General features: G+C 36.8%; 5 protein-coding genes across 6 annotated transcripts; 2 read left to right on the top strand and 3 right to left on the bottom strand.

Annotated features, from left to right (window-relative positions):
* The first annotated feature begins 1,321 nt into the window (after nt 1-1,321).
* Nucleotides 1,322-6,431, top strand: rnd3b (Rho family GTPase 3b). The gene is made up of 5 exons (XM_042763599.1): nt 1,322-1,763; nt 1,911-1,998; nt 4,272-4,381; nt 5,277-5,405; nt 5,669-6,431. Exons 1-5 carry the CDS (start codon nt 1,656-1,658, stop codon nt 5,912-5,914), a joined length of 681 nt encoding a protein of 226 aa, XP_042619533.1. The 5' UTR covers nt 1,322-1,655; the 3' UTR covers nt 5,915-6,431.
* Nucleotides 6,432-6,940: 509 nt separating this feature from the next.
* si:dkey-91i10.3 (cytochrome P450) lies at nt 6,941-14,602 on the bottom strand. The gene is made up of 9 exons (XM_042763598.1): nt 14,050-14,602; nt 13,573-13,763; nt 12,684-12,883; nt 12,030-12,227; nt 11,143-11,306; nt 10,770-10,936; nt 10,073-10,154; nt 9,747-9,950; nt 6,941-7,795 (listed from the first exon to the last, which is right to left on the bottom strand). The coding sequence occupies exons 1-9, from the start codon at nt 14,269-14,271 to the stop codon at nt 7,649-7,651; spliced, it is 1,575 nt and encodes a 524-aa protein (XP_042619532.1). The 5' UTR covers nt 14,272-14,602; the 3' UTR covers nt 6,941-7,648.
* A 4,302-nt stretch (nt 14,603-18,904) lies between these two features.
* eaf2 (ELL associated factor 2) lies at nt 18,905-22,481 on the bottom strand. Its single transcript, XM_042763597.1, has 6 exons — nt 22,248-22,481; nt 21,690-21,784; nt 21,459-21,595; nt 21,183-21,346; nt 19,934-20,164; nt 18,905-19,846 (listed from the first exon to the last, which is right to left on the bottom strand). The coding sequence occupies exons 1-6, from the start codon at nt 22,348-22,350 to the stop codon at nt 19,797-19,799; spliced, it is 780 nt and encodes a 259-aa protein (XP_042619531.1). The 5' UTR covers nt 22,351-22,481; the 3' UTR covers nt 18,905-19,796.
* An 11,360-nt stretch (nt 22,482-33,841) lies between these two features.
* On the top strand, nt 33,842-61,058 carry LOC109069696. The gene is made up of 8 exons (XM_042763595.1): nt 33,842-34,204; nt 44,447-44,596; nt 47,615-49,125; nt 53,264-53,447; nt 54,878-55,076; nt 56,824-57,401; nt 57,806-57,951; nt 58,727-61,058. Exons 3-8 carry the CDS (start codon nt 47,645-47,647, stop codon nt 59,529-59,531), a joined length of 3,393 nt encoding a protein of 1,130 aa, XP_042619529.1. The 5' UTR covers nt 33,842-34,204; nt 44,447-44,596; nt 47,615-47,644; the 3' UTR covers nt 59,532-61,058.
* Nucleotides 61,059-61,075: 17 nt separating this feature from the next.
* LOC109069698 (translin-like) lies at nt 61,076-65,203 on the bottom strand. 2 transcript variants are annotated; one of them, XM_019086323.2, is made up of 6 exons: nt 64,978-65,203; nt 64,552-64,645; nt 64,379-64,475; nt 64,171-64,286; nt 64,014-64,093; nt 61,076-62,173 (listed from the first exon to the last, which is right to left on the bottom strand). In XM_019086323.2, the coding sequence occupies exons 1-6, from the start codon at nt 65,041-65,043 to the stop codon at nt 61,943-61,945; spliced, it is 684 nt and encodes a 227-aa protein (XP_018941868.1). In that variant the 5' UTR covers nt 65,044-65,203; the 3' UTR covers nt 61,076-61,942. The 2 variants fall into 2 exon arrangements, with proteins under 2 accessions (XP_018941868.1, XP_042619528.1); XM_042763594.1 differs by having other exon boundaries at nt 64,198-64,286.
* Between the last annotated feature and the right edge of the window lie 6,886 nt (nt 65,204-72,089).

The raw sequence follows: 72,089 nt of genomic DNA, 5'->3' as shown, positions 1-72,089 counted from the left end.
TCATGTTTTACACCAGAGTGAAAAGACAAAACAAATGTTTCATGCGATAAGACACAGGCGTGTGGAGCCAACAATATTGCGAAACTGTTGAGAAAAGAGGACAAACCAACCGCAAGACATTCTTCTCACATTTCATCAAAAGCTTACCCTCCCTATAAGTTTGAAAAGTCCCTCCATGGCTATTTTCTCTTAAAATGTCTTGTATATTGACCTCACAGTGATTGCTATTTGGGACAAACAACTCTTTAGGAAGCACAGATTCATCATACAATAAGGTCAGAACATATCATAAGATCATAGGACATTCAACCCATTTTCAATTTTATTTCATTGTTGTAAATGCCATCACAGCTAGACTGAGGCTTTTGTGATTGTTGATATTTGACATAAAATCCAAAAAAAAAAAAAAAAAAAATTGTAGGCTATTTGACTGCAATTTACCATATCTGCTCTCTTGAAGGTAGCATAATTACACACCGGTCTCTTAATTACACTTCCAAGGATATCTGAATGTTTTCTTGTCACAATACTTTTTCTCAGGGCCTATTGATGAATATCATGATAGACTACCATTAATTCAGGCTAAACTTGTCACATTTTGCTAAATAATCTAGAACAATATTAAAATGTGTACTCACAAAAATCAGCCCACGAGTCATTTTCATATCAGAATTCAAAATGAGTGTGTCCAAAATGGGCCAAAACCATCATGAACAAAGGCCTATTTTACCAGACATCATCCTATAATTTGGTTAGTAGGCTATTTAAAATCCAGACTGTTACTGAAATGTCAGTGTTGAGTCATCATGAATTATTATTGCATTTCAATTTAGAAAGTTATTTGCAGAAATTAGGAAAAGATGAAGCCTTAACTGTGATAAATAAATTCATTCATTTATTAATAAATCCACAAAAATATTAAGCAGCACAACTGTTTTCAACACTCATAATAAGGTGAAATTTTTCTTGAGCAAGAAAATCAACATATTAGATTATTTCTGAAAGATCATGTGAAACTGAAGGCTGGAGTAAAGGCTGCTGAAAATTTAGCTTTGCCAACACAGGAATAAATTGGTTTTAAAATATATTCAAATGCAAAACACACTACACAATATTACTGTCTTCTTTTTTGATCAAATAAAAGTTGCCTTGGCGAGGCTTCTTCCTATTAAAAACTCTTAAGAACCACACGGATAGTGTAATTAGCAGTTTTTAATTAGAAAGTTTCATGTTTATAGCCAATGTCTAAAACTACCTCTGTGTTGTTTTATGCTATTGACAGCTCTGCAGAAAATCCAGTTGGTCTCTGTCGCGCGCCGGAATGCGAGCCGAAGCGAGGGGCGGTCTCGCGCTGCGCTCATCACACAAGTATGTGGCTGTTTCACAGACTCCAGAGCGACACGACTGAAGCGGCTTATTTCTCAGCGCAGCGCACAGAGGATGCGCCTCGTGCCTTTTCATAGAGCCGAGGTTCAGCTTTACTCATAACTCACCTTTATCACAACCCGAAGACACCGAGGACCACGTAAAGCACTTTGAACAGAGTGCTGGAATATTTCTCTCATACAGGCTGCTGTAACATGGACAGACTGCAGACTCGAGGTCAACCGGCTGATGTTCAGCGACAGTGAATGGAGATGAGGTTCAGTTAGTCCATGATGGATCACCATCACGATTTGAAATGTAAAATAGTTGTGGTCGGGGACACTCAATGTGGGAAGACGTCTCTGTTAAATGTTTTTGCCAAAGACTCCTTTCCAGAGGTTTGTACAGAAAAGTCACCGCTATGGACATTAATTCGATTTTTAATGGCATTTATGTGATGGGGGCAAAACTTAGCCTACGTTATGGTTTAGCCCCGAGTTAGTTTTGTTTCATTAAATATCAAACTTTTGCTCTTTCTCTCACAGAACTATGTTCCTACAGTGTTTGAGAACTACACAGCCAGTTTTGAGGTGGACACATTGAGAGTTGAGCTCAGTCTTTGGGATACTTCAGGTAAGAGGAGGATAAACCATAGATGTAGCTAATTTGATGTCTCTGGGGACATTAAATTAGAGATTTTTATCCAAGCCTCCATTGTATAACTCCTCACACATTTATTTATTTATTTATATATATATATATATATATACTATATATATATATATATATATATATATATATTCCTATATATATATATATATATATATATATATATATATATATATATACAGGGCCATATTAAGACAGTGTGGTGCCCCTGGGCACTAACATTAGCAGTAACGGCAGTAAGCAGTAAGAGATAGTGGTCATGTAATCTTTATTTATTTATAATTTATTATTAAGTTAGTGTTAGTGTTCATAAACGAGTTATGTATGGTCTTTCAAGAATTTCAAGTCAATAATAAAACAATTTACGAAAAATATTTTTTAAAGCTTGTATCATGTGGTGCCCCCCTAGTGGTTGTGAATGGTTGGTGCCCCTGGGCACTGGCCCAAGTGCCCTTATGGATAATCCGGCTCTGTATATATATATATATATATATATATATATATATATATATATATATATATATATATATATATATATATATATATATATATATATGTAGCTATTGGTGGTTATTGAAGCTGTTATGGGGTTTTTTTTTTTTTTGAGGTTTTGGGCTTCGTGGGCTATCATGTGATGGAGTTTTCTGAATATAGGCCTAATATAATATATAATATAAGCTCTTATGTTGCACTATTAGGATATTAATTTCTCTGTTCTGTAAGTGCATGGTTGTCTGAAGTTTTTTGTGGAACTTAAAAAGGTTCTTCAACTGAATCAAGCTGTAAAACTGTTTGATTCTGAATGTAAACTACAGTAAACAGTAAACTAGACCAATCCAGTTGATACAGACTCACCACGGATTGCCCGTGATGTTCTCACAGCAGACTCACTCTTGTCTCCCACACTTCTAGAATGACTCAGATGAATGCTGTTAATGTTAGGTAATACCAATCCCAAAATAAACTACAGATATGTAGGTAGTACGTGATCGTAGCAAGATTTCTTTCAACACAGTTGTTTAAATATGGTCACATCTCTTTATATATTATGAAATCTGAACTTACAGTTATCATCTTTTCATTCCTCATCTATGTTTTTGTGAGCAACCCGTGAAGCTGCTCGCCATCCTTTTATCAGACTGGTCAGACATTTCAAAATGAGACCTTTAAATATTTCAGTAATGATGGCTAATGATCTGAGGTTTGAACTCATTTCAAGCCCTACAAACTTTCTAGAGCAGATTCAACACTCACCTCCCAGAATAGCACTGTAACCCAATTTACTGGACTTGAATCATAAGTACATGTGCTGTCTTCCTATAGCGGGACAGTGATTTGCACATGCAGGGACCCCAACAGAAAATCAACCAGTATCAGACGAACATCTTTAGAATGTCCTTAGATTTTATTCACAGTAACACTTTCAATAAATAGATAAGGAAAATTATTTACTTTTGACTTTTAGTTATAAGACTTTGTACTATCAAATGACTGTAGTTTGTAATTTATGGGGATGTTGTTCTATGCAAACTGCATGCTGTAAATGAATAAATATAGAAGAAAAGAAAAGAAAAAACTCCTCATTGATGTTTTTCCAGGACAGATGTGCATGGATTCTGACACACTGCATTGTGCAGCCATGTCTGCCAGAAGCTATTTATTTGTTTTTATTTTATTTATTATTTATTTATTTAAAAAACCCTCAAAATATTTTTAAAATATTATGTAATTTCAATTTTTCTGTAATTCTGTAATTAATTTTTAAATGTAATGTATTGGATAATAAATTTAAACATAAAAAAAATGCTGCCTTGGCAACTAACTGAAATGAATAAGTTGAAGTAACATTACTAAAATTATTAAACTGGAATAAAAACAAATTGAAGCTAAACAGAAATATATAACATATAACATAAACAAAAGTACATAACATTTTTAAAATCAAATTAAAATTGAAATGAAAAAATATATATACATATATTCTATATATATATATAACAGTTTGCTAGATTGTGAATATATAAATAAGAGTTAAATTATATAGATAAAATTATAATATAATAATATAAATAAGAGTTAATCGCAGTGGTTCAGCAAAGTATGGAATAAATCTAATAGCAACATCCTTTAAAACAATTCAGCTGCATAAATGTATCACACTAGCAAGCTCAACATGTTCATTGTTCAACTTATTAATAATTTATTTATTAGGACAGTGTTTTTGTCTCTATTTGCAGGGTCTCCATACTATGACAACGTGCGCCCCCTCTCTTACCCAGATGCTGATGCAGTTCTCATCTGTTTTGATATCGGTCGACCAGAGACGCTGGAGAATGTGCTGAGGAAGGTAAGCTAAAGACATTTGTTCATCGATGCTGGATGTTTATAAACTGTTGTAGCTCTCAGTTGTGCTTGGGATATTCTTACAATCCCCATCTTTGTGGTAATGAGAACAAAAGTTCAGACATCTTAGAGAAGAATCCAATGAATGAGAGGGGGGTGTGTGGGAGGACTTTGATCCGTTGATTATCACATGAGGGGGAGAACAACAACCAATAAGAGCTTGTTTACATTGGGTTTCAGAATCATAGAGCCTTTGTGCCACAGAATGCTTTGTGACCTCTGATGTCATTGGGAGACAAGAGGTTTTAGAAGAGAAAGAATTAGCCGTTTCGGGCCGCCTCAGTCTCCATTGGTGCTCCCACTGACTATAGTGATGTCTATGCTGATGTCATCAGGAGTGATTCTAGGAGAACTGTTCCAGTCACTACGCTGTATGCCAGAGTTCTGCACTGGCTGGAGGGAAAATTTATACTTTAAGTTAGTATCTGATTATGTCATGGAGTCATGAAGAACAATCAGTTTTACTGATATTAACATTTATTTTAATAACAGTGCAATATATATGCAACTATAGTACATGTATTATTAATATTCTGATTTAGCTTTTATTGTTAGATATATATTTTTTTGTTTTTCTATTTCAGTTTTATTTTAATTCTTCAGCTTGAACTTATTTTAAGTTACTTACCAATGAAATATTTCTAATTTAAAATAATAAAAAAATGTTTTTCATCTAATATTTATACTTTTTGTATTTCATTTTGCTTTATTACCCAAAAAAATCAATTTTTAATAGTTTTAGTTAACAATAAGAATACAGCTATGTATCAGAATTTTCTTTAAATACATATGATTCTATGATTGTCATCAATCTAACACTATGTTTTTAAATCCTTTAGTGGAAGGGAGAAATCGAAGAATTCTGTCCCAATACTAAAGTACTTTTGGTTGGATGCAAGTCAGACCTGCGTACAGACCTGGCCACATTTGTGCAGCTGTCCAATGACATTCCTTCATCGTATGACCAGGTGGGTTTTAAAAGAAAATGTCATACCTTTAATGAAAAAATAACAGATGCAACATACAATTTCAAAAATAATGCAATTAGATCTTTAGCATAGTATTTGATGTAGCATAGTAATTAGTATTAGCTAAAGTATCTTTAATCAATGACCCCTTGGTGGTGTTGGATGTGCTCATTATTATATATTGTACTCATTATTGTTATTTTTGGAAATGATGTATTTAGCTGTCCATAGCTGGCTGAGTCATTTCGGACTATTTGTTTTAGGGTTCAAACATGGCTAAGCTGATCTCAGCTCCTTACATCGAGTGTTCAGCACAGCAGTCTGAGAACAGCGTGAGGGACATTTTTCACATAGCCACACTGGCCTGCATCAGTAAAAGCAGAAAGAATGTGAAGCGCATCAAGTCCAACAGAGCCACCAAGAGAACTTCACACGTGTCTAACAGGCCTGAGCTGGACTCAATGTCACATCTACACAAGACTAAGGCAAAAACCTGCACAGTCATGTAATTTCAGAAGCCATTTCATTTGCATGCATTCCTTCTCCTATCAGGATTCTTTCTAAAATTCCATTGAGGCATTGATGGGACATGAACTGAAGGGAGATTTTTTTGCACTTCACTATATTCACAATATGTACGACTAAGTGACATGTATTAATGATGATGCCGTCTATTCTCCCCATTTTAAAGCACCTCAAGAACATTTTTAGCCATCATAAAACACCTAAAGCAGGGAAAATGTTCCTGTGTACTACCAAATGAGCACTTATAACTTTGTAGAAGGTGTCCAAAGAAGAATTTCCTTTGCATTTTGTTGTGTTATAATATTTCATTGCAGTGTACCCCAGTTTATGGATGGGACTAACTTGGATTAACACAGGGTTAGTGTTGCTAACGTTAGTCCTGTACTATTAGACCTGACTGCACCAAAAAGTGTAAAATAATGTCACAGATATACATTGTAGGTATTTTTTCTATATGAGATATTAATATGTGGGAATAAATGAAGCATACCTGCCGACAAACCTGTTAACTCGTGTCATTACATGCAAACACATCCCAAACACCACACAGCCTAAAAACGTTTCTTTTAAGTCACAGTTGTAAAACAAATCACAAACTATGATTTATTTATTTAAATGTAAGCTACCAGAAGTCCTTCATTGATACTGGCAAAAGGAGTATTTCTTACAGCTTTCTAGTGCATTTAGTTTGATCCGACACTACCATCTGCTGGATATAATTGGAAACTCTGGTAAATTGGGAAATATGAAAATACTGTAAAAATACTGCTTTATTTTTATTAAAAGTTTAAGGGGTCAAATGGCAAATCATCTAAACTTTTAGAGAGAAGGAGAATGCACCTACATGATGGGCTTGCAAAATCTGTTTCATGCTAAATTGATTTAAAAGGTTGGGACAGAAAAAAAAAATGAAACATTCATGCAAAAAAATAAAAGTTCATGCAAATTCACTGAAATGTTCCATATGAACTTTCTTATAGATTGTTTTATGCCATGCATTTAATCAGCTCTTAGACATGTGCAACTGCCCAGGCCTTTATCTTGTTGAGATAAAAGTTGAACAGAAAAACAAAAATTTGGAAACACTGAAATATTTCTATTTATTGCATTTCCAATTATTACACACATGGGGGAATCAGTGGAGTTTGCATTCATATTGAAACGGAACTAATGAGAGAAGGATTTCATGCAAACAGTGGACAAAGTGTTGCAACATGTGGTCAATTATTATCAGTATTATTCTTATCATATTCTTACCAGCGAGGACAATGTAACCTGAAATTAGATATGTTAAACTGTAATGTTCTTTTCCTCTAAAAAAAAAAAAAAAAAAAAAAAAAAAAAACACAAATAGTTACAAAAAAAAAAGAAAAAAAAAAGGTGCATTCACAAAAGAAAATAAGCTGACATTATTTGTAAAACATCAAAAAACCCTCACATAAGACAAATTAAATCAAATGCAATTAAAGCAAAACTATTTATACAATGTAATGTCAAAAATAATTTACAGTATATAATATGTATTTATAACAGTAAAATGAGTCTATTGTTGTAAATAAAAAGGCAACAGTCAAGCAATGTAATTTAGTAAGCACTTTGTGTCTACAGGGCTACGCATTGTAGTAATAATTTTCAATTATATAAGTCATATCAAATAGGTAAACAACATCATCTAGAAGCAAGAATTGCCAGAATTGCTTTGAGAAGTGCACAGTTAGTTATACAGAAGCATTTGCTTTGACTGGTTCCTCTTGCCTGTCAATAAACTGCAGGTCAATGGATGTGGCAGGGACCAGCAGAGTTCGTGTGATCGGCTTCACAGTCCTTCCTGAAGGGTCTGGACACACTTCATAGTGTTTAATTAACTGCAGAAGGAAAAAAAAATGATGACATATTGGCCTAAACAGGCACAGTTTATTTAAGTTTAATGATCATCACAGCCAACATGCTCAAAACAATCTTAGTTACTCATTGACCAGCAGAACTATCTCTGTAATAGCAGACCAAAGGTGATGGACTGCAGATTAGTCAAAGATCCAAAACTAACAGAACAAAATGAACAGCTAAACTGGGTCAGGACAATCTTTGGAGACATGGATGGTGTTGGTTCAGAGACATGGTTCAAATTTCACAGAATGACCTAAATGTGCATTTCTTTGTTTTATAATATTTAATCTCATCAAAATTCCAATGTGGCCTCAGACTTCTGAGCCTCACTCTACAGTCATAGGTAGAGTCATAAGTTTATAGTATATAGTGTCATAAGTTTACAGTTTTATGCAAAAGTCTGGGCACCCCTCTGAGGCTGGGTAATAATTTGCTCTTTCTCAAGAAAAGATCGTAGTGATATTCCATTCAGTTTGTTAGAGAAAGCAGCATAAAGTGATGTTTTTAAGACATAAATTCTTAGTGTAGCAGTATTGAGTTGTATGGAATAAAGAGGAATGTTAAAAAAAAGGGCTGTGCGAGAGTTTGGGCACCCTTCCAATTGTGTTGACTTAATACCTGTAGTCTCTTATTGCTGATTAATTACAACATGAGATTTAACACTGCAAACTCACGTGCAAAAAATCACGGAAAATTATGCTTAAGGTAGCTAATTGCTAGCTTTGCTTTTCTCCACTTAAAAGTAACAACTTGGGAAACTAAACCATGACCTAAAAACTAGGATAATTCATCGATTTGAATTAGAATGATATAAAAAAAAATCACAAAGGTTTAAAGTCTCTGCCTCTACAGTCAGAAATTTAGTTAGAAAAGAAAGGCCACAGGAATGATCCTTGTGAAAGAAAGATGAGTTAGGCCAAGAAAAATATCTGAAAGGCAACAGCGAAGAATGGTTAGCATGGTCAAAGACAAACCACAGACCACCTCCAAAGAGCTCCAAGAACATCTTGCTGCTGATAATGTCATTGCGCATTGTTCCATAGTCCAGAGCATTTTGCACAAGTGACAGCTCAATGGAAGGGTGATGTGGAAAAAGGCTTTTCTGAGTACTGCCAGTGTCAGCAAGCAGAGTCATTTGCATGGCGTAAAAAGAACAAAGTGTTCCAGGAGAACAACTTGCTCCTTACTGTAAAATTTTGGTGGAGGGTCCATCATGCTGTGAGGCTGTGTGGCAGGCAAAGATATAGGAAACCTTGTCAGAGTTGAGGGTTGCATGGATTCCACCCAGTATCAGCAGATTCTCATGAATAATGTTTAAGAATCAGCCAAGAGGTTGAAGTTATGCCGGGGTTATTTATTTCAGCAGGACAACAACTCAAAGCATTATTCCAAATCTATCAAGGAGTTCATGCACAAACACATAATGCAATGTTCTAGAATGGCCATCCAAGTCCCCAGACTTGAACATACTGAAAATCTATGGAATGATTTGAAGCTGGCTGTTCATGCTCAGCAGCCATCAAACCTGATTGAACTAGTGACATTTTGCAAGGAAGAATGGTTCAAAATACTTGCAGCCAGAATTCAGGGTCTTATCAGTGGCTATAAGAAGTGTCTACAGCCTGTTGTTTCAGCAAAAGGTGGTTCTACTAAATATTGATGCTATTATTTCTTCGGGGTGCCCAAATTTTTGCACCCATGTGTTTTTGTGATGATTCACATAGCATTGTTGTTGTTGATTCAAATTTGTTTTTTTTTTCAGAACTGAAATGTTACTGTCTGCATAAGGTATAAAATATATCCAAATTAAGTTGCTGCTTTAAAAGCCCAGCAGATTTTAAATTAAAATTCTGATAATTATCACGGGTGCCCAAACTTTTGCACAAAACTGTAAATCATCTGTGAGGTACACAGACCCTTGACCCTTACCCGGGACAAGAGGAGGTACATCTCCAGTTCAGCCACTCTGCGGCCCAGGCAGGCGCGGATGCCGAAGCCAAATGGCACAGACCCGAAGGGATGCTGGTTTAACGGCTTCTGCTCCCGAATCCATCGCTGAGGGAGGAAGGCAGAAGGATTGGGAAACACCTTCTCATTGTTGGATACTGCAAAGTGGCAGAGGTGGAAAAGAGTCTGGAAAACACAGAATACACAGCACTTATTAGTTAGAACATCTATTTACAGGTACAAAATTAAATGAACATCAGATTCCATCTGTATTTGTTAATGAAATGTCAGTTTGTAGCTCAGCTTACATTTTTAGGGAAGAGGTGGCCACCCACCACTATTTCTCTTTCAGCAACGACACGAGCATTCCCAGGAACCACTGGATATAAACTGCAAATATCAGAGAACATGTTTGGAGGATTAATTTAGCAATCTAACACAACATTGTTTTCACTATTTTCACACTGCACTTTTAATGAAATAGTTCACCCAAAAATGAATATTTACTGAAAATGTACTCACCCTCAGGCCATCCAAAATGTACTGTAGATGAGATTGTTTCTTAATCAGGACATACCAGGAGAAATTTAGTATTGCATTACTTGCTCACCAGTGGATCCTCTGCAGTGAATGGGTGCCGTCAGAACGAGAGTCCAAACAGCTGATAAAAATATCACAATAATCCATAAATCTTGTGAAGTGAAAAGTTGCAGTGTTTGTATTAGACAAAATATGAGTCCTTTATCCACGACATTGCTTTCTCTGTGGTTTCTCTGTGGGTTACTTGTGGATTATTGTGATGTTTTTATCAGCTGTTTGGACTCTCATTCTGATGGCACCCATTCACTGCAGAGGATCCAAAACCTGTTTCGATGAATCTACATATTCAACGGCTTAAGGGTGAGTCAATATTTACATGTGGGGCAACTTTTCATTTTAGTGTGAACTATTCCTTTAAATATGTTTTTAACACAGTATAACTGAGAGATACAGAAGATACTATACCGAAGAGTCTCTCTAATGATGGCCTTTAGCAATGGCATCCTGGTGATGTCTTCACTGCAGGGCACTTTTTCACCAGGGCAGACACTGATAACCTCCTCATACAGCTTCTGCTGGATCTCTGGCTCTCGTGCCAAGTGATACAGTGCCCAGGAAATAGTGTTTGATGTCTAAAAGGAGCATGCATCAAACATGCAGAATCTCAAATATGTTACAAATACCAGTGATGCTTGTTTATCGTTTATTTCTTTCCTTTAGTTTTAAATCAAATGCTGCAAATGGCAAGATTGTTTATAAATTGACACTACCATAGACACACTAAAAATATTTGCAGTGCATTCCATCCGTAAAGACTCAAAAGAGTGAAGATACTTACAGTGTCGACTCCAGCCAGCAGAAGCTCTGTAATGCTTCCCAAAACCTCGGTGAAGGACATCTGTTCACTGATCAGGAGGTGTGTGAGATACTCGCCCTCCACTGGCTGCCCATATTTCACCATTTCCTGGATCTCTGTCATCTTCTTCTGCACCAGTTCCTCCGCTTTGCAAAAAAAATTGCATATTTGAAGATGATTGCATTCTCTTATCTGATGAGTATAGTTTGAACAGAGGCACTCTAGACTTCTGATCAAATGTTTGGGGCATTGTTTAATGTTTGTGAAAAAAAGTCTCTTATTCTGTCATAGACTGCATTTATTTGATCAAAAATGTAGCAAAAAACAATAACATTGTGAAATATTAATACAATTTAAAATTTAATAACTATTTTTAAATAAAATGTTTAACTATTTTCTATTTAAATATATTTTACATGTAATTTATTCCTGTGTTGACAAAGCTGAATTTTCTGCAGTCTTCAGTGTCACATGATCCTGGTTTGGTGCTCAAGAAACATTTCTTATTATTATCGTCAATGTTGAAAACAGCTGTGCTGCTTATTCTTTTTGTGGAATGTATCCACAAGTGATTTTTTCAGGTTTCTTTGATGAATAGAAAGCATTTATTTGAAATAGAAATCTTTTATAACATTATAATTGCCTTTACTGTCACTTTTGATCAATTTAATGTATCTTCGCTGAATAAAAATATTAATTAAATTTGTAAAAAATCGTGCTAAACTTTTTTACAGTAGTGTATATAAACAAGACAACAATAAAAACATTTTTATTCATAACAATATTTTTTATATTTTTTATAAATCAACAATACATTTTGTAATCTTTTTTTTTTCTTTTAAACTTGACAATAATAAAAATATACTTACCAACTTTGAACAAATGGTCCCAAACAGCAACAAAATGCTTCCAAAAAGGCATGTAGGGCCAGAGAGATTTGGGGAACAGGATCACGATGGGAGAAAGACGGAACATTTCTCCAACAGAGAAGATAAACTTCTTTGTTTCTTCAGGAACCACTTCATTCAGACACCCCATACGAGTTTCAAACAACACTGAGCTTATTCCTTATGAAGGAAAGACAAAAACCTTTATTAGTGTGATGGACACCACACTTGTTATCAAATATAAATCAAACTATGTGCGTATATATGAGTGTGTGTGTGTGTGTGTGTGTGTGTGTGTGTGAGATAAAAAAACAACTAAAATCAAAATTACACCGGAACAAAACAATCCAATAATATTATTAGGCAATATATATATTAGAGCATAATTGTTTTCCAAGTATTTTTATGATGCTGATCTATTTGAAAGGTAGACTAGTTAAGATAAAGACTAGAAGCTTTGAACTTGTCAAGGCCAATGCTCTTTATAGGATAACAAGTGTCCTTTGTTATCTAATGTGTGGCATTGACCCTTTGTACTCACTTGATTTATTACATATACTGCTTATATGAATGCTTGGGAATGACTCTATGGCATAATTCAATATCTTGACATTTAGATGACCCAATATGTTATACCTTCAAAGGCAAACTTGTACAGTTCTCCTGCCACATCATACACCACAACGTCATTGCCTGTTGTTGTCCTAAGCTTAGCCACCTTCTCAATAAAGTCGCTCACCACACCGTTAATGGCACTGGTGTAGGAGGACACATGTTTGGGCTTCAGCATGCGAGGATTCAGGATGCTTCTAATGCGCTGCCACTCCGCTCCCATTCTGAAACAGATGGGACAATAAATACATTATGAGTATTGTCATTTCTGTCAGCATAATGACTTTCTTATAAATCTTTGCATGATAATTATGGGTATTTTATGTTCAAAATAAGTTCAGAACATTGATTATGGGGTAAAACTGATTCAATCCATACAGTGACCTCTGAACACAGAATGAGTAAGCCCTCAAATTTTTCTTTTATATTGTTATATTGTTATATTGTTGTTATGGCTCCTCAAAACCGGTTTACCCACTAACACTTGCATTTATTGTTTGCTTCTGTTTTTATCCTTCACAGAGATTTCAATTCAATTTCATTGTTCACTGAAAAAATCTCAAAATCAATTCTCTATTTATTCCCACTAAAAGGGGTTTATGTAGCAAATAAATTTCATGATTTTTTTTCTTGAAGTAGGCTTTGGTTTAACTGTTCAATGGACACAATAATGTGTGCCCTCAGTCATGTTTTCATTTTGTACTCACTAAGCAATCAATTGCAAGCTGCTAGCTATTTAATACATGTTCAGACATGCACTACATTTATGGCTTCATAACATCTGCAAATGTTTTTATGTATACTTCTGCAGCAGCTGACTGCATTATGGTTGCACATTATGTGTGCAATTAATGCATTTACAGATCAGATGAATGCTTGTGCCAGTAATACTGGGGTCTCCAGTGTTACTTACTCCGTGAGGGGTCCATAGGCATGATTCCGGAGTTTTCGGTAGCCTCTCCAGTGGGGCATGTCAGTACGGATGGGATGGCGACCCTCTTGCCGTAGAACCTGTTCTATGAGGTCTGCATCGGCCACATTAACAACAACCAGTGGTCCATATTTGGACTTCCAAAGGGGGCCATAGATTTTGCTGTGCTCTATCTGCATTAATTACACATTTTAGTGTAAATAGAGATTCAGCATTAATTTTACAACTATCAAAACATGTTACATATTATAATTATTCTATTACATAATTTCAGGAAATAAGCTAACTGAAAATGTCATCCCATCCCACTCCTACACAGAAAGCAGCAAAATATAAAAATACAGTGAAATACATAACAAAGACTTTAAAACCCAACATAACTTTCTCAGCAGAAACGAAACCAATCATTTGGAGATTTAACGTGTTCGTTCTTCACTGAACCTTTTTATGAATCTTTACCTGCATTTGATGTGTCGTTTGAAAATAACCTTTCCCAAAGAGCCAGTATAATGACGTCAGAAAGCTGGGACCATTCAAGTCATCCATGGTTTTTTGTTTATCATCACCTCCTATTAGTGTACTGGTCGTCCGAGTGAGGAATATCGATGTAAGGCATTTTATTCCTCCGTAGTCCTGCTTGCATAAAAAGAATCCAGTTCTCAGCACCGAATGGGAAAACATTTCTAATCTCGACTCGCAGTCCGCAACTCAGTCTGTACAATAGTCCAGTTACAGCAGTGTGCTGCCCTGCAATGGCAGTCTGTGCCAAAAGCGACTCTTCCTCTGCAGATGAACTTGAGTGAACTCGCTTGTTATCGAGGGGATCTGTTTGCGTTGAAATTCTCAAGTTTCCAGCCTTACAATCATTTACCTCTACGGCAACCACTGTTTCTGCCAAAATACAACGGTTACTACTATAAATGTTTTTGTAATAAGTCTCTTATGCTCACCAAAGCGGTTTAAAAATTAATCAGGTGTCCTGAATTTTTATTCTAGTCGTCATGTTTTCCTACCAGGGTTTATTGCACATGCGCACATCTTCATCGTGTCCTTTTTTGTCATGCTGAATAACAATATTTAATGCATCTGCATTACTGTAAGGGTAGGTTTAAGGTTGGTGTAGGTGTAGACTTTAATAAAACACAATCTAATAGAAAATAATATTCATTGTTGGTTTCCTGTAGCTGTATCCCTTCTAGCTACAACCGTGAATATAACACATAATTGCTGTATTTGCATTACTGTAAGGATGGGTTTAGGGTTGAGAGAAATCGACAGAACACCGGTCTTGAGTGTCACATGATCCTTCAGAGATCATTCTAATATGCTGATTTGGAAAAGAAGGTTTAAAAGAACAGAAAGCCCTTTGAATACAAGTTAAATTATCTAAAAATATATATATATATTTGCAAATCAACACATGATGGTACAAAAAATGAACTCATGGCAAGTGAAATGTGGAAAGAGTTCACCTGGTTTTATTGTTTTCTTATAAACATCTGACAGTGTTTTAGGGAAAAAGGCTATGAAAATCTTTTAAGACTTATATTTTGATGGTAGTGACAAACAATAACAACTATGGTTATATGGCACACTGGCTCTGGCATTTTTAGCAGTCCCTCCAGGATTTCACAGAACTTTTTTCAGATTTTTGCGGCCTAAAATGACTGATTTTGCTGCGGCTTTTCTCAAAATTAGTGGTGATATTAGCTGCATTTTTTATTGTTTTGCAGTGAAAATATACCACAGACAACATTTTTCTAACACTGTTATGACTTTTCTGACTTCGAGAACTACTGTAGGTCTCCAGACTAACGTTTGACGACACCAGCACTATATAGTGCCATTAAGTTCTACAGAAGGTGACACCAGCACCATGACAGTAAAGCACTCACCCTAACCGCACTTGTACTCAATCTCGGAGACATCTATTTATTGTCTGTATTTACTTATGCAAGATGTATTTTTAAGAGTGCTTGTTCATCTGTACTACGTCTCTAAGATGTTTCCTGTCAGATGTCAAATAAACATTTATTAGAATGCGTGTAAAACTGCTTCTGAGACGTTTATCAGAGTACACAGCAGATGATTCCCAGATCTTTAGAAGACGTCTTACAGATGTAATAAATATATTACATCTGATAAAATGTACTTTTATTACTGTCATTCATAATGTCTAAATATAATTTAATGAATACAAAGATATATATATCAGGGAAAGGAAATGGCCTTTAAGTACTTCTCTGCAGCCATCTACAATTGGTAATTTAATATATTTTTATTTTTAAATAATTGTTTGCTTTCCTACATTATGAAACTTTTAGTTTTATACACGGGGGAAACCTATGAAGGATGAACAAATATCGTCACATTAAATATAACTTTCAAATTCGGTAATACTGGAAGCTTTGAAGCAGTGTTGTAGTCGAGACCAGCTCATTTTAGTCCGAGTCAAGACCGAGTTCAGAGAGGGTTGAGTCAGAGTCAAGACCGAGACCAGAGAGATTAAGTCTGAGACAAGACCTAAAGAAATCTTCAAGAGTATGTAAAATGTTTGGTGGAAATAAAATTGGTACCATATTCAAACAGTATATAAAATAAAACATCGCATGTGTATTTTATTTATTTAATTGATATAGGTTTTAAAAATATTATCAGTTAATGGTAAAAAGGCCACATATCACAGAATGTTTCTTTTTTAGAGTCTTACTGCACACAAACTCTTTGTGGCTCTTATATGTAAACTGAATAATAGATGATGTAACGGACATTTTAAAAAGTTAATGTGTTAAGTTCATGAGACATCCTGATCCTGCACTAACTTTACGCTAACATCTCATGTCACAAGAAAATCACCAATCGTTGAACATGTCAATCATAGGGCCCTATGAAATCCGTTTTATTTTTTCACAAATTCCGTTTTATTTTTTTCCAAATTACGTTTTTTTTTTTTTTTCTGGATTACATGTTTTTCTATTTTAATTTTTCTCAGCTCATTTTTAATGGTTAAATTTAATTGCATTAATCTAAAAGAATGTGTAATTAATTAAAATCATACATTCTCACAACAATTTATTAAAAGTTTAACAAAAATTACATGTTTAGGGCCCTATGAAATGTTTTATTTTTTCTTCACCATATGTTTCATTGTTACCTAATTCTGTGTTTTAGCATGTCTTATTATTTAAATGCATAAAAACAGCTTAATTTATTCATTTTTTTTTTCGTGAAATAGCCTTATGAAATGTTTTTTTTTTTTCTCAGAAATTCTGTTGTGTATTTACATTTTTCTGGTTATCAAATGAAGGCATAAAAAATTCATTTAATTTTTCTTTTAATTACTGAAAATTAAGCAAACTTTATTTTTTGATAAACAAACGGGATTTACTATTAAAAATAAAACATGGAAGAAAGGTTGTGTGATTATACCTTAAAAAATAATGTTGGTTTCTTTTATTAGTAGTAGTAGTAATAGAAGTAGGCTATGTACATTCTGCTGAACAATAGTAATACATTTCTGGCAAATACTTGTCTTTAAATTAAACCAGAGTTTTATTTTGACGGGTTGCCGTGAATACAGTTCTGTGTATGTGATATGACGCTAGTTTTACTCAAATCAAACAGTCAAATGCTCATGAAGAGACTCTCAGAGCAGTTCTGGAGATTAGGTTATTCATGTGTTTACATCCTCATTTAGTGAGACCGCAGACGCTGAAATCACCGCGAGCGTCACGCGCGCTTCAGTGTGTGTAATAAACGAAGTTGCGGCTCGAGCAGATCAACGGTTTGTGCTGCGGAGCCCTAACTCGTTCCGCTTTCGGTTCGTTATCCAATGTAGCTCTTGTAAATCGGTCATGATGAGAACGCAAGGCTGTTCATTCCATTTAAATTTAGAAAGATTGCAAATAGGCCTGGATGTTCAGTTTTGTTGGATTCCAGCACATGTAGGAAGCTGATAAATTAGCGAAAAATGCACTAAATAATTCTGATAAAATAGAGATTCCTCTTGGAAAAAATGAAGGTTAATCTTTCATTAAAAGTAAAATCGATGAACAGTGGCAAAAAATAAGGGATTTAGATAATAAAGGAAGAGAATATTACAGAATTCACTAATTCATTACAATTAGATTATTTAATAGAAACAGAAGAGAGGAAATAATATACACAGACTAAGGTTAGGACATACTAGACTTAATAATATGTTATTTCTTATGAGTAAAATAAACACAGATAAATGTGAGGTATGTGATTGCAAAGAACATGTAGAACATGTTTTAATAACATGTAGAAAGGATATTGTACCTTTTTATTGCATAATGGGCAACATTTAACTGTTCATGAGGCACCCCGAACAGTTAAATGTTCCCCACTTATGCAATAAAAAGGTGCAATATCCTTATATTTATTTGTTACCCCTCCATCCAAGTACATCTCTGCATCTATTCTATTCCATTATCATCTATAGCACAACTGTTCATAAAATGTATTTATTTGCATTTTTTTTCCTCTGTGTGTTGTTGTTGTCTCTGTGCACTGGAAGCTTATGCTTGTATCCGCAAACATACTTGGCAATAAAGCTCTTTCTGATTCTGATTTCTAAAAATGTAACGAAGAAAGAGAAAAATGTAAAGAATGCATTATCAAATTAGGGAGGGAATGGGATACTAAAGGTATTCTAGGTATAGAAAATTTCCAAAGTGAAGTTGTTGAAGTTTTAATGAAGTTTATGCATGGAACTGGAGTAGTAAGAAGAATTTAAGAAGTTATAAATAAAGCCATGATTTTACACACTCCAGTATAGTAGGTGGCGGTATGCACCTTTACCGCTGGTCTGTAACCCGCCATAAAACTAAAAGAAGAAGACGACTGAAGGTATTTTGTTGATTCATTTTTGTAACGGTATTAAAAATAATCAACTTCATGTTTCCATGCATTGCACAATAGAGACACTGTTACAGTACAAGCACCAAAAAAAGAAAAGAAAAGAAAAGAAAAGAAAAATAAGGGGGGCTCAGGGCCATAGAGGAAAGATTTCCACATCTTTGCATGTGAAACAAACCGATGCGTTTTTAAAGTTTGTTCCTCCAGTCTCTCTTCATCTAAAAGATCCATGTCTCATGAGCCACTGCATAATGTTCAAAAAGATTTGTTGAAACCCTCAACATAATTAATGAGGCAACGATTCCTATCTCACAATTACTCGATTAGACTCGATCAAGTTAATCATTCCATTAAATGAAGCTCAGTTAAACTTTGCAGCTCAGATGCTGAAAATGATGTTCTGCTATATGAAGACAATAAAATGATCAACAAATAAACGTCACAAAACAAATCTTTATTAGTCTACACACAATTTTAACGATCAAATACCTCCCACAGAACTACATTTACCACACCAGTCAACCCTGCTACATTACACAGAATAGCACGTCATACTGTGAAATTAGTGCTCAAGAAGGGCTGGCTAAAGACATCCTTTAAGGGTGAGTGTTGCTTTTGGGCCTTCCAGAGGCTTACAGTAACACACACACAACACAGAGACTTCTACCTTTAAATGGATATCATATTTTAGGGGAAGAAAAAATTGAACTTAAACGCATGCAAGAGAATGGGATGGATAGTCAAATACACCTTATATTCAAGGCACAGTTTGTTATAAGCAAATGTCTCTGAATCATCAAAAGAGAGACAAATTCAAGTATTGCAGGTTGGGTAATGTGTAAATATCTGAGATTAAGTTTGGCACCTTCACTGGTGCTCCTTAAGACTCCTTATAATATGCTACTGAATCACTTGTGCTTAAGTATCTTAAGCCTCAATACACACACACACACACACACACATATATATATAGAAGAAGACCGTGGTGATCTTTCTAAACAGTTATTTCACAAACAGATATATTTCTATAACCTCTGAGAAAGCAATTATAGGACATTCCTATAAAACTAAAATCTATGCAGTAGCATTCTCAACAAAATAAATACTTTTCTCATTTTACTAATACAGCAAAAAAAAAAAAAAAACAGCTATGCGTCCAACTGCACAGCTTTTGCTGATGCAAGTATTACTAAGAAACTGGGTGAAAGAAAAGATTTCATAAGTGAAGAGGGATTTGGATTCAGGTATCACAAAGTTTTTACTAGAGAAAGTACTTCCTGAACACCTGACTCTCTCAGCATCAGGTGTCCCACACGTCTTCGCGGTTAGTCGTCGTCACTTTCACTCTCAGACTCACTCAACTGGAGATCATTTTCTGAAATAAATCAAAACATGAGCATATTAGACACACAAAAGAGAGTGACAGACCAATCAAAAATCACCCGGACGACCTGTAACTCACTAAGTGTGTTCATTAAAAGCCCGCTGCTCTCCTCCGCACGGCTTTGAGATGTGTTGAGGGCAGAGGTGCTCTGGGGGGGAGCTGGGGCCACATTATGTGGGGGGCGATCCTCATTCTCGGAGTCGCTGCTGCTGGAGCTGTCCCCGCTACTGGAGGAGGAGGAACTGTGGGAATCTGAGGAGCTGTCTCCACTGCTCATCTGATCCATGACACGCGCCTCGGCCATCAGCTCTACAGAGACACACAAAACAAGAAAGATTAACTAAAGAACTCCAGCACAATGCTTGCCTTGTACACTACTGTTCAACGGGTTTTAGGTCAGTAAGATTTTGTTTTTAAAAGCAGTCTCTTATGTGGACCAAGGCTGCGTTTATTTAATGAGTAAAGTAAAAACAGTAATATTGTGAAATATTATTACAATTTGAAATAACCGTTTTCTATTTTAATATAATTTATAATGCAATTTATTTCTGTGATGGCAAACCTGAATTGTCAGGACTCATTACTTCAATCTTCAGTGTTACATGATCCTCGCAAAATCATTCTAATATCCTGATTTGCTGCTTAATTATTACCATCAATGTAGAAAACAGTTGTGCTGCTTATTATTTTTGTAGAAACAACAATCAATTTTGACCAATTTAATGTGTTCTTGCTGAATAAAAGATTTTCTTTTTTTTTTTTAATGAAAGAAGAAAATCTTACCGACCTCAAACATTTGAACAGCACTTGTGTGTCTATTTTACCATAAATGTTTTTGGTTCATGGCTCTGTAATCAAGCTGCTGTCCTGCTGATTATACTGACTGAACTGATGTTTCCAGATATTGGCAAGTGTTACAATCAGGTATGTTTGAGTTGAGCGTGGTGTATGTGTCCGTGCTCTTTATTCACCCACTCGGTTAAGACTTTGAAGAGAGAGTTTAGATGTCACGTGACATACATTTCACTCCACAAATCTTTTTTTATGTATAAGTTCATTAGTTTAGTAGTGTTGCCACCCAATGGAAGTTTTATAAGTTTTATATAGTTGAATATGTTTAAAGAATGTTCCTTTTCATACTGGTTCGGGATAAAGCAAATAAATGTATTTTCTCTGTTTGAATTTGTGGTGTTCTCCTTTACCCTATTTGCCCACCGTCTAACTTGCACTAGGCTATATCCTAATTAGTTATTTTGTAAATGTTACATACTCTTAATATCCCTAGACAAACCAACGCAGTTTTGGGACGTAAAACAAGACATATTACCTCGCTCAATATCATCCATGGGAGATGATGGAGACATTTTCTCCTTGGGAGGAGAGCTCTTGGTGCTGAATGGAGCCTTGGTTCCACTTCCGGTCTTCATCTGCTGACTGAGCCTGCTGGTCTGCTGCTCCAGCCGGGACTGAATCTTACTGCTTCCCTCAGCCCTGTAAGAAAACAGAAACATGACAATTCATTTACTTAACAAAACCTTTAAAACTAGTATATCATGAAAAATACTGTAAATCCATATGACTTGGAACACAAACGCATTAAAACCTGGTCTTCTTGACTGCAATGTTGCTGCTGAGCTTCTCCAGACGATACTCTCCCGTGTCATGGTTAACAATGAGAACACATTCTTTCATGTAAGGCCTTTTGGAACCTTTAAATACGGTAACAGGTGTTATGGATCCCTGCAAAGATTGATGGGAAAGAAGATTCAGCTTATTCATCCATGCTACTGTACACACACTCATTTCTTTGTGGAGCTAAGGTTACTGAACCTACCTCTAAGTTCGGTAGTGTGACTGTAACTTGCTCTCCTTTGCCCACTTCCAACTCCCCCTCACATGTGGTGTCTATGGAGGCTGGTTTGAAGTCATCTATGACCAGGAAGAAAACATTCGTAATTCATAATAATCATGCGCCACTGCAGACATTCATCATTAGCAGTGTAGTACCAACGTAGAGCCTACAGAGGGCGCGTGTTTCCTATTGTAGTGGAAAATCTATAATTCCTCATGAATTAAATGTTCTCCAAGATTTCATTTTAAACCACAGCTTTTCAGCTGATTGAAAAGCGTGTTCGTTTCGGAAAGTTTCCATTATGAGCACAAAGACAGATGCTTTTTCATTATTCCCAAATAACATTAAAAACGCGAGATAGCCAGCAAGGTGGAAAAACACATAGCTGCCTTCTCATATGCCTGCGCACATTGTTTGAAAACAACTTATGGTTTCACTATTAACATAAGAAACAGGTGTCTTTTTCTAAATATGAGTTCTTTGTACGTGTTTATATAAATATTCCAATATAGAGGTGATCATGTAAAAGATGCCACTTACATCGTACCGTGTGGAATGCACTTTTAGGTTGTTTCTCAAAAGTTTCGCCTAGTTTGAGGACGTGTTCTTGATTGTCAAAGTTTGAATATGCTGTTCCATTCATTTTAATTACAAATTTGAATCATATGTTACCAGTTTTTAACTTTCTGCTCGATTCGATACCATCTACGGCAGAAACAGACACCTCACTTGTGGAGTATGGACCCGTTGCTTGCGCTTGCTAAGCTGTGATTGGTTGCGTTTGTGCACTTGGTCACGCCTCATTGGAGGTCTTCTTCACTGTAATTGGCTAAGAAAACTGTCAGTCAACGCTGAAGCAAGGACAGGCGGAAGTGTCCATTTTTATTTTTACCCGAACCGAACGCATGTGTGCCCTCTAGCGCTCTCCAAGAAAATATATGAATAATATGTCTAAGTATGAATAATATGTCTAATAATATATGAATAATAAGTCCAAAAATATATATTTTAAGGTCTGTTCAAAGCTGGTAATTTCATAAGAACGTATAATATATTCATAATGACTTATGAATTTATTTTACATTATATTAAATTATAATTATATATCAACAGAATAGTCTCCCCTTTAATTATACTGTAGCACAAAGGTGTAATTTCTATGTCATCTACGTGCTTTGAAACATTGTGTACTTTTATTTCCACTGACACAGACAGAGTATGGGGTCGTAGTAGCCTGTTGGGGGTCGTCACGAGCAGCACGTGTGTGTCCCGCCTGATAACCAGGTACACAAGTAACGGAGGATTCTGTCACGGCGTCATCTCGTTGTAAGTGAGAGCATCTGTTGAACTGTCACTGGTCTCGTATCTAAATTCTGTGAGTCGGTTGTGAATGCGTTTGGTTGATTAATAGCGCAGGCTGAAGGAATGGACTTCGTGGTCGAGTTTTCACTGATCTTTTAGCGAGGTTTTCTCACCCCGCAAGCGTTCTTCAGTTAAGTCAGCTTCTATGAGTCTGAACTTCGGCTTCAATTTCACAGGGTACGTTATAGTGGGTAATTAAATCAGCAGCTTTACTGCTGGATGTCATTCAAGCGTCAAAGTAAGTAAATGGTCAAGTGCAGGATCTCTGAATACTGAGCTCATATCTATGATCATTAAAAGTCAATAGAGACTGAGATTGGGGGCAGCAGAGGCATGTGATTGTTGGGAATTAGCAGGTTTCTTGATGACTGTCTTCACTCTTTAGACTCAGTATGGAGTGAAGATGACTTGAAATCTGCTATTATTTGCCATTACAGATGGAGACAGCTGGCACCCTTAGATAGAGGTTCTGCATTTGTTCACATGATCCTGATGACTGATCTGATCTTTTTTTTAATATGATGAGAATGGACATAATGCATTTAAATGGACTATATATTCATTTACCTTTATTTAGTTGGGTTCAAAAGTTTGAGAAAAATCTGGTATTTCATTTATTTAAATTCATTTTTGAATTTTTTAATCAAGAAATTATGATTTAATATTAAAAAACATTTACAATTCTGCAATATTTAAGGGCCACATGACATAGAACTTTTTAGAGTTCTTTGTAACTCATGCAAACTCCGCAAATTCATAATTTGTAATGAAAGAAAATCATATCAGAAAACTGCAAAATAGAAGCATTTTCTCTAGTGGTCTCATCCTTTTTGTCCCCGCTGCAAGTGACACTGCCAGGTGATACATGCAGACATAGTGGACTCAGCAGTGATGGACAGATTATTGTTCTCCATTAAGTGATTGGCTGAGATCAGGACTCCTGTCCACACAGACTGCATTATCTAAGTAATGGTCATCAGGGCAGTCATTACAGGATTGCTGTTCTTTCCTCAGTTGCTTACTGGACAAATAAAGTTGTAGCTAATTGTAATGAGAGCTGACAGCTGTTCTTGATCAGAAAGTTTAAAGAAACTTTTGCTGTTTAATGATCATGCAACAAAATCATTGTTTTACCCAAAAGTGAAATTAAAGTTTTCATTTAGCCAAACCCCCCCCAACCAAAAAAAAAAAAAAGTTTTGGTAAAGATTTTGGTTAATTGAACTGAGGACTGGTTACTAAACAACAATCCTGCAATCCTGTGCATAGATGATAAACAAGTCATAGTAAAGTGTTTTTGTCAACAAGCCTCCACAGCTGAACTGTTTTCATTTATTGCTACTCTAGCATCATTTTTTGGTCTCAGAGAATTGTGTCTACACTGCTGACATGTTTACTTGTAGCTTATCCACATTGTGTGCACTAAGAAAGACAAAGAAAAAGTCAAAACATCAGAGAAGTGCTGTTTCAGCTAATGATTGCAGCCTTAAAAAATATTTTGTCTGAATCCTAAAATTCTTTTTCTTTTCTCAATTATTTTTTAATTTGCTGAAATGTTGCTGCATGACTACAATTTAACCATGTTAAAAATATATTTTGGTTGTGTGCACTATGCATCATTTGGCATTAAGCAAAAATCCCATTTCCTCTGAATGAGGGTAGTGAGGAAAATACGAAATAGGAATGAAAGCATATTGCCTATTTCACTTTTGTATAGACAACATACAACTAAATTGTATTTAGCCATAGATTAGATTAACTAGAAAACACACTAAATGACCTCGACATGTATCATGGTCACTAGCAGAACACATGACAGGAGAGCTGCAAGGACAGATGAGCTCAGAGCTGCTCAGTATGAGCCACTCAAAGTTCTTTTGCATATCTCCTGTAGATTACATGTAGTATGTGACCTACTTTAAATGTGTTTTATTTAAACAAACACTTAATGTTGCATTATTGAACTTTGCTATGATGCAAATGACTATATATAGCTACTGTTTGTTTTGCCTAAAGTCAAGTGTGGATGTTTTCTGGAAGGTCTACCACAAGAGCAACATCATATCAGTCTGGCCTTGCCCTTGATTCAAGGCATGTTGCTTTATCTTGAAAGAGAGAGAATAATCTGAAATGTTAGTAAAACAGTTTCACAACTAGAATACCACATGAAATTGTCATGATATGATGTGAATTTTTGTAAGATTAAATCACCACAGCATGATGAATAAAGCGTCATGATAATGAGGGTGATGACATTAGTTTTTAAACATCATTAGGTTTTCAGTTTTATTTGAGGCTTTATATATATGAAGATTATGTGATTGTGTGTTTGTGTGTGTGTATATGTGTTTATGTGAATCTGCTCAGAATATGTAATTTTACATAAAATGATAATATGAGCACTGTACATAGCTGATGTTAATGTTGCGATAAAACAGAAGTAGTGACAGATCAGAATCTTCCATCTTGAAAAAGAAAAAATGTAGGGTGTGGACTTGGCTCTATACGTTAGTTGTTGGTTGAATTTTGAGATGTTGACTAATAAAGGCAGATGAATGTGAGCTTTCAGGGACAGGGAACATTTTCTTGCATACAGTCTAATGTTGTCTGTGACGTCTGGCCTGAAAACATGACATAAATGTTTTAAGTTAGTTCATCTGAATTAGCAGATCTGTGGAAACATAAAAATAGTTAGCTCCCAAAACAAAATGCATGACTGAAATAATCATGGTTTCCCTCTCTAGCCAGAAAGTAATGAATTAATGGGGCCCAGATTAAAGGAGCCATGTGTAATGTCTGGCAAAAAAATCAAGTCATACTCCACATTCCATACCAGATGGGGGCAGTATGCCTCAATAAAGTGAATTGGTCTACTCTAGAGTAACAAACGAGAAACGGCATAGTCTCTATGCTCCGCCCCTACCTTCACAACAACCCTAGAGCCATAGCCGAAGCCTAAGAGGACTTTTTGCCTTCAGAGGAACGTTGGGTGATGTCAAGTGATTTTGAAACATGACATCTTCAAGCTACTCCCCTTCACCTTTACCAGTGAATATGGTTCATATTCGTTTTGTTCATATTACATTTTGAATTGTATATACACATTATTTGAATTAAATTAATTTGACAGACAGCATTCTGTCAACATCATTGGTCAACATCAGACAGCTGATGTTGACCGAGCTAGCACCAACCAACGTAACCAGAGCTGCCAACTCTCAAGCATTCACCGTGAGACACACGCAATTGACTCTTTTCACACGCTTTCAAAAACTTGACCGCTCTGAATATAGTGAGTGAGTGCGCGCGCGGCCGGGGCGCTCTCTCTCTCTCTCTCTCTCTCTCTCGGGTTCATTATCATCGAAGACATTTCAAGCTTCTTAGGTAATGTTACATTTTTGCATCAGCTTGGTAGAGACGGGCTTTGGTAGATAACAGGTGAAAACCGGATCGGATCTGTGGGTAAGTTATAGCTAGCTTACTATCAAACGCAGCTACGGTTAGCCATCGCTAACATTAGCACGTTTATCGATCAGCCTTCGATACATTTCTATGTTATAACTTCCCGAAAAAAATACGCAAAAAACAAACTTCTAGCGAAATACTAACAGCATCTTACTTACCAATCCAAAAGAAATGTTGCAAGTTCGGAGTCGAAGCTCATTTCTTTCAAGTCCATCAGTTGTCCCCAGCGATGGGAAAGCAGTGCCGATGTTTACTCTGTTTCGGCTCCTTTTCTTATCGGATTTGATTTGTGATTCCGAGCGCGGTTGCTTGACATCAGCTTCAAGTACGCCCACAAGCCGTGCGAGTTATTCGTGTATTGCAGGTTGGCTGGTGGTTATGTTGCCCGCATACCGCCTCCCATGGCCGAAACTGGTATTACGACACCTGTCGGGCCGTGGCTAGTAATGCTAATGCTAATTAAGGTTGATATCTCTGCAGCACTATAACTTGACATTTTTTTAATGACATCATCGCCCTTATTTCTTCTCATTCTTTTGATGCGTGTAGGTCATTTTTTGGATATTTTCTACCTCAATTTTTACACATGGCACCTTTAAATAAACTGTTTTCATTTGTATCCTTCTTTATGTCTGCAAAATACATAATGAAGTCAGTTCCATTTCCAATAGTTTTTAACAGATTCTATAATGGAATCCTGTATCAATAAAGAGTTTACTGTATCAGCGGAGACATCATGCAGTACACATTTAGACATGCTGTGGTTTGTTTTGGTCACTTGTTTTACATCATCACTATCACCTGGAAGTCTTGAATCAAGGCTGTTTTTTTATAGTTGTTTTGATGAACTAAAGGCCATCAAGGGGTTAGTAATGCATTCAGTGTGCAGCTTAATATTCTGTGTACATCAAGAAAAAAAAAAAACTTTTTCTGAGATGAAATGGCCACATTGTTGGTCGCAAAATCATCCCTGGCGGTTACCGGGCCTCATCTAAATAGCGTTCAGCATCAAATGCACTGAATATTCTACATCATAATAGCTTGATGTATGCTGAAAGGGCTTGTTAAGACCCCTTTTGTTGTGTAAATACTGATGCCAGTGAGGAGTTTAGCTCTTCCTCCTATTTTACATAAAGTTGACTTTGAATCAAAATTCTATTAATTCAGTTATATCAATTAATAAGAACCATTATAACCAAATAAGGAACATTTCCTGGTACCACTCACTTCCTGACTTTGGTTGAAACAGTTTACACAAAGCAATTGTAAGCAGATGATTATAAGTCATTAAATTGACGTACTTGACTCTTTCACCTCAAGCAAGAACATACTGCCATTTAAAAAGGCTTTAAAGAGACTTTGACACAAAGATCTAGCTTATTCAGTTTTCAGCTATAAATTCTAAATACATATATTAATATTAAAATAAATTAAAATACTTGTGTGCAAAGTAAGCAAACAACATTGCAAAATGAGTTTACCACTTAGTACACAGTGACAGTGCTGTGCAAAATTAATGTGATCAGTGGTGTTTTGCTTGGACTGTGTGCAAGGATATTGTGTGCAGACCATGCAGTTTTCCCAAGCATAAAAGGCTAAATCTAATTTGATTGTGAATAGGCTATAAACTTTTTTTTTTTATAGCATGCAACAGTGTTTCAGTACAGTATTTGAACCTTTTAATTCAAAGTAGTGCTTGCCCAGGCGAAATGCACCGTCATGATGCTTAGGTGCTCTTGGTGGTTGCTAGGGCATTGCTAGAGTGTTATGGATCATTGCTAAGGTGTTCTGGGCAGTTTTACCTGTATGGGTCACAGGGTGTTCTCAGTGGTTGTAAGGGTATTGATAGGGTATTCTGGGTGGTTGCTAAGGCATTTTTAGGGTTCATTTTTGGGGTGTTCTGGTTGGTTGGTTGGTTCGCAGTGGTGTTCTGTGGATATTCTGCACCAAGAGAAGCTGGATCATTAAAATTTTGAGGCCTCATTCATGCGTGTAACACAAACTATGTGACACCTTCCTCAACAAACTTTAAAAATTAAAGTTAGGGGCTTGTTCACCTCCTAACCCTGAGTATATGAAGCTAATATAAGGTTACAAAGCTGTGTTTTGAAGGGAAACGTCGGATGGCATGATCATGTAAGCAACTATTTATGGTAATTTATGGTATCATTAGGAGACACGTGGATTCATTGTCCAGCTTGGGGATTTCTTTTTTTCCCTCATTGTGTAGGGCATTTAATCCGAGACCCGTTAACCAACAGAGAGACCAATCAGAACCTGACTGTAAAAATGTGGGTTGGTTATATAAACATTGACATGCCTTTAGACATTGACTTGTCTGGCCCATTAATGGACAAATCAAACTTTCCGTTCACACACTGCTCCCATATAGAGCAGTTGAGTCAATACACTGTAGTCTCACTGACATGGTCCCATGCACTAATGACAAAACATTCCTGCTGAGTATACTTTTGCAGTCCCCAGTCGTGGCTCGTCTGAGGAATGTGGGACAGTTCCCATGCTGTTTCCCAGGGCTCAGAGTAGCAGAGGAAGTGATGTCACCACCAGCCACCACCTCAGTACGACACATTAAACAAATGCATCTATATGAGCAATGTACCGCACACTGACCCACATCTGATACATTATATATGCATATCCCATTCAGTTTCTTTGTTGAGCTGACAGAGATGTTCACATGCACCATCAGTATATGTGTTAGTGTGTTAAACCCAACTGCCCTCTCCCTGTATTTGTGTCAGTTTGTTTTGTGAGCCCTTTTCTCATGGTACAATTGATTGTCTCTCTTCTGCTCACCAATATTGTGTCTCATAATGGTGCCAAATATATGGAGCCCTAGAGCTAAACCAATACATTTTTTATGACATCCTACACAGATTTTCACTTCGGTTAGCTAAGCCTACTTTTTAGTGATACTAATAGCATTGTGTGTCAGTGCATTCTTAGTGAATTAATTGTGGTGTTTTTTAATTATCACAATAAAAGGATAATAAATAAATTTTTGTAGCTTTCACCTATTGTATCACCACCAGTGCATTAATTTTTTTTTGCTTTGTTTCGACACATAATGCATCAGAATTGTGCAATAACCCCTAGTTTTTAGCCTGACATACTACGAGTTGTTGACTTGGTTTGACAGTTTTGTGAATGCTGTTTCAGCTTTTTCATCATTCAGCTATTTGTGCGTCAGCTGCTGATTCATATGCAGAACCAAATATAGTCCCATTGCTGCCAAAACAAAGAATCTCATAATGGAGAGGCAAACCTCATCTGAAAGAGAATTGTGTTTGTTTATTAATTTTTTTTTTGTGTCTTGTGTGAAAGGCGATCTGTGCTTCAGTGATCACTGTGTGAAACTGGGTGTATGAATTATTGAGGCTTGGTAGAGCCCTCATAAATTAGGAATGGCAAGTCTTTGGACAGGGTGACGGCCGTGGCTCTGTGGACACTCTGCATCTTGAGTGTCATGGCCACTAGCTTGAGACTTTCTCTCTAAGCCCTGAGGACCATCAATCTCTTTAATGGTTCCCCTCTCCCAGACACAGCAACAAATGCTGTGTATTAAAAATCTGGGTCCATTTTGTGCATTTGTCAGTTTAAAAATGCTTAATTCACTGGGCACTAAATTGGTGTTTCTTCAACTAAAGGCAATTTTGTGTCCAATGGGTTGATTTGTATTAAAACTGTTTTTGCCACATTAAAACTTTAAACCTTGAGGTCATGGAAGAGCTTTATATATATATATATATATATACACACACACACACACACACACACACACACACACACACACACACACACACACACACACACACACACACACACACACACACACTACCATTCATTCTTGTCAAAAGTGACAGTAAAGACATTTATAATGTTACAATTTCTAATTTCTGTTTCTACTAAAGTCTGTTTCAAGTAAAATGTCCAAATCCTTTGTCTTGCTATGGCTAATCTTTTTTTTCTACATCTGTGAGGACCGGACCTAGCGATCTGCCAGGACCTTTGCTAATTGGACACGCACTCCAAAGTTAGGCTACATTTGCGATCAGATGCCGAAAAAGCTAAGTATAATATCTCTGATAGCTAAACATGTTGCAAGAGATGTGTCACCACCAAGATGACAAAGCACTTTCATTTAATAGATAGTTAAAGTTCGCAAACACGATTCAAACACCAACATGATTCTATTCCTAAATAAAAAAAGAGATACAGGATAAATGTTTGATATAAATTATTTAATCACATTGGAGTCGAAACTGAGAATCGAAAAGAATCAGAATCGATAAGCAGAATTAAAAGCTTCAGGAATCTTTTGCAGGTGTTTAGAGTTAATTAGTTGATTCAGATGATTAGGTTAATAGCTCGTTTAGAGAACCTTTTCATGATATGCTAATTTTTTGAGATAGGAATTTTGTGTTTTCATGAGCTGTATGCCAAAATCATCAGTATTAAAACCATAAAAGACCTGAAATATTTCAGTTGTTGTGCAATGAATCTAAAATATATGAAAGTTAAATTTTTATCATTACATTATGGAAAATAATGAACTTTTATCACAATATGCTAATTATTTGAGAAGGACCTGTATATAAAATCTTAATTTATTGGGTATTTTCATTTGGGGTAGAGAAATTAACTACACCCCTACTTTTATGATCAGGAAATATTTGTCGCTCTCTCTAATAGCTACAGGGTGAATAGATAGGCTCCATCATTTTGAGATAAATGTGTTCAAAAGTCTGAAAAATCTGTGTGTAACTCTAAGGAACGTCACTACCGAACACCTTTTTTCTGCAATTAAGTACAATTTTTTTGGGAGTTATTCCATATAATATTATAAAATTGTCACTACCGAAACATTTGGTGGAGTTTCGGCAGTGACATCTTTTTTTTTTGGGGGGGGGGGGGTGTTATAAACATGTCATCATTGTTTTAGGTAGGGACAAAAGAGAACACTTGATCCTCATATTTGGGGGAAATAAACAACATTTTAGTACAGTTTTTGCAATTTTGTATTTTACTATGTTTTAGTAGTGTTTTAGTATGCAAGTTAAAATACAGAAACATGGGATGTTTTGTCAAAAATAAAGTATACATAAATAAAGCATAAAGATGTTATGATAGTTTTTGGTTCAATGTATATTCAAACTAATGTATCCTTAACTTTGAAATCAGTATGATCAACTTTTTGCCTTTTACAAAGAAAATTGGATTCAAAATACAACAAATCTCATAAATTAGACTTATTTACAAATTATCACAAATTACAAATTGTAATTGTTATTAACCTCTGATTTTTTTAAAAAAATAGCAAATATATATATATATATATATATGTATATATATATATATGTATGTATGCCATGTATATATATATATATATATATATATATATATATATATATATATATATATATATATATATATATATATATATATATATATATATATATATATATATATATATATATAATATTAACAATGTAGATGTACGCAAAATCTTAATAGGTCAATATAACCCTTCTAATTAAATTATTATTATTGTGTTTCGGTAGTGACACATTTGGGGATAGGACAAATATTCCAAAACTTTCTGCAATATGAGAATTAACTGCGCAATTACTAGAAATGTGTACCTTGGATATTATACAATTTGCATACATACATTTTTTTTGGAAAAAGATAAATTTTTTTCAAGATGTTTTTAACTCTTATTTTGGACCAATTCTGTAGAATGGCCCAAATAAATAAATTAGTGAGAGTGTGAAAGCGTGTTTTAAGAGACTTTATTTTCTAAATCTTCAAGTGGGCCAAAATTGTCCACACTCAAATATGAATACTAAAAATCATGGTTGTTACATGGAACTCCATGGTACTTTTAAGAATACCAAGGTACTACTATGGTAAATATCCAAAAACCATGTTATTACCATGGTCATTTTTGGGATATGTTTGTAAATGAAGCTATCTGACCATTTTGTTGTTTCAATGTTAAATAGATGATAATTTTTGCTCATCATATTGTTTCTATTTGTACTATGTGCCACTGCTCATAAATAGACAATATAAATCCAGCCCTCTGGAGAGACATTCAGGCTAATGGATGAAGCTTTTACTGGCTGTAGTGTATTAAACCAACCTCAACTGAACCACAGGGACTTGTGATTTTATTTCGATCCCATCACAACTGTGGTTTGCTATTAAAGTGCTGCTGAACAGATACATATCATGATTAATAACTTATAAAGATAAATTACACAAGAAAAAAATTAAACTGTTAGAGTCTCTGATGAAAGTGTCACTTTGGCTAATGTAAGGCTAGAAGCCTTGAAACAAAAGCTAATAGTAAATTTGAGTCTCTCCAGGGAGCTCGGTATCAAATGCTGATAATGCATTGGCCGTCGACCTCCTGCGGTTGAACCCAATAGATCACTGAAGTACAGCTGAGGTAAAGAGGAAATCCCTTCCTTTGACCCGCTCTATTCCTGCGCCCTAGAGATCCAGTGTGCCGGGTTATGGCAGACTGACAGCTGATGTCTGTTTAGCACTCTGATCGCTGGAGGAGCTGAGACGCATGTGCGCTAACAGAGGATTAGCTCTCTCCACATGGCCCAGCCTCGACAACCCCACGCAACATACTGTAATTACAGAGCACAGCCAATATGCTTTGAAAGCCCTCTCATGGGAATTCTGAGGAATGCAGTAAAATCCTGCACTGTGTTCCAGTAGAGATTATGGCCCTTTCTTTGGATTTGAGAGATATTTAAATAATAAATAAATATAAAAACCTGGTTTATGTATTTCGATTTTTATTTAATTTTAGATATTAATTTTAAAAGAAATATGAAACTAAAAACCATATACTAGATGTATATTTTTTATTTATATTTATTTAATTGATAATATATATATATATTTATTTACTACATATATTTATGTATTAAAATAAGTAATGTATTAAAATAAATATTTATGTTTTAAAATAAATACAAAAACCAACATAAATTTATTTAGATTTAATTTTATTTATTTTAAAATAAATAAACCTTGCTGACCTCACTAATTCACTAGTTGGTTGTTGGACATCCCTGGAGAGTATCAACTTGTTTAGTTAAATAATTCTACACTCCTTAAGGTCAAAAATCTTTTTTTTTTCATAACATCACCATTTGGATTAAACTGATTATATTTCTTTCTTATAAACTCAGGATTGAAGACAATGACTCAGAAGAAGATGTTAGAGCTAGTTACAGCTGGATTTTTAGCTCAGTTAACTTCATGAGTGGATGTTTTACGTCAGTTTATTCTCGTCTGTGAAGATTTGCTTTGGTTCACAGGGTTACATATGCAAAAACAAGGAAAACCCCCTTGAGAGGACAGGTGGGGGGGAAGAGAGAGTGTATATCAGGGAGGTCCTTTTTAGTGAGGTCTGCGCTTGAGTGGTTTCCATGCCAACAGTGAATGGATCGGTGTTTGGAGCATGCTCAGTGCAGAGCTGGCGGCTGTAACAAAAGCTGAGAGAGCTAAAGCAGCTCACATGCTGCTATCACATCAGAGTGGAATAGACCGCTGCGTGCACACTGCTGATTCTGCTGACATGCTCTGCCTTCTCGTCCCCAGCCTGATGTTTCTGCATGAGAAAGAGGTATGTAAATCTAGAAGGAGATTTGGGGGAGGGGGGATTTTGACTTGTAATGTAATAATTTTCCCACTGGTTAATGCTTTAAAAGGCTCTTATTTTGTGCTTGTTGAATGGGATGATTTGTAGAGAAAAGAATGAACATATGTTTTGTGCTGATGATATGCCAGGATGTAATTTAGATCAGTGGATGCACTATAGATTATATCTTTTTTCTTTCTTTCTTTTTTTTTATGTAGTTTACTTATTGTGTGTAAAATTTCTCATGGTTTTTGAGTGAAATTCCACCTGAGGAGATTTCCAGTTTGGAATATGCAGAGCAGACTTGCTGTGAACAGTACAAGGGAACACTGTGAATATCATTTGCATACTTCTGCATGACATTGGACAGATCTGAAGCGGAGGATAGATCTCTGGAGGAAGGGAGAGAGAGAAAAAGAGAAGAGCTGAATACATTTATACTCCCTGCACTGTTACACGATCCTTCTGTTGTGGGGTTGTCATGCCTCACTGACCCCTTGACGTGTTGTCGTGACGAAGGGAGGAAGGGGTCAGGCTGTTTTGTTGTGACAACACCGGCATTCTAGTTTTTAGCCTGACCTGGTCCACTGCCGTGCACCTCAATAATACACAAGGCACCAGATCGCTGGAGATGAAGCCATCTGCTCTAATCAAATGCTTCATTGATTTATTGTGTGTTGTTGTGTGGGCACAGACCACTACAGAACTTGAGCCAGGTGTTCCAGACTGTTCAAGACGATCACCTCAGTGTCTGGCGCACATGGTGTAAAAATGGGCCAGTTCACTCCTCAGCAGAAAGCCCTCAATATTTCATCTAGTTGGACAGTAGAGAGATTGAAAGAAAGAGGGTATCTCAGCGGACAGGAAATTGGAATATAAATTGATGTGACACCTGCAGGCTTGCATAGCATTCATCAGAGGTTAACGCTTTCTCTGTGAAGCAGAAAGGTTGGGTGGGAATCTGATGATCTGAAGATTTTGCTTTCTAACTTAAAGTTTTAATTTAAAAGTTGCCATCATTTACTCAGCCTCACGGTTTTTGAAACCTGTATCGGTGGAACACAAAATGAGTTATTGCAGTGGCCAAGCTTCTCTTTGCCAAACAGAGTGAATAGTGAGGTTTGTTTTCTGTCAAGATTTTTTTTTAGTTAGTAGCTTCTTTAGTTGTTTTGTTCTTCTCAGAAAGCTATTAACGTTTTGGAAGACTAGGAATGCAGCACGCAAGTCTGCTCTTTTTTTTGGAGACCCTAATTACCAACCACTGTCATTGAAGGAAAAGAGCGGCTTGGACATTCTGCTACATTTCCCCTTTTGTATTTTATGTAAGAAATGATGTGCAAAAATTTTAGGGGTATAACAGCTTGGCTGTGTCTGAAATCATATACTAGATACTTCTTTTCAATAAGTAATTACTTTGCAACTGTTCAAAAATTATGTTTTGTACAGTATGAGTGTATGTAGTATAAAATGTTACCCAGAAGTACTACATTCGTAATGTTGGAATTGCCATGAGACCTACCAGCGTCAGTTGCTTCGCTTCACTGCCAATCACAACTCCTCTCCCATGGCCTCATGGGATTGTAAAGTGACCATCAGATGGAGGGCAGTACCCTTAAAGAGGGATCTTTGTACCTTATGTACTTCTCAAGTTTCATAGTAGTACCTTAAGGGTACATATTACTGCTCTAAAGTACTAATATGCAGATAGATAAGGTACAAATGTTGCCCCTTTAAGGATACTGCCTCAGTGACGAGCAGTTGGCCCTAAAGTTCTGACAGTGCAGATTAAGAATAAGTCTGTGTTCATGATGGCAAAAGGCTTATTTTTGAGTGAACTATCCCATAAAAATGAATCCGTTTAAAACATTGTCTTGCTAGGATAACCTTCTATTGCCTCAGACTGTCTGTACTTAAACAGTTTGAGGCACGGGGCACATTTATGTCAATGAAGAATGCTAAGCGTGTTTTTGGATAAATAAAAGCTCTGGTATGTCAACTGCTTGAGTATGGTTTTGTTATCAGCAGGAGGAGACAGTTATGTTGCAAAGTATGTGGGGCATTGACATTGAACTGCCATTGTTCATGTGTGATGAATGTTTGGAATAATTATACTAAATGGCGCCAGAGAATGGCAGTAAACCAGGATTTTACCATCTCATTATGGTTTAAAAAATGTGGTATGAGGCTTACATTATGTTTTTTTTTATTATAAATTTGAATGTATATTTTCATTCATAATTAATTTATAGTAAAGTCATCACTATAGTTTTTTAATCAGTGTTGGGTTTTCTAAATGGAGACTTTTGTTTAAAGTTCTTGCTGAGCTGTATCCTGTTGCCTCATTTGTGGGCTGCGGTCTCATTCAAATGGTTCCACTTTGAAATGGAGATGATTGTGCTCAGTGTGCATCTTATCCAGTTGGACCGGACATTTTCCTGTGAAAGGTGCACCAGCATACAGTAAGCGGAGATGACAGCTGATCAATTGCCACCCCCCTTGTGTTCCTAATTCCTAATCCCCCTTTCTCCCCCCGTCTGTCCTATCCTGCTCTCACCTCATCACCCCCCGATGAAAGCCCATTACCGACCAAGTGGTTCTGACGGAGATTGAGGCACTTTCACGTAGAGATCCGCTGCTTTGATCCCTTCTTCATTCACGAAGAACAACAAAGGAGCTGATGTATGTGTGGGAGGGCACCTTAGGACAGGGTTGTGTGGGTCTTATGATGTTCTCCCAATGAATGGTTATTATGGTTCATATGGAGCTGTTGAAATATGACAGCCACAGGCAGCTCCTGAGGACATCCAGCAGTCCTGTTCTACTGAAAGAGAAGCGTGATGATGTTCATCTCTATCATCTATTTAATGCCACAGCCCATGAAGTAGTATAGATTGCTGTATTCGTATGGTTGTGCTGTTGAGGTCAGAGGTTGTGTTACCAATAATAATCATATGTCACTTGTAAATTAGTTGTCCTGTTCTATTTATAAATATTATAAAAGTTAATGAAGATCTATAGAACTAAAATCTTGGTTGACCTACATTTCTATGAAAAAATTGGTGTCAGACTTTTTAAAAAACATTTTATTCAGCATTAAATTGATCACAAAAGTGATATTAAATATTTTGGAACTGTTATAAAAGATTTCTATTAAAAATGTTGTTCTTTTAAACTTTCCGTTAGAATTGAACAAATGTATCAAAAATATTAAGCAGCAATGTTTTGAACAATGATAATGATAAATGTTTCTTGAGCACCAAATCAGCATATTAGAACGATTCCTGAAAGTTAATGTGACACTCAAAAATAGAGAAATGAAAACATTTTACAAAATTTACTTAGTAACTTAGAAAAAATAGAACTGAAAATCAAAAGTTAACTTTCTAAATTAAATGATTTTTAGTAGTCTATAAAATATTTTAATGCAATTTAAAGCTCTTTTATGAAAGAGGATTAGGGCCAAGCAATAATAATATTTAAAAAAAAAACTAAAACCATCCTGAGATTAAAGTCATTATAATGCAAAATTAAACTCACAGATTTTCGATAGAGAAAAAAAGTCTAAATAAAATGTTGAGAATAAACACACTTGTGTCATGTTCACATTATCTCGTTGTACTCGAGAGTTAATCAGCATCTGCAGTGGCGTAGGTCGCAGAGAGTAATGCTCGTGGATGTAGCATATGATGCGATCGACCAGTTTGAATTAGCCTTTTGCTGAATTCGCTCTTCTTCCTTTTTTCATCACATATCTCATCGGAAAAGGTGGAAATAATGTACAACAATACTGAGGTGCAAATATTATCTGTCACTATTTGTAAGTATAAATAGCATCTAAATATTATTTACACTTATTGCCAAGATCTGCTACTTTATAAATAGAATTGCTATTTTCATTTTGGCATATCGCTAAAAATGCTGCTGTTGTCACTTAGTGTAAATAGAATATATCACTGTTTTTATTCTATTGCTTTTTTCACTGCTGCCCTAAGCTAAAACCATACTGCTTTGCCAATAATGGCTGTAAAGATGGTTACAGTTGTTTCGTTCTATGGGTGGAGGCATACACAACCATCAACAATCCTACAGTAATAGCCAGTTACTTCATAAAAATGAACTCAAACTCTAGTTCATCAGAAACTACATTTGTGAGGTCTACTAGGAGCCAATGCAGATACTGATTGAAACGTTCAAATGAACATGACATGAATGTGTTTATTTTCAGCATTTTATTTCAACTTTATTCTTGAAATTTCACGTTTTTTTTTCTCAAAACACAAAGAAATTCTTCTTGAAATTTAATCATTTTATTCTCAACATTTTTAGACATTTTTCTTTAAATTTAATAAATTTAATCTTGCATTATAATGACTTTAATCTGAAATTTAATCTTTTTTTTTTTTTTTGCTTGGCTCTAATCCTCTTTTGTATTTAGTGCAGTGTTGCAGGTTCTTGGCTTTTTATTTGTATTTGTCTCTCAAGGTAAAATTAATAGTGTAAAATTTACAGCAAATAACAATTTAAAATGTGTTTTTCCCCAAAAGCTCTGAACTAGTTGTGAAGTCCAGGACAGCTTAGTGCAGACAGCAGTGAGGGAGAAATGAGAGCTACAGTGATTCCATGATATTATCATTTTCTGTTTAGTCCATATCTCTGTCTCTCTCTGCCACAGGGACATCTGCAATCCTGCCTTATTACAAGCGCTGTTGCCTATCAGCGGAGCTCCTGGGATGTTCTCCGTCTCTCCACCTCTCTCTCGCTCTCTCTCATGTTTGTTCTCCTCCCTCTAACGCTCATCTCTCATCACTCGTGTCTCCTGCTCTCCACACCTAACCCTTTCATCAGGCTTTCTACTCTCACCTATCAATCATTCTTTCCTGTCCTGTCCCATCCCATCCCTCTCTGTCCTTGGCACAGTTTTCTCTTGTTACCTTCACAGTATTTCACACTGTATCCATAGCACTCTCTCTTTCTCTCAGGAGGTTGATAAGTGTGAAGTCGGCAGGTTCGTAGGTTGTTTTTGTTATTGTTACTGTCGCCAGAGCTGCTGGTGTCATTATCCAAGGAAAACACAAACAGAGTAGGAGTAAAGAGAGTACACTTAGGAGTAATGAAGAGGAAGAGCCCTTGGCTGACTAGATGACAACCAATAGTCTATCTGCTTTTAAAAATGTAAAAAAAAAAGATTTTCTCTCAATATAATACCAATTAGAATAGTTATCATATAAGTAATATTGAGGTTTGTAGTTAGAAGGTAAAGCAATAAATGTTCCACAGTAAATATGAAGCTGTCATAGCCTTTGGAATATTGGAAATTACATATAGACTGTCCAGTGCTGCCTTTTATCATCATCATCATCATCATCATCTCCACAATTTTACTTAGCGTTAGAAAAAGCACTGGAGTGATACCATGGTGCAGTGATGGCATCTGATGATGATACTGTGGTGCTTTGGTATATGAAATGTTTTGGGACGTTCTAAGGTGTGACAAGATTTACTCAAACAAATACTGTATGAAATAGCATTTTGCCCATTATCTTATAATTATTATTCACACCAATTTTATGATCTCATATTAAATAATGTTTATACATTTAATTTGTTATGCAAAAATTAAAGGGTGATCCAGTCACAGGACTAGTTAAACTACCATTCAAAAGTATGGGGTCAGTAATATTTTTATTACAATTATAAATGAATATATATATTTTTTTATCATTTGTTGTGCTTTAATTTATTAGTATGGTGTAAGTAATTTTTTTTTTGCTTTTATAATTTAATATATAATATTAAGCAGCACAGCTGTTTTCAACATTGACGTTAACAATGAGTAGATTCTTAAGCATTAAATCTTCATATTAGAGTGATTTCTGAAGGATCATGTGACACTGAAGACTGGAGTAATGGCTGCTGAAAATTCAGTTTTGACACCACATGAATAAATTACAATTTAAAATGTATTTGAATAGAAAACCAATGTTTTAAATTGTAATATTTCATGATATTCATGTTTTTTTTATTTTTTTTTGAATTATGTGATAGATTTGGTGTTGGTGAAGATAATATGTTACATTAAAAAAAAAATTCTTACTGACTCTGAAACATTTGAACAGTAATGTATATAGGTTCACTTAAGAAACTGTATACATTTTGACATTTAATTTTGATGTAGAGGACACGTCAACCATACTTAGTGATAACCATATTCATGCATCATGGTATTTACATGATACTATGTCCAAAAGTCATTGTGGTACTTTGTTACTGAAATAAAAAGGTATTTACTTGTACCACAAGTTTTATTAATATGTATAATCAAAAGAGTTTATGTATCACTCTGTGATATACTGTCAGCCTGCTTTTAAGAAGGAGATTGGCATGTTTCCAGTGCTCCTCCAGTTTACATGATATCGGACACAATGTTTCTGAGGGCAGTACTGACTACTGCTGACAGTATGTCTGTAACTATACCGGCTTTATCTTTCAGAGCAGCGGTATCATGTTCATGTGACTTATCTAATTCAGGAAGAGGTGAAAAAAAATCCTTGTGAGGAGCTGCAGTGCATTGATTCATCAGTATGAAAGGCAATTATCATCTTGTTTCATTTCCCTCTGCTTCTCAAGGCAAAAAAAAAAACTAACGACAGGGTTACATCACACAGAGCTTCAATGCATTTACATTTCTTTGAAAAGATTCTTATCCTCTTCCGTGTCTCTCTATGCATTATGTAAGCAGTGGCCTGATCTTATTCGAATGAGGATATCTATATGAAAGACGAAAATTTGCCCTCATATTCAGCATTGAAAGCTTAGGAATAGGGCTGCACAATTAGTCAAATTTCTAATCGCGATTACAATAATGGATGCTACAATTACTTAATCATTCAAAGCGGCAATTAATCGTTCAAAGTCCACTTATGTTATTCTGCGTACTTAAGATGCAATTTTTTCTACATGTTATCTTAAGGGTTTTTCCCATTATTTTGATTTTATTTTTAGTATAACATTATAATACCATTCGTATTTTTATTTTTTTTATAATTTAACTTTGAGAAAATTTGACTTTTGAGGCTTACTACTATAGAAAAGCACTAAAAGTTTTTCAGCTAGTGTTTTCAGCTTGTTTCAAACAATGGCATGAACATCATTCAATGTAAATTGTGATAATCATAATTAATAATCACAATTTCAAGGGAATAATCGACAATTATGATTTTTTTCATAATCGTGCAGTCTTACTTAGGAAGCAAACTTACTGATGAATTGGCACTTCAATCATACTCCAATTTACAGGATGAAATCATGCACTAATGATATTATATGTGGCAGCTTGGTCATTAATTAAACACATCCACCAACAAGATGACCGGCAGACATTGATCCATCGCCATATTGATGTTTGCGTCTCATGGAAATGCAAGCTCTGTAAATTGCTTCTGTCTTGTTGCTGGCTAGAATGACATAATCTGTGCTAGTTATTTGAGACAGCATCTATACTTTGCCAGACATATAATGATTTATGAGAAAGACTGTGACTTCTGTGTGCACCGATTAGTAATAGCAATAACATCAGTACAGCTTTGTACTGATTATTAGTGTGTCAAGCCTGCAATCACTATTATCATAGTCATCTAAGAATAGTATGTAGACTAATGTGTTTATGGAAAAACTTGTGCGCTAACAATGCTTCTCTCACCTAATCTACCTAATGCATTATTCATCAGCTCAGTTAACACTACAGAAGCATAAAATATTCACTAAACAATCTAGAGCTACGGGAAAAGACACACCCTATAGTATATTTGTCAAGTTTTTTTTTTTTTAATCTGCATGATGTACGGAATTCACCTTGGATACCTCGTGTACATGTGATTACTAGATGTAACAAACTATTTTTATTTAGCTCAGATATTGCAGATATGGTAGACAGTACGTTTTGTTTGAATGCAGTGAACTCATTGCAGAATTGAAGCATAATTAACCAGAGGTAAGCTGGTACTTGAGTCTTCACCTCTCCTGAGCCTCACTATAACATGTTTTGATGCCGTCTCCTCTTACTCTGAAGAGTCGTAACCCAGCTCTGTCTCGGATGCTCTTGTCAGAATAAGTGTGTTGCGCCGCTGACAGGTAATAGAGAAGCGCTTCAGTTCTGCATCTGATTATACAGCACTCGCTTCTACTGTAACTAACTACCTCAGCTCCATGACTACTTCCCCTGCCTCAGAAACAGATGATGGAACAATGCTATGAAGCATTATTCAGGCTTTAGAAAATTTGAAAAAAATATTTTCAAAACATTATATAAAATGTAAATAGTATTCAAACATGCTGTGTTCAGAAATGTATGTATAGTGTGTGTTTGTACAAGTGGAAAAGTATGTTAATTATCTATAAATGAATTTATGAAGTGGTATAATTTGTTTTATAATGTATTTAAGTTTTGTAATGTATCATTTATGCTTTGTGTAACTTAAATTAAATGCATTCTGGGGGTCATGTGTGTTTTATAAATTTGCCTGATTAATTTGACACATTTTTTGGATGTTAAAAAGAAATTATAACATTTACTAATATGGATAATGTGGCTGTTAAGATAGCCTTTATTCCACTTACTGCAAGATATGGAAGATAGGCAGCCAATGATCAATAGCTAGAAGACCTTCCTGAGCTTTCCCGCATATCGGCTTTCTGCAGGATCACATGGATTAGGGGAAAAAAAGCCAACAGGTACTAATCGGAGAATGGCTACTTTAGCCCTATAGCACATCTTACCCACATTCACTCTGTAAACCATCCCCATTTCAACTAAAGCTAACATTTATTTTTCACAGACATGCAGATTTAACCATTTTCAACACCAGTGTACTTATATGACCCCCTCTTTCACTGAAATTGCTCTTCACAGCTTAAAATCCTTTTTGTGGAAGCACAAATCCAGTGGTTAGAAATAGGTTGATATCTGCTGTGGCCATTGTGACCTCAGACGAAATAGATCAATCTCAACAACCAATCATGAGGTCAGTCTTCTGCAGAATAATCATAGTGTGAATCTCCATCTGTGCTCCATGTCTTTCCACCTCCTGAAACCTAGAAACACCCCTGCTGTGCTATCACACAAACCTGCAGATACAATCAATATGTGGCCTTTTAGTCTATGATTCCCTATGGAGCAGCTTTCATAGATCATTGTGCAACCTTGTTACAGCAGTGGCTTGATGGAAAATAATAAAAATTTCACATTTGCAGGTGTTGGAAATGTAAGCAGCACTGTCAATCTATCAGTGAGTTAATTCGGAGAAGAATTTGTCACGGAATAACATACTAGTATACTAAAAATAGTAACAGTAATATGCCAGTATGCTATTCTGAATTCAGCCTTTGTGAGTTGCTTTGAACGATTCATTAAATGTAGAGTCATTTAGTCATAAATCAGACTAAAGTGTTCGCATGGAATGGTTGTGTGTGCATATTGCGAGTACAACTCGGTAGAAAGGCATCTCTTCTTTTTTTGCTTACTGATGTCCCGCTGTAATCCTCAGGGTTTTGTTACTCTGAGACATGTTAGTGAACAGCGGATATTCACCAAAAACCAAGAGTTCTTGCCATTAGTAAGATGGAGTAGAAGAGCAGCTGAATGTGTTTATTGACTGAAGCCTGACTCCGTCCTGGTGGAGGTCGCGCTGTGTCTCCCTCAGTAATGAGGAATCATTGAAACTGCATTCACTGGCGTGCCACTATCACAACTTGAACTAATTCCAGAAGGTCTGTGGCTGATATTGAGGTCAGAATAGATAAAATTGTAAAGCCAAACTCCACAATATGCCTTGAATTTCAGAGTCTTGAATCACAGGAGTTCCAAGTATGTGATTTAGAATATTTTGGAATACAGTTTTTTGTGTATGTTAATATTTATGAATATTATCAAAATTTATTTGATTTGTTTACAAAAAAATAGAAAGCAAGAAAATGATTAAGCTTAATAGTATCTTTAATCCAAATAAATAATTTTCTTTGTGTAAGGGAAACCCCAGTGATGACTGTTTTATTCAGAGTGTTTGACTTCTTAACAAAATTCAGTCAAAACTCAGTCATAGCAAATGCATTTCTCAAAGAAAACAGAAACACAGAATCCTTAGAAATACTGCAGGATCCTTTGTTCATTTCAGAAATTGATTTGTATTATTTGTGGATGCCTGTATTGATGTTTTTTCTCTTCTTTTGTAGCTGCCTGTGCTTGAGGTCTCAGCAGTCTGGCGTTGTGGATGGTTTGTCTACCTCTAATCCAAGCCAAAAGAGATTCTGTTGGCTCAGAGCCTGTGAATGAGAGCCTAAAGCAAGACGAGTAAAGGTGCAGACAGAGTTGATTAAAATGGGGTAAGTTTTTATGACTAACACAACAAAAAGACTAACATATTTCAATCCTAAAGGGGTTCTCTAACACACTTTTTCAGCAGAGGCCTGCAGATACAAGTGTATATATATATATATATATATATATATATATATATATATATATATATATATATATATAAAGTGCATACAGATTCACAGTGGCCAGATCACTTCTTGGCCAGGTCACTCTTATAAAACAGATTTTCATCTCAATGAGTTTTTTAACCTGGTTAAAGAAGTGATACCCTTACGAAACAAAAATATACGGGAATATTCTGCAAAATATATTACAATACTTTTTATAATACATTTCCATATATGTATATGCATTGTATATTGTGCACATGTTCACAGAATGAGTTACAGCAGATTTCTAGTTCCCAGCATGCTTTGCTTCTGACTGTTAAAGGAGAGTAAATCTTAAAATTAAAAGTTATTTCATGTGTTTTTGCTCAGTATTAATATTCGGCGGGGGGGGGGGGGGTTTTTATTTTTTTCTGACTGTTAAAGGAGAGTAAATCTTCTGGCATGTCTGAGTTTTTGGGGTTACCGTTGTTTTAAAGAGTTGAGCGTGTGGTTAGGCTGACGACTGGCCAAACACCTTTAAGACTATATATTACTTTATTTAAAAAAGTAATGGCTGTGCACTCTTCAGCACGCTGATAGTCTCTTTGCTAAATACTCAAGTACATGCAGATGGGCTTGTGCTGTTGTTAACTAGCTGTATATGAACATATGAACAATGTAAATAATTATAAAAAAAAAAGAAATACATTATGTATGTGTGTATATACTGTATGAGTAAATATAAGTGCAATATATTTATACACATGAAGTAACATTTTATCACATGCACATCTATATGTTATGAAGTGTATTACTGAAAAAAATGACATATAATATTTAATTTAATATAATTAAATGCCACATTTTTCAATCAATTCCTTATGTATTATACAATATATTGTAATATATTAACACAATATATGATTCTGTATATTCTCAAGGGTAGTGTCAAATCAATCAGGGAAGCTGATTAGTTTGTCATGAATCTGGCTAATCCAGTCTTCTAGTTTTAGTGTCTTTGAATCTCTTGTATTTTGGCTTGGTTTGGCTTGCTTTTGTCTCAGTGATGGACAGTCTGCTCTCGCTTTCTTGTGTCTGTAATAATTCTGCTCAAATAGGAAATGGAGCATCTGCCTGTCTGTCACACACAGAGAGGACATAGTGGGCCCGGCGTGAGTTGATCCTGTGCCACATGCTCATTAAACAAGCCCCTTATGCTAATTGACTGTTTGTTCACACGTCAGCAGTTTTCCTGCGCAAGCGAAAGAAAACACTGGCAGTGTTACTGAGACAGTGAATCTACTCACCCACCAAGATAGATCCTCCTGAGCACTCCACTGTACAATTCACAGAAAAACAAAAAGGGGGATTTTAATCTTTTTATCTCCTAAATGGAAATTAGCCTGATGATAATACCAGAGGGGTTTCAATAGCTTCATTTTAATTAAATTGGGCCAAACGTTAATTGAACACCTGAACATGCTGGGCTTCCCCCACTTAAAATTGCTGGTTTCCCATCTTTTTCAATCTAATCGCAATGCCATTGTTGTTCTCTGAAAGTCACTGTGAAGAAGATGAATATTCAGATGGATTTGTCCTAACACTGCTGCCCGGAATTATTGTGACATGTTCTTTTGTAACTCCTGGTTTGACCCTGATTATGGGTGGATATTAATATGGCCCAAAGCAATTCAATTTGTACTAATTACTGAAAGAGAAGCACTCTTCTTGCTAATCCACAGTTCTCATCTGATTAGTGGAATAAGAGCCCGGGGCGAGTGTTGTGGCTCTCTTCATTACTGTCCCTTCTGATTTTCCTCCCTCTCGGTTTAATGTTTTTAATTCCAGACAGAACCAACACCCCCCCACCAAACATTTGATTTGTAAAGAACGAGCCATTTTTAGAATATTAATTTAATTATACAAGTCATAGGAACTACGCATGATGAGCATTATAATTACTGAAGTGGTTATTGAACTGTGAAACATCCGTGTGTTACTTAGCTTTAGTTTTGCCTTTGGAAGGATCATTTGATGTGATTTAGATTAGTATGCAATTCTACAACAAGAGGAATATCAGTAGCGCTGTCCAGTATACAAAATCCATTTTTAAATATGTTGGGTGAATTTCATTTTTGCACTCTTTCAGGGCATTTTATAGGGACAGAGGGCACTATTTGTAGGGTTGCTGTAAATACAAGCGAGCAACAGAATCCCTTACATACAAGCCATTTGCAAATGTTACATACAAATAACATTTCAAGGAGGTAATTTTGCATTTTCAGAATCATCTACAGTAATCCTCGGTAGCACATCCTAATGATTAATTTTGAAACCTGAGGTAATTTTAGATTTTATCAGGTATTTTAAAATCCTCAGTCGCTCACGTATACCCAAGGATTATCAGTGGAATATATTTCTTGCGTATTTGGTTAAAGTATGCCAGTTATTTTTTTTTTTTAAATGAATTATTTTCCACCGCAGTCAGTATTAAACAAGAGAGGCCCATTTATGCTGTGTGAGATAAAAGTTAAATAACTTGCATATCAAAATGCTAAATTACATTTTTTTTTATGTTATTGTACTGAAGCCAAAAGAAATCAAATTAAAAGACAAAATATTATCTGGAAAATATTTACTTTTTAGTACTGATGTATCTTTTTCTGTTAGAGGTTATTACCCTGATGATTTTTTTTTTTCGTTTGATTTATTTGTATAGCATTTTCGCCATAGTTTGAGCAAAGGCAACAGTGGACGGAATTCGCCAAAAGTCTATACAAGACACTTTAATTTATTTTTCTAATTTTTACTCAAAGACAGTTTTAAACACCAGCTGTTGGTGAATTACTGATTTTTAGATGCAGACCAGTTTCAGTGTATAATCACATTGTTCTGCAGACATTTTGTCAATGCCTTGTCTGTGCATTTCTGCAGGGCTGTGATCCCGATGCTCCTTTCTGGAATATGGCAGCTATTTCTGTGGCCATGCCGGATGTGAAAGCCCCACAATGTGAGTACTCCCCAGCAGGCTCTCCTGCAAGCTGCAGCATGGACTTGTCCATGGACCTGTCCGTCCTCAGCTCCCCGCTGTCTGATTTCTCTCACCACGGCATGCCCCCCTTCCCTGCCCAGGGTGTAGCACCGGGCCACTGCAACAACAACAATGGCCTGCTCACCAACTTGGGAGTCTACTGCTCCACCAGCAGTATGCATCCTCTTAAACAGCCTGACAGCCAGTCTGGCTACGGTACGATGCACTTTCCACAGGGCTGTGTGAACACTGGTGGCACCCGGCTTTACCGCAGCCTGGAAAACCTGCACTGGGCCGCCATGTCCGATCCCAAAGCATATCCTTACAGGAGCTTGGACAGTGAGTTTATCCTTCACTGCACTGCAAGCAGCAACTGGTACGATGGACCTCCTCAGGGACCGCAAGTTTACGGCTTAATGCCTTCCCATGACAGATTGGCAATCTACGGCCGCCGAGGAGTAGTGAGGAAGGATATACCACTCTTTCCACAATGGCTTTTACCAGCGGTTGAGGACTGGGGTATGAACGGAAATGCACGAAAGGGTCTTCGAGACAAGCTACGGCTTCAGAGCACACGTGTGACGGAGCCCCACAAGCCCTTGCGTCCTCAACCTGTGCTTGTTAATGCATCTTCTCCGCTCTATCTGTGCGATCAGGAGGTAGTAGTTCGGACTGGGCTGACATCATTGCAAATGAATGGACAGCAAGAGTTGAGCGCCCGTCGCATCACCAGTCCAGAGGAGATCAAACAGGAAGCAATGCGACGACTGCGACTCCGAAGGCAACGAAGCACCCCTAACCTGGCACTGAACTCCAGACAGGAGTCTAGTACCATAAGTAAAGCTCATACAACAGAGCCCATCTGCACTAACTCTGCCCAGTCAACCCTTGAGAGGAAAAGACCCCCGATGAGCCGCCTGCACATACCTACATTTGAGGAGTTTAAGAGAATGAGACAAAGGGAGGGCATTAAGAACCACATGTCCTCTGAAATGGAGAATAACGACAAGCATAGAGAGGAAAAAATACAGACAGAGGAAACGCAGAGTGTGGAAAGGATTGACATTGATGTCAAAACTGCTCAGGATTCGAACCACAGCAGAGCGGAGATGTCTGAGCCCAGTTCCACCGCAGAGGTCCCAGGAGGACCCATCTGCACAAGCCCATTGGCTCGCTCTCCATTACACCCTCAAGCTGCTACAGGAAGAGACGAGGAGACAAAGGGCCCAACAGACCCTGGGGCCACAGATGTAGCTGTTCTCCCCTTCCCACCCCACTGGGAGAGTGGCGATGGCCCATCCAGCTGCTGCCCTGCAATCCTTCTGGATGGAACAGACCTTTCCAGCTATGGAGCCAAAATCTATAAAATGAAGGATGGTTTCCTGGGATCTGCCCTGGACCTTATTAAAAAAAGGTGAGTGGATGGGAGCTGTTGTGTTTGTTAGTGTTAGACTTGTGCATTCACATAGTACTTAAAGTTTCATTGTAAGCTGTGACAGACCCTTTCTTCCGTATTGTGATGTACATTCCAAGATTATCAGAAAAAAAAAATAATGTAGGGCAGTGACTCGGCTCTATCCATCAGTTATTGATGGGATGGAAATTGATTGAATGTGAGCTTGCAGACGATTGTAAGAAAGGGGCGGGATTTAAGTGGACAGAATAAAGTCCTGAATTCATCACCAGAGAGATGTCTGTCTTTCACTTAAGATTGAGGTCATTTTAAAATGATTAAAATCAGTAAAAAAAAAACATTGTCAAAAATGTTTTAGAAAATTAAACGGATGCATGGATGAATTGTTTACAACAAGATCTTTAAGATGCATATAAAATAGATTGGATGAACTTCCATTTCATGCCGACTTTAACAGATGCATTTCAGAATTTCTTAATTCTTAATCAGAATTCTGCAGTTCTAGACTCATTTTATTGATAAACACAGAAAAAGAGACCTAAAATGAGGGGGGAAGGAGGGTTAATGGAATGGGAACCTAGGTTGGATTCAAATCCGGGTCTCCCATGATATTAAAATTGAGCCAATACAGATTCTTATGGACGATAATGGACAATTTAGTAGTATTTTTATAAATAAAATAAAAATGTAAATCAGTTGCTTTAAATGGTATAAATGGTTTAAGGCATCACGATATTACAATGTACAAAAAAAAAGAGAGATTTAGTACAGATTTAATATTGCAGTGTTAAATGAATAGTGTTTTTAAAGATTAACTGAGTGTTAGTAGATAATGACAAAGGGAATCTGAATGCAGAAATGAGAATGAACAATTCATTCTTAAATATCTGTCAATATATATCCAGTATTGACCATTACCAATTAATTAAAAAATCTCTATTAGCTAATATTTCGTTACCACATTGTTATTGTGCATCCCAATCATTCAGAGTTTAAATGGGAAAAATGGACATCAGCTGGAACAGTGTATCAGTTTCGCTTGTTAAGTGTGAAAATGAATCCCATAGCAGCTCTAGCAGCATTTGCATCAGTATTTGTGTTATTGATTTATTCCCGAATCTCTGCACAGCTTGTATACAGAGAAAGAGTGAATATATCATTATTGATGTGATTCTTAATGTCTTCACTTATGCCAAGTACACAGTAGCAGATGTGATATTTGCATATAGTGGCATATTCTGTGGTGATTAGCAGCTTTAGCTATATTAAGAATGTAAAACATGGCTACTATGAATGCTATTAAAAATCCTGTCCTAATCATCTTTGTCTTGTTCTCCAGTACAAAATTACAACCCAGAAAAAATATTTTTCTTAAGAAGCAAAATTGCAAAAGCATTTTTATAGTAGTTTTAATCATAAACTTCATTGAATTTAGTTGAAGCTTCAGGTTAATTTATTTTATTTTATTGATAAATACCATTACTGGAAAACAAAGATAAAGAACCAGATTTTTTCAGAAGCAACAAACTGGATACTATAGCAACAAACCCCTTTAATTCCCCATTGATTCACTGAGGCAGTTACTGTATAATATGGGTTCTTCAGTGGCTGTGTTGTGGCAGTTGTCTGATTCACACCTGTCCACCAACAGCACTTTTTACACACACAGTCTCACACAAGCGTGAAATATGCGAACCTGACAGAAATTTGATTAACATAACAGCACATAACTCTGGCCCTGACAGTCTTCTCAAATTTAGCATGGATGCATAAATCTGTATAGATTTTCCTTCAGCCGCTTTTGCTCCAGACACAATACAGAGATTAATTGCTGGTGCGTCAAAAGCTTTTCGACATTACAGAGCCTTTCTCTAATGTTATGTTCCTCTAGGGCAGGAGTTCAGTCCAGGCTGTGAACCGTCTAAATATAACATCCAATATCCCAGCTGTCTCGTAGTGCCTCAAGTGAGGGGATTCATTTACTACAGAGCAGCCTGGGGCTTCCAGCTCTTTTTTATGAGACTTTTATACAGTTATTTTCATTTATTGCCTGCTTGATAGTAGAAAGAAGAACAAGTCACAATCTTATTTAAGCTTACAGTCACTTCATATTATTGACTAGAACAGATGAGCACATTTCAAGGGAGCTTGTCCTGATGTGATGTTTATATAAGTTTTTTTTTTTTCTTCAGTCAGTATAGGTAGAAAAGATGCACATACCTTTAAATGAATAATAGAACATCATTCTAAAAGTGTCTGTCAATACACTGAAATAAGTGTTTTTATACACCTTTATACATCTTAATAAATCACAAAATAATTAAGGAGGGAAAAATCCAATGAATGACCTCACACAGCACTGCTGAAATGACAGATTATTATATATCTGCAGTGCTTTAATGACAATTTCATTCATGTGTGAAAGACATTGGTTTTATTGCCACATTCAGAGTGTTATATTAATTACTGTCATTCCACGGCTACAGGTTTGTGAATGAATTCTTTCACATTTTATTGTTGGAATTAAAATGCACACCAGCGATTAACATCTGCATTTTGTGATTTTTCTTTTCTTATGAGATGTCAAGGCCTCTTTGTCTTTGTGTGTTTTTTCTTTTGAATGCTTCAGAGCTCATGGCTGAGATGTCAGCACTATTCTCAGATGGCGTCTATGCAAATTTATGACAGTGATGAGTGCAGCATAATCAGATTCTGAGGTACTGAAGCATCAAAGGAGATGGAAACGATGTGAAAGAGGCAATTAAGAGCTTATAACAAATCAATCAAAACACCTGTTTTAATCTTAAGAGACGTCTGTATATAAACAATAGCTGGGGCAAACAGCCAATTAATATATCTTAAAGTATGTTTATTCAACAATGAATGCACAGCCATTAGCATTCATTCAAATGTATTATTTTTACAATTACGTTGATACCCTGCAAAAAATGTTCTAATTCACTATTTTTTGTCTTGTTTTCCAGTAAAAATATCTGAATATCCTTAAAACAAGATACAGTGCCATCCAAATGTTTGGGGTCAGTTATGTTGTTTTTAAAAAGTCTCCTATTCTCCCCAAAGCTGCATTTATTTGATCAAAAATATAGTAAAAATAGTAAAATGGTGAAATATGATTACAATTTAAAATAACTGTTTTCTAATTAATTTATTCCTGTGATGACAAAGCTGAATTTTCAGCATCATTGCTCTAGCCTTCAGTGTCACATGATCCTTCAGAAATCATTCTAATATGCTGATTTGGTGCTAATGAAACTTTTCTTATTATTATCAGTGGTGAAAACAATACTGCTTAATATTTATGTGGAAACCGTTATACATTTCAGGATTCTTTAATGAATAGAAAGTTCAAAAGAAAAGCATTTATTTGAAATTGCAATTTTCTGTAACATTATAAATCTCATTAAAATTTAATCTGTCCTTACTGAATACAAGTAATAATTTTTTTCAAAACCAAAAATCTTTCTTACTTATCCCAAACATTTGCACAGTAGTGGACATTTACCTTAAAGGCAAAATCACTTAAGAGAATTTTTTTTTTTTTTCTTTACTCCATTGGGAAATCAAGTAGTATATTTTCCTGTAAATCCAAAACATAAGTGTAAAATTGGTTTATGTGAGATTAACAAGAAAAAAATAATAATACTCAGAAATCAAATTTTATTATTGTTAAAAATATTTCACAGTTTATTTTAAAAAAATAATAACTGCGCAAACAAAATGCAAAAAAAATGGCAAAAGGGTATGAAAACTAAAGATATAAAATAAGACATATTTTCTGAAATCAAACCTTCACAGTCTGACTCGCCTGTTGTTTATTCACCGGCTGCAGTGTGTGGGGTCATCCACAGATACATAAGCTCCTTTTCTACTTCACACACACACAAAGGAATCTTAAAGATCAATTGTGCTTGTTTCCGGAGCCCTGTAGCGAGGAGTTCAGGTGTTAATGTGAATTGATGCGTCTAATTGCTGTCCTCTGTGAGCCCCTCTGGTCTGGGGGGCACCGGCTCTCTGTAGGGGGATGGGGCATGACTGCACGGCACACGAAGGTGTGGAGAATCAGGAATTGTAATTCTCATTTCCTTCCCTTTGTGTTCTCTCTCCCTCTCTGCTCCAGCTGCAGTGCAGAGATTGCAGCCGAGACTCCCGTCCGATTGTGGCGTGAGCGCAGTGACGTCACTAACATCACCGCTCCCCAGCCCAGCCATCAATCTGCCCACGTTGCCATGACAACGTCGGCCTGCGGAGAGGAGGCATGCACCAAGCCCGCGGGACAGCGGGGGAAAGTGGCGACAGAATGCGTAAGGAATGCTCCCGTCTCACGCACACTCACACACCTCTGAATATCACCTCTGAACGAGGACAGCGGCAACTGTCATGCATGTACGGGAGCATGATCAGGGTGCTCAGGAGGCTGAGGTTGCAGGGGAATCTGCACGGTAAAGCGCACAGAGCTGCAGCTAAGAGCAACACGCAGGGAGGATTAAAGCCAGGTTTCATGGTGGTAACTGCTTTACATTCCTTCTTTGTGTCAGGTTGTGTGTTGATGCTCACTGTGTCCTGCCCCTGCTGCTTGAGATGCCGGCCTGCTCTTCATTGCGCCACATTCATTCACGCTATATGACTGGCTGTATGTTTTTAAGGTTAAGGGTGATATTGAGGAATGCTGGCATTCATGTACAATGTTGCTATGATTCATTGGTCAGCCATTGCGCACAGATGCTTCTTCTGTCTCTGCATTTCTGTCTTTAATTAAGATAACAGCTGCCCTATTAATTACTCTGTACGTCACCTGAAGCCACGGTGTCTTGTTTCTGGTGCATTGATAACACTTGAGAACCTAATGCTGTCGAGCGACCTTTTGAGGGTTTTACGCCATAGATGTGTGTTTGTGGCAGACACAACTGTAACCATGTACAGTTTTGAAAACGCGTTCTGGTGTTTCACAGGTTTTAAAGGTGAAAGGTTTGAGTTGAGGCAGATGTGGTCAGTGTGGTCAACCCAGTTGGCTTCCACAATGTGACAGATTTTTGAGTGAAACCAATTTAAATTGGTAAATAAAGTGATTGACCAGATTTGATACATTATTGGATCACAAAAAGATGATGATATTGGGATTTTATCCAAAAAGGATAGTTGTGTGAAGAAGTGTAGCTATTTCATTTCATAGTTTCTCTCTGTATTTCATAGTTGTCCCAACCTGTTTTTGTTTACCATTTAATGGACTAAAAACAATGAAACATTTCTAAAAATGTAATATTTGATGTTCCACAGAACAGTGTCATACAGGTTTGGGAGTAACATGGGGTTGAGTAAATGATGACAGAATATAAATTTTTGGCTGAACTGTCCTGTTAATAACCGTCCAGCAGGCCAGATTTGAAATGACTGGGTTTCCAAATAATTAAAAAATAGATGCATTGTATGTCATTGGAGTCTGTCAATAGACTTTTTAATTAACAGTAAATGGGCATGAAAAGCCACAGCGAAGAAATTTCCACTTACCACCACAATATATTAAAAGCTTTGGATGTACCGTAATGCAGTGATTCTGATCGATGTTTGAAACAGTTAGTGGTTCCATTAATTCTCATATGTGCTTAGGGATTAAATCTGCCTTCATGAGGTTTTACACTGTTAAACTCTCCCCTTACACACACACACACACACATTTCAGACCAGTGCTCTGCCATGTGCACCGTTGACTGACAGATCTCCATCCTATCAGCAGGTTTCTGGGGCGGGCTGCAGACGCTCCAGCTCAGACGCGGCCTATGAGCTGGCTGAGTCAGTGAGGGCCCAGCGTGAGTGCCGTCTGCGGCCCCACTACAGCGACCCCATGCCTGCAGATGCCACCAAGCGTAAGCAGCTGGAGATGAAGATCGCCGCCGCTGCACGTTTGCACATTCACCGCAGAGACAGGGACAGTGGTAAGACTCTTTCAACTGCAATACGCTTTGCTCACAGTTCTTGCTGTAAGAACTCATGTCCTAGTTTTGTTCTGACAATACTTCATTTAAAACAGTTTTTAGGCTTGTCTGTAACCCAAGGTCATCACTTTAGTTGTTATTATGAGTCTCTATGATATTACTAAAGCCTGGCCTTAGGTGGCTTTTACTGTTGGTCCGTCACATGCGTGACCTCTGCCCTGAGGACTGCTTTTATCTTTCTATACCGCAGCATCCATACTCAGTGTCTGTTTGTTTTGTTTTGTTGTTGTTTTTAGACTTAAAGGCAATTATCAAATACATATCCAGTATCAAGTTAGGAGTGCACAGTATACTATATCAGCACCATATTGGTTATTTTCCATTGTTTGTCTTTTTTTTTTTATGTATTGGTATTACCAAACATTGAAATATTGTTTGTGGCTTTTTTAAGATTTAGATCAACACATTGCACAAACTTAAAAGGAATAGCGACAGTCAAATACTTAACTCTCTGAGCTGTCCCAGAGCACCGCACTCTACCATTATGAGAAGTTATGCTATTCCATTTCAAACAGGATAATTTGTTATAGCAAAAGGAACTTTTATAATTTTCTTTTTTAAGTATAGATTTTAAAAAGTATTGATTTATCATATCTATCATCAGTTTTTATAACATGAAAATAATTTGGCGATTTCTATTTAGGTTACACTTTATTTTAAGGTGTCCTTGTATACAGTGTAATTATACATGTAAGTACTGAGTAATATTTATAAACTACATGTACTTACTATATGGTAAGGGTTAGGATTTGGGTTTGGCTTAGGGTTATTTGCATATAATTATGCATAATTAAAAAGTGAGTGACGTGACATACAGCCAAGTGTGGTTACCCATACTCAGAATTTGTGCTCTGCATTTAACCCATCCAAGTGCACACACACAGCAGTGAACACACACACACCGTGAACACACACCCAGAGCAGTGGGCAGCCATTTATGCTGCGGCGCCCGGGGAGCAGTTAGAGGTTTGTTGCCTTGCTCAAGGGCACCTCAGTCGTGGTATTGCTGGTCCGAGACTCGAACCCACAACCTTAGGGTTAGGAGTCAAACTCTCTAACCATTAGGCCAAGACTTCCCCTTAATGAATTGTTATTATACTAGTAAGTACATGTAACATGTAACAAGGACACCTTAAAATAAAGTGTTACCTCTATTTACACTGCAAATAGCCAACCTTACCAACTCTGCCCACCATTTCTCAGTTGTGTAAACATAATGCTATTTGTTTAGTGTGCATTATGCTTCTTAGTCGCTATATCCTTTCTGACCACACGTTTCGCAGTTCAGTTTCCCGTACTATCCTTCTTATCTGCTTCCTTTAAAGCAGCTTCTAAACTGGTTTATGTTGCATGATGATTATTAGTTAAGTTGCCCTTTCCGATCGTACAACACACCATTCTCCCCTGGGTCCTAATGTCCCACTACCACATATAACTTAATGGAGTTGTTTTGAAGTTCAAAACACCTCAAATGCACTGTGTTACATAATAAAATATTTAAGTCAACTTTTTCTTCTTCAGTTTTTTTATGGTCTCTTTTTGTTTTACCTCTACTGTTCCAGTGTATGATAAAACTAACATTTTAGTTTTTTTTTACTGTTTTATTAGACTTTTTTTGATGATCACTATATCATTAATGTAACTATTGTTACTGAACTTCAGAGATTTGTTTGTTCTTTGTCATCAGTGCCAGGCACAGCCAGGGGCCGCTCGGAGCCCAGAGGTGAGGAGAGGAGCAGGGGCCTGGGTGTGAGCCGCTCAGCACAGCACCGCTGGAGTACCGTCAGCAGCCTGAGCGCAGACAGCGGTGTCATAGGCTTTAGTGATGAGCGTGAAAACGAGGAAGAGTCCCGTCGTGCCCGCCACAGTGCCGGAGCTGAGGTAGAACGTGTGGACAGCGGCATCGGCCCTGGATTGGCTCGGGGCTGGAGGAGACCCTTGCCGTCCCTCAGGAACTGGGACATTCAGCAGCCCTGTCCCGACTGTGGAGACAAAGAGGGCGGCCGTGAGCAAGGCATGTGTGAACGCTGCTCCAAGCTACGCACAGAGCGCAAAGAGGCCATCCTAGAGTTTCTCAACACTGAGTCGAGTTACGGAGAGGACCTGCGTATCATCAAGGAAGAGTTTTACTGCCCCATGCAGAGTGCAGGGCTGCTCGCAGCAGAGCAGCTGGCCGTGGTCTTCAGCAACGTTCAAGAGCTCATTGATGTCAATGACAGGTTCACAGAGCACCTGCAGGACAGCATTGATCAGGCTTTTGATCAGGTAAGGAATGCCAGGCTAGTATTTGGCCATTTCAGCATTAACATAACAAAGGTGTTTGTTTGTTTTTTGTGTCGGTCCCAAAATTTACTGATTACAAAAATTTGGGTGAATTTTAGGAAATCATTAGACTGTACATTAAACTTTAGTATATATATATTTAGCAAGGATGCATGCATTAAATCAATCTACAGCGCTTGACTGACAGCTTAGACATAAGTATGTTACGATGTTTTGTGTCTCCACAAAAATATTAGGCAGCACAACTCTTTTCAACATTGAGAATAGTAAGAAATGTTACTTGAGCACCAAATCAGCATATTACAATAATTTTTTATGGTTCATGTGACACTGGTGAAATATTGTTGTTGTTGTAAATATATTTTAAGTTGTGTGTGTCTATATAGGGGGATGTGGGGATGTGGACTGTGTGCATCGGAGAAATCTTCTTGGAGTTTGTCAACATGCTTCCAGCGTTTCAGACCTACTGCCTGCACCAGTCCACATCTGTGAACATGCTCAACACACTGGAGAAAGAAAAAGAGCTTCTTAGGTACACATAATGTACTTTAACTGCTTTGCCACTGTCATTCAGTGTTACAAATAAAGGTAGTTAAGTATCAGCAGTGTAAATGTGCATGCACAAACACAAGTTAATAGGTCTATTCAAATATAATCCTAACCAGAGCTCAACAGTAAGATTTTTTTTTTCCCACCATTAAGGAAATTATATACAAAAAATGTGTGTGTGTGTATTTTTTTATTATTATTATTTTTTACATGTAAGAAAGAACTCTTTTTTTATTTCTGTTTTTCATTAAATGTTAAGTGGTTGTAATTGGTAAAGTGGTTAAGTGTTTTTTTTCTTTGGCAAGCTTTTTATTAGGTTATTATTTTGCAATAGTAAAAGGGAAATTATACAGCCATAATTTCAAGAACTCAGACAAAGGCATTATGTGATAATTATGTATTAATTTTACCTAACACCATGCTATTTAGCTAGAAAAATTGATGACATATTTAAATCAGCACCAAAAATCTATGCCCACAACGTTCAATAAATCACAAAATGTTTACAGTGCGTAGCTCAGAACTTTTGTATACATCTAGCCTTTTTTTTTTTGCAATCAGATTTGTAGCAAACTGTTCTGGAATCTCCTAAAGAGTCTTCATTCATGAATTTTTAGAGCTTTGTTGTGAGAAGAGCTGAAAAAGAAGTGATACAGTCCCCAATTGTGGATCCTTAGCAAATATCACCAATGTTATGTAGACAATATATGAATCACAAGCTGAAAGTATATGAAAGTTTGCTCCTTTACATCCCTCAGGATATTCCTCGACGTGTCCCAGAATGACAACACGGCACTCAGGCGCATGAACCTGCGCTCCTTCCTCATGGCCCCACTTCAGCGTGTGACCAAGTACCCATTACTGCTAAGTCGCATCAGCAAGGCCACCAACGAATGTCACCCAGACTACTCCCGCTTAAAAGAAGCCAAGAGCCGCGTGGAGTCCCATCTAGAGCACATCAACATGAAGACCAAACAGGAAGGGACTGCCACATGGTCCTTGCGCTCTTTCCGGCGCGACAGCCGCAAGAACCGAGAAGTCATCAACATTGAGATGAGAGAGCTGTCGATGAAAACTGTGGGCTGGACGCGAGAGAGCACACACTTCATCATGGAGGGGCCGCTCCAGTTGGCACAGCCCGCCGATGGCCAGTGGCTTAAGAAGGGAAGCAAATCCCTCAAATTCCAGAATGTTCAGAGTTTACTTATGGTACGCACTCTGCGCAACCCAGACACGGTGACTGAAGGGAGTCTGGAGACCTCGGAGATGGTGCAGGACGGTGTACTGGTGCTCATCAAGGACAAGAGCAGCGGGAAGTTCACTGTGTTACGGGAGCCAATCCGTTTGGCAAATTGCGTTGTGTCTGCCGACCCCGACTGTGAAGACACCTTTGAGGTGCTGGACATTCGACGTGAGGCCTTCGTTTTCCGTGCCTCCGACAAACATCGCACTCAGCAGTGGTTTCGCCAGATCAAGAGATACGCTTGTGATTTGGGACCCTGGAGAAAGAGACGCAATGCTCTCCCTAATATCATGATTAACACGACCCAGAGCCGGTCCTGAGACTGAGCCCTTAGCGACACATCCCTCATCCCTTCCCAGCATAACTCTGATGTAAATAATAAATAAAAAAAAATCAATATTTTGTTGAGCAAACAGTATTTGTGCGGGAGAACCATCCACCAATGGACTTTTAAATTGGTAGATTTGACTGAATATTAATATAGACTGCACTTTGTATGAGTGGAAAGCAAGTTAATGACATTTGGGAAGAGGATAAATCCACTGTCAAGCTAAAAGTAATGCTCTTTGGCATACCAAAATGAGGGCCTTGTTAGGCGCCTCACTGCTGCACTTGTAAAACACTGATTGTACAACCAGTTTGGCACTGAGGAGAAATGTTCTCAGTTGTGAAATGGTTTTTGTGATAAGCATGAGGGAACATGTTTGTGATTGGATGGATTTGTGTGAAGACTGAGGTAAAGCTGTTTTGTTTTCAGATCATTGTAATTCCCTCTTCCGTTAGCATCTATTCCCACTGCCATTCGGGAGCAGTTCTCATTTTTGTATCACTGTGCTGGTTTACAAAACAGCAATAATCTTCATTGTATTATGTAGCAGCAGTCAAGCAGTTTTTGTACACAGGTACCCATATTATTGTGATCAGTGATGTAACAAACCATTTTTTGTTTTATGTATGTTTTCTCCAAAATCTTATGAGGGTGTAGCATCAGTCTAAGCATCAAGTATTGTCATTGCCACATTAATGGCTGTGCTGAAAACATCTGTGGCCATGAACCAGATCTTCAATTAGAAAATGTCCATTAGCTGTTTCCCCCTCCTCCCGAAATGATGTAGTTTATAATTACAATTTTGCTTTCCTTTGTGAACTCTGAGGGGGAGAAATATGTGCCTTTGTTTATTTGATACTGAATGAGTCCTTAGTACTATTCTGTTCAAGTTTTCCCTCCACTTTTACCCACAAATCAGGCCTTATGTCAAATTGAGAAAAAGATCTATAATTTTTCTGTAGCTGCTATTATATTCAGACTTCCCCACTGATATACAGACTGTGCTTTATGATAACTTGTTAAATGTTAACTGTTTTTGTTTGATGCACTTTAATATGGAGATCCTAAACTGGAGCAAGGACGATGTTCTGCAGTTTACAGAGCTTTACTGTACTTTATTTTAAAGATTGCTTTAGCTTTAAAAGAAAATGAACCACAGTTGACTTCAGCAATAGCAATCAATCACAATCTTTCTGGTCTCTCTATATGTTTAAAGTGGATAGGAATTGTCACAATCACTGGATTTAGGCATTTAGGTTTCGACATGAATATTTACTGTTTTTTTTCCCAATGGCATTGATACTGTTAGAAATATCATACTGTAGCTTCCACATTACACAACAAAAAGATGAGTTGAACCTGCCAGGACTGAAAAATTGTACTTTTAACTGAGACCAACCAAGCTGTTAAATACTTTTTTCCATTCTTAATAATCCTAATTTATTTTTTATTTTATTTTTTTGTGTAAAATATTGTGAATTGCAATTAAAAATGACAAGTATCCATCTCTCTCAACTGATTCCATGTTTTCTGACATTATTCCCAATGTGTAATCTTTATTACATAACATTACTGAACAAGCAAATGCCACATAAACACAGGCATTTCAAATGCAAATACTAAAAAAAAAAGTTTAAGAAATCTCTCTGAGAAATTGGTCTTCAGGGAGAAACCAAGAACACAAAGCATTATTTTTCCAAAGTTCTTCCAGATAGGACACTATCTGCAGGAAGAGTTCAACAGTTCAGCATGCAACAACATAAGATCCAGAACAAAAGGAAAAAAACATGAACCAAAAAGTGATAAACCAGCAAATATGCGAAGCAAGAAATCACTTTGATCTCATGTATTTATCCAAAAATGAACATTCTGTCATCATTTACTCATCCTACAGTTACAGTCAAGGTTATGTCAAATGCAATATTTACGTATTCAACATCAAGAAAACATCTTGATGTCTCGACTGAACAAGCTACTAAACAGACACAGAACGTTTGTTTTTAACAGCATTCTTAAATATGTTTTATGAAAACACCCAACAATGTTTTCTTCCTTCTTGTTTGACTGTACAATGATTCACAAGAGAGACAGCCGAGACAAAAACATCAATAATAATAAAAAAGCATCCAGTTAAAAAAACGGGCAAACAAATGCATCTGTACATAAGCATCTCTCAACAAAAGTGAGAAAGAGAAGATCTCCCCACTAAAACCTGAACTGATCTCTGTCATGGTGGGCAGGTGGTTTAAAAGACACCGGCCAAGGCTGCTGGGGCTTCAAAACCTCCATCCCTTCCCCTCTTCCCCCGACCACCTGCTCGCTGACAGGTTTAACCACTCTTGCAGTCATGCAGAATCCCAGCCAGGGTAGTGCCCCGCGGCCTCTTGTGTTTCCACGCCGCCTCTACTTATCTCCTCCAGCCTCCTGCTCCTTGGTAAGGCCTCGGATGGAAAGATCATATACCACCTCCTCAATCTTCTTCAGATCGTACTTGAGGCCATCGTAGCGCTTGCGAAGAGGGTCGTTTTTTAAGTTGAGCAACCGAAAGCCAGAGTCAAGTTCATTGATGAAGTTTGAGATCCTAAGCGGTCGTCCATAGTCCCCTGCGGTCACGCTGTTTACTGCCAGCCTGGACTAAACGGAAAAAGATGCAACAGATACATTGTGCTTTTAATTTGATTTACATTCTTTCCACTCTTGTCAAAGTTTGTTTCACATCAAAAAGGCAAAACAAAATCCACAATAATGCCAAAAAATATCAAACGTGAATACCCTAATATTATTAGTGGGGTGCATGACTTGAAAATCTGAACACATATAAGCTGAATTGTTGAATAAGTTGCCAATATAAGATGTTGACAAGCCATTAGTTTTGCTGCACAAAATTAAAGGGTTAGAGCCCCTCAAAATCACTTCTTTTTTTTTTTTTCACTTCTTTTGGACTGATGCATGCAACACCCATTGAGTGGCATGAAAAAGCTTGAAAGTTCAAAGACAAATTTTAATATAACTCTGACTGGATTTGTCTGAAAGCAAACTTAAGGGCGAGTAATTTATGGGCTAATTTTTATTTTTGGGCAAACTAACCCTTTATAAATAATGAATAAATAATCTTTTTTTTTTGCAGTTTAATATTCACAGACACTGTGTGTGTGTACTGACCTGTTTTTTTATTAATTCATCAAAAATAAGACAAATTCCATGAAATTCCGCGTTATACAGTAAATTCCGTTTTTATGACTGGATTCCACGATTCGGTCCATGTTTTCTGCATCACGGAAATCATAGGGCCCTACTAATGTAACAATCGAATATGATAAGCTCATTGTGAAAGTAAAAGACGGGGCTACTGTTGTTTATTTACTTAGCATTGAGTCTCTCCAACTAGGTGACAACGTAGCGTTAAATCACCATTCAACAGAATCAAGCCTATTGGATACTAACTTTTCAATCTGCTACGTTACTGACAGTACTGACAAACTATGCTGACACCGTGTCTGCGCCGCAACAGGATGCGACAAAGCGACCATTGCAAATCATTTGAACTTTTTGTCAGCATGTCATAAATAGAACGAGGCATCAGTTTACTGCATCCAGTGTAGACAACATCACTGATTATAATTGGTTCTATTCTATGAGCGGCACCACAAAATACAATAGACCGATGAGATAAGCATGAGTTCTGGGCTGCGTGCGGATGGTACAAACACCAGCATTGACTGAGCGGCCGCGATCAGCTCCGGCGGCCGTAGTCTCTAACGTCACTGAATCTGCTGTTAAAAACGAGCCATCCATTCATCATATCACCATGCAAAACTAAAGAATTAGAATCGAAATAAGATGATCACATATAGGTGCGGGTGGGTGGCAGGTGGATAATTTGAAACAGCGGACTCGGGTGAAGTTAGACTCATCCGCGCATCTCTACACTACACTGACCTGGGATACTAGTTGCATTTCTGACATACTCCACGCACTTGATTCTGCTGACAACAGGACAGATGGAGGAGTAAAGCAAGTTCATATTGATTGTATCCGGTTTAAACAGCTTGTCTGGGTCTCTGTACAGTCTTCAAAAAGTTCCCAGCGTCAGAAATAAGTGGATGGTTTAATTTTAATGACAGTTACTCACGTGCAATAACGAGGGTACGTTGAAATTGTTTCCTATGTAATGAAAGCAGTCAATCAAACAGTGGCTGTTTACTGAGAAGCCTTAAAGGACCCGCCCCTTAAAAATGGATAATTTCAGAAAGAGGGTCAGAATGAGAGTTGAAAATAAAAAAATGTTCTGCATATTATTTATTTATTTATTATAAGTGAACTTCAAGGAACAAATTTAAATTAAATAGTCCATGTCATGACCCCTTTAATGTTCTGGTCAGTGCAAATATTTAAATACAGTAGCGTATAAATTATTACTACTAAAGATGGTAAGATTTGGTAGTTTGAATACATTTGAGAAAAAAACACTTACCAGCTCACTGGCCAAAATAAGAACTCCTGCTAGATAGTCTTCCACATCCAAATGAAACCCTTTTTCTCTGTCGACCTCAACTGTGCACGTGTAAAATAGAATTTAATGACTACAGTCTCAGTATTAAAATATATACATGAACATGAAAATTACATACTGCCAAGTATTTTAGCCACTTCCTCACGTGTAACCAAGGACTGGCTTTCCAGGTATACCACAAAAGCCGCAAGGAAGACAAGTCGTTGAAGAACAAATCTCCAGTGTTCATGATACCTATGGAAAGGTGAGGATGTGTCAGGCTTTAATATAATTATCAAGGCTAGAAGCATGGGGGGAAAAATAGTGTAAGAGGCATTTACACTGACCGATAGTACTGTTCAACAGGGAACTTAGTTTTCAGCTCTCCAGTGTGGTTTCTTACAGTGCAGAACAGCTCTCTGGCCTTTAGACACTTGCTGGGAACTGGAGGAGGGAGTGAAAACATATTCTAAAAGAAATTATGTAGACCAAAAGACTTGGATCAAGTATTTGAACTTACTGTCTTTGAAACCACATGGTTGATGGACACTTTGAAGAACGGTGAGGATCTCTCTCGCTGTCTGTTCCAGAACTTGGACGACTTTTCTTATGTCCTACAAGAGGAGCACAGAAAGATGAGTCAGCAAAGAGCACAAATGGATTGAAAACAGCAAAATTCCAAAAGACACCAGCAGAACATTCTATCTAGACTTCGACATCTGTTGTACTTTATCATGTCTAATTCATAACTCACAAATGTCCTGTGAAACCATTAACTGTACTGAGAAGGTTACTGATAAAGCAATATTCAATGCAGAGATTCTGCGACAAGTGCATGACATTTCAAACGAACTTCACGTTGCTACTAAACCAAACCTTTTATTTTTTTCAGGAAGGTTATTTTGTGTTTGCAAAAGGCAGTTTACGTGTCAGGGCTGTTGTTTACCTCTCGAATATCTTGATCGGCACTCAAAAATCCTTGGATAAAGCTAAACATCTCCGTTACAGACATCTTCAAATGTGCAGGCGTGTGCGTAGCTCTTTTACTGCTTCAAATATACACTACCTAGATAACGTTAGGATGTAAACACAGACTGTTTATTAATTGTCGTGCTCTCGAATCAAATATCCTGCAGTCATCAGCATGCACGTTAACATCTGCCCCTTCTTCTTCTTCTTCATTGGATTTTTACTTCATTTGGGATGATTGGTGTTGATTTAATGCCATCTGTTGTCTCATTCAAGCTTACTCAATTTTTATTTTTTTTTTATTTTTTTTTTTTTATTTAAACTCTTCTTTCCAGTCCAGTTCTCCTTAGAAAATTAAACAAATATCTCCGTCCTTGGTCATTATTTCCATATGTTACTATATTTTTAACATTATATTCTAATATACCTATTTTCCCGTAGCTGATTCTTGAACTCTAGCCTTTCTAGAATATATTTCTTACATGATATAAAGATGTGATTAACTGTTTCCTCCTCCTGACATTCATCACATAATCCTGTTGGGTGTTTTCCTATAATATGAAGAGTTTTGTTTAACTTGCAATGTCCAATCCTCAGTCTGTTTATTATGACTTGTTCCTTCCTATTCCCCCCTTTCTTACTTTCCATACCTATCCTATTTTGTATCATGTACAGATGTCTCCCTTTGATTTCATTATCCCACTGCTGCTGCCATTTTTTCCATTATCTTTTTCCACACTAAAACTCTTCCCTTCTGTTTTTGATAATTTAATTTTGACATCAATAATTTCCTTTTTTTGTTGCCTCTTTTGCCAGTCTGTCTACTCTCTCATTTCCCTGTATGCCCACATGAGCTGGTACCCATAACTATGTAATGTTTTTCCCATGCCTACTTATTCTTGAGTTTGTAAATAAAATCTCATAAAGTAATTCCTGATGGTTGCTAGTCACACCAGACTTTATACTCATGAGGGCAGACACAGAATCACTACATATTACAATGTTGTCCCATCCGGATTGTTCAGTCCATTCTAATGCTAGTAATATTGCATACAACTCGACTGTATACACACTTAAGCTGTCAGATGTTCTTTTGTTTATTCCCACATTATGACTAGGAATATATACAGCAGATCCCGTTGCCTGTTTGTAAATCCTTTGATCCATCTGTAAAAATGTGAATACTATCTTTGTACATATTGTCCATATATCTATAACATTCACTGACTATATTTGTACTCCCACTGCTGCCTTTTATTATTAGAAGCTCTATGTCCACCTCTGTATTTTCCATTGTCCAGATTGGTTTGTTAGTCCACACCGCAGTACTAGCAAATTCTTTATCATATATGGCCATTCTTTTGCTATTAAATCTCCTGTCCAACCAAAACTTTCCTTTTTCCTCCTCTCCTTCTCCCAACAATTCTGTAGTACCTTTTTTGTTGGATGATTGTCCCCATGCCCTCTTAAATGAATCCAATAGTTGGCTACCAGTTGTTTCCTTCGTAGCCATAGAGGCATTTCACATGCTTCAACCTGAAGTGAACACACTGGGGAAGTTCTGATTGCCCCTAAACATATTCTTAAAGCTTGTGTCTGCACAACATCCAAATTCAGTTAATACAGATTTTGCTGCTGACCCATACACAATACAACCATAATCTAATTTAGACCTTATTAGTGCAATATAAATATATTTCAGAGCTGAAAAACTTGCTCCCCAATCCAATCCTGCAAGACACCTCATTACATTAAGCACTTTTTTTACATTTACACACTGTATACTTTATATGTTCCCTCCACGTTAGTTTTGTATCAAAATATACTCCCAGGAATCTAAAACACTCTACTTTCTCTAAATTGGTTCCATACATTTCCACCTTGCATTCCTTATCCTTCTTTTTATTTGTAAAAAGCATTACCTTTGTTTTTTTCTACTGAGAACTTAAATCCCCATTTTGTCCCCCACTGTTCCACTTGATTAATTCCGTTTTGTAATTTCCTTTTAATAAATTCACCATTTCTTCCTCTCTTCCATATAGCTCCATCATCTGCAAATAGGGATCTCCCCATATCTAATGGAAGCTCTGAATATATATCATTAATCATGATGGAAAATAAAATTGGACTAATTACACTCCCTTGTGGTGTCCCATTTTCTACATTATATTGATTTGATAATTCTTGACCTATCTTTACCTGAATAACCCTTCCATTTAAAAAATCCATGATCCAATTGAACATTTTTCCTCCAACTCCCATTAAATGCAATTTAATTAAAAGTCCCTCCCTCCACATCATGTCATACGCCTTCTCCACATCAAAAAACACTGTTCCCACTGTCTCCTTGTTTACTTGAGCTTTTCTTATCTCATCTTCCAAATTTATTACCGAATCAATTGTATTTCTTCCTTTTCTAAATCCACTTTGACAACTAGCTATTATATCTTTACTCTCCAAAAAATACATAAGTCTTTCATTTATCATGCGCTCCATTAATTTACAAATATGTGAAGTTAGTGCAATTGGCCTGTAATTTCCCGGCTTGCTTGGATCTTTGCCAGGCTTTCTTATTGGAATAATTACTGCCTCTTTCCAACTTTTTGGTAACCTTCCCTCCTCCCACACTCTGTTATATAACATCAGTAGCTTCTCCTGATTTTCTATACTTAAATGTTTAAGCATGCTGTAACACACTTTGTCTTTCCCTGGCGCAGACTTCCCTGTTCTATTCAATGCCCTTTGCAGTTCTCCCATGCTAAAAGGGACATCTAATCCTCCCTCTCCATTATTTTTTCCTTCCTAATGCCCCCCTATTCTCTTCCTTTGTTCTTTCTCTACCTCTTTTCCCCTCCTCTGACAAATTATTATAACTATTTATTTTAATAAAAGCTTTTGCCAACATCTCTACCTTTTCTATATTAGTCACTGCAGTTTCATTTCCTTCAGTCATAACTGGATAACTCCATTCCCTTCTATCACCCCCCATCTTTTTAATCATACCCCATATTTGTTCTATTGGAGTTGTGTTTCCAATTGAATCACAGTATGTTCTCCAGAATTTCCTTTTTTCCTGTCTTATTGTCCTCCTAACTTCTGCCTGGGCTTGTTTATACTGAACCATATATTGAAAATTATGTGTCCTTTTAACTAACTTAATTGCTCTATTCCTATTTTTAATAACTTCCTTACATTTATCATCCCACCATGGCATTACTTTCTTTTTATTTTTCCCTTTGCTCTTTGGGATAGAATCTGTTGCTGCTAAAATTATACCTTGCTTTATTTTGTAATCTAATGTTTCAACATCCATTTCAAATTTAGTTTGACTCAGATATCTATTACTTTCCTCCTGAAATTTTCCACAATCCGCTTTTCCAAGATTCCACTTGTCACTTATATTTTCTATACTTAATATTACATCTATATTTTATTTATTCTGCACCATACTGGATAATGATCACTGCCAATTGTTCCTTCTCTATACACTGACCAGTCACATATTGCTGCAATGCTGTTTGATACTAATGTAAGATCCAGTACTGACTCTTTCCCCATGTTAACATCTATTCTTGTACATTCACCATTATTTAAACACACTAAGTTCTTCTCATCTACCATTTCTTCACTTCTTTGACCATTAACGTCAGTTCTATCACTCCCCCACAATGTATTATGCCCCATTAAAATCCCCACACCATACTATGTTTCTACAATCTTGTCCCTCTATCTCATCAAGTTTCCTTACCTCTAGTCTTTGACATGGATTATAATAATTTACTATCACCAACTCCTTCTTTCCAGCCCACACTTTGATTACCACATACTCTTGTTCATTTCCTATACCTAACACTTGGTAAGATACACCCTGTTTTATAAATGTTGCACATCCTCCTCCTCCCTTGTCTCTTCTATCATGTCGTACTACCGCATAATCATATAAGACAAAATCAAATTGAGTTTTTAACCAGGTCTCTTGTACACATATAACCTCAGGTACTTCTCTCCTACTAGCAACAAATTGCTTAAAATCTTGTCCGTTAGCCAACAAACTTCTTGCATTCCATTGCAAAATTAACATTATTATTATAACCCAACACATGAATTCTCTTGACTTGCTTGCATCCTCAATTCATCATTTATTTCCTCCCATTTCAGTCCTATCATATCCAAATGATGTTCTGCTGCTTTCACAATCACCTGAATCCTTTCTGTTTTTTGACTTTATTTCAAATGTTGCATTTATTACTCCTGCAATGAATGTGACCAATTTCTTCTTCTCTTTCCACGCAATCTTCTTATCTTGCTGCTCATTTACTTTTTCTTGCTCTATATTCCCTCTTCCCTCCTTATTCTGATTATCCTTTCCAGCCAATTTAACTGCATCAGCATATGATACCTTCTCTTTTAACCTTATCTGTCGTACCTCCACTTCTTTTTTAAGTACCTCACCAACCCCAGTACGCTACACTATGATTACCTCCACAGTTACAACACTTTGGTTTTGTTCCCTCACCACACTTCCCATATTCATGTTCCCCCCCACATCTAGCACATCTTTGCTTCCCTTTGCACATTTTGGCTATGTGTCCAAACTCTTGGCATTTGTAACATCTCATTGGTTTTGTTATGTACTCCCTTACATTATATCTTACAAAACCAACATACACCTGCTTCGGTATCTCATTCTCCTCAAATTCAATTAGTACAGATTCTGTTTTCCTTTTTCTCTACCCCTTTTGTCATTCTTCTTACACTTTTTCACTGTACTATTTTCCACTTTAATGCTTTCCACTATTTCTTCTTACATTAACGTGAATGGGAACTCCATATATCACACCCTTGCATCCATTGGTTCTCTTTTCCCCCACTCTTACAACCTTAAGAACTTTTATTTTTCCAACATTTGTTAGTTTCCTAGCCTTCTCCATTTGGTCTTTATTATTACACCCAATTAACAAGTTCCCATCTCCTAGAATTCTAGCATATTTCACTTCTCCAATTTTACCCTTGAGAATTTTTGTTAATTTAATCGGGTCAATTTTCTTTAATCCTCCATCTCCTTCGAATCTAACAACTACATTCAGGGGCGCTGCTAAGGATTTTGGGCCCCATGAAAAGAATCTTGACAGGGCCCTCAACACAGCTGAGAGTTTTTTCATATTAATTTACATAAAATCATGCGCTTTTATGGTATTTTGACTATCATTCTCATATATTTAAGTCAATCAGACAATTGAACTCCATCCCATGTCCACACCCGTAATTTGTCCTCTGTAATACTGCACTACTTCAGTACTGTATAATGTATATACTGTTCATTGCTTTACATGTGTCATATAGTGTATACACATATATTTATATTTGTATGAATGTACTGTACATATTTGTACTGTACACTGGCAATGACAATAAAGTTAATCTAATCTAACCTAATATTTTTAACATGACAGTTGAAATGTAACGGAAACACTGAGCACTCTTAATACAATTAAATGTATTTATATTTATTTGCTTCAACACTGATACTGAAATTTCAAAATAAAACTCTTCAATTTAAAAAAAAAACAGGAATTACAATCTGTGGTGAAAAAAAAATCTCAGCAAGAAAACACCACCATAAAAAAAAATTGGCCATATAAAATTTATAATAATTTAAGCAGAACTTGCATAATATACTATATCAAAGAATGGCCAAGGTATAACATAGATGAGTCTGAGTTACTCTTTCCACATCATTTCTAATCTCTTGTACTTGCTCAACATTTCTAAACAAAAGTCCAACGTCTGACCTTTTCAGCTGCAAAATCATTAATCAAATCTTTGAAGTCGAGCTCTCTAGCCAACTCGCTCTCAATGGAAAGCATAGCAAGACTGCAAAGCCTTTCTTGCGACATTGGAAACCTCAAGTAGTTTTTTTAATCAGTTTTAATTTGCTGAATGCCCTCTCCCCCACCAGCAACAGTCACTGGCAGTGTGCTAAATAAACGCAAAGCAATGCACACTTCTTCAAAGATGCTTTGCAGCTTACAAATAGCATTTAGGAGTTCAAGAGGTGACAGGTTAGGGGGGAAGTTGGAAGCATATACACGGTTTAGGTGTCTTACTTGATTTTCAAAATCAGGAGTTAGATCACTGGAATACTTAGTGATCAGTGGTTGGCACACAGAAGAGATTTTGTCCTCACTAATCTGCCCAACTTTCAGAACCGCATAAAACTCGTTCACAATATCAGCAATTCTCTGGAACCCAGTGTCTAAGTCACTGATGATACTATACATAGCAGTGTAAAACACAGTATTCCGAAACTCTGTTTCTGAATCTTCCTGAGTTGTCTCCTCTTCACAGGTTTCATCATGGAATCTCTTTCTTTTCTTCTTGCGACTGCACTCCTTGCTTAACTGAGGAGTAACATGAGCTTCTCTAGCTATCAACTTTGCCTCAGCTAGGAGAGACCCCCATGCATCTCTCAGAGACTGCATCTCTTCTGTCAAGGCTCTGATATTGGCTGCCTCTATGTCAAGTGAGATTTTCCCTGACTGGAGAATAACATTCCTGTCATCAATGCTTTGCAGTACTTTCAGCCAGATGGTGAGAAGAAGAATAGCATCAAATGACATGAAGTATTTTCTGAGACCATTAGCATCTGATCTTGCTTCATTGGTGAGACTGCAAGTCATTAGTATGCTATCAAGTGCATTGATGACAGAAGGTAGGTGCTGTGCCACAGGTTTAACAGCCTCAGTCCTTGCACTCCAGCGGGTATCAGATAGCTGATGCAATGAGGAACCTGTTTGCTCTTTGTAGACTGCCCAGCGCTCTGGGCTGCTACTTACAAATGTGTACAGGCGATTTATGCAGTCAAAAAAGGTGGATACATCTGGATCTTGATTGTGCAGCATGTACGCCAACAAGATTTAATGTATGAGAGGCACAAGGTGAATAAGTAGCTAGCTTGTTTTTCCTCAGTATTTCAGCTTGGACTCCCTTTACCTTCCCTGACATATTTGCCCCATTGTCATATCCCTGTCCTCTGCAATCACTGATGTCAATCCCATGCTCACAAAGAACAGACTCAATCATCTTTGT

The sequence above is a fragment of the Cyprinus carpio genome, chromosome A9 (genome assembly GCF_018340385.1).
Source record: "Cyprinus carpio isolate SPL01 chromosome A9, ASM1834038v1, whole genome shotgun sequence".
Taxonomy (NCBI): Eukaryota; Metazoa; Chordata; class Actinopteri; order Cypriniformes; family Cyprinidae; genus Cyprinus; species Cyprinus carpio.
Note: the sequence above shows the minus strand (reverse complement) of the source record. Positions and strands in the feature narration are given on the sequence as shown.

Coding starts and splice junctions, on each gene's coding strand:
- rnd3b (XM_042763599.1), top strand. CDS start 1,656: ATGATGGATCACCATCACGATTTGAAATGTAAAATAGTTGTGGTCGGG. Junction 1,764..1,910: donor CCAAAGACTCCTTTCCAGAG/GTTTGTACAGAA, acceptor TTTCTCTCACAG/AACTATGTTCCTACAGTGTT. Junction 1,999..4,271: donor CAGTCTTTGGGATACTTCAG/GTAAGAGGAGGA, acceptor CTCTATTTGCAG/GGTCTCCATACTATGACAAC.
- si:dkey-91i10.3 (XM_042763598.1), bottom strand. CDS start 14,271: ATGTTTTCCCATTCGGTGCTGAGAACTGGATTCTTTTTATGCAAGCAG. Junction 13,764..14,049: donor AAACGACACATCAAATGCAG/GTAAAGATTCAT, acceptor TAATTAATGCAG/ATAGAGCACAGCAAAATCTA. Junction 7,796..9,746: donor TGTACCTCCTCTTGTCCCGG/GTAAGGGTCAAG, acceptor TTCCTTCTGCAG/TTAATTAAACACTATGAAGT.
- eaf2 (XM_042763597.1), bottom strand. CDS start 22,350: ATGAATGGAACAGCATATTCAAACTTTGACAATCAAGAACACGTCCTC. Junction 21,785..22,247: donor TGCATTCCACACGGTACGAT/GTAAGTGGCATC, acceptor TCCTGGTCATAG/ATGACTTCAAACCAGCCTCC. Junction 20,165..21,182: donor CATGGATGATATTGAGCGAG/GTAATATGTCTT, acceptor GTGTCTCTGTAG/AGCTGATGGCCGAGGCGCGT.
- LOC109069696 (XM_042763595.1), top strand. CDS start 47,645: ATGGCAGCTATTTCTGTGGCCATGCCGGATGTGAAAGCCCCACAATGT. Junction 53,448..54,877: donor GGAAAGTGGCGACAGAATGC/GTAAGGAATGCT, acceptor TCCTATCAGCAG/GTTTCTGGGGCGGGCTGCAG. Junction 57,402..57,805: donor TTGATCAGGCTTTTGATCAG/GTAAGGAATGCC, acceptor GTGTCTATATAG/GGGGATGTGGGGATGTGGAC.
- LOC109069698 (XM_019086323.2), bottom strand. CDS start 65,043: ATGTCTGTAACGGAGATGTTTAGCTTTATCCAAGGATTTTTGAGTGCC. Junction 64,476..64,551: donor ACCATGTGGTTTCAAAGACA/GTAAGTTCAAAT, acceptor TCCCTCCTCCAG/TTCCCAGCAAGTGTCTAAAG. Junction 64,287..64,378: donor CCTGTTGAACAGTACTATCG/GTCAGTGTAAAT, acceptor ACCTTTCCATAG/GTATCATGAACACTGGAGAT.